Source organism: Prunus persica, chromosome G5 (assembly GCF_000346465.2).
Source record: "Prunus persica cultivar Lovell chromosome G5, Prunus_persica_NCBIv2, whole genome shotgun sequence".
Classification (NCBI taxonomy): Eukaryota; Viridiplantae; Streptophyta; class Magnoliopsida; order Rosales; family Rosaceae; genus Prunus; species Prunus persica.
Genome location: NC_034013.1, coordinates 10,074,448 through 10,146,386, shown reverse-complemented (window position 1 = coordinate 10,146,386; position 71,939 = coordinate 10,074,448). Strand labels below are relative to the sequence as shown.

The 71,939-nt window shown below is 38.7% G+C and overlaps 9 protein-coding genes across 9 annotated transcripts; 7 read left to right on the top strand and 2 right to left on the bottom strand.

The window, feature by feature from the left end:
* LOC18777025 (ribosomal L1 domain-containing protein 1) lies at positions 13,976-15,935 on the top strand. Its single transcript, XM_020564214.1, has one exon. The coding sequence runs from the start codon at positions 14,253-14,255 to the stop codon at positions 15,651-15,653; it is 1,401 nt and encodes a 466-aa protein (XP_020419803.1). The 5' UTR covers positions 13,976-14,252; the 3' UTR covers positions 15,654-15,935.
* LOC18777296 (sugar carrier protein C) lies at positions 20,127-22,157 on the bottom strand. The gene is made up of 4 exons (XM_007210140.2): positions 22,025-22,157; positions 21,569-21,894; positions 20,804-21,433; positions 20,127-20,667 (listed from the first exon to the last, which is right to left on the bottom strand). Exons 1-4 carry the CDS (start codon positions 22,155-22,157, stop codon positions 20,203-20,205), a joined length of 1,554 nt encoding a protein of 517 aa, XP_007210202.1. The 3' UTR covers positions 20,127-20,202.
* On the bottom strand, positions 24,888-25,108 carry LOC109949341. Its single transcript, XM_020564745.1, is given in 2 exon segments — positions 24,888-24,990; positions 25,029-25,108. Coding segments are annotated over 2 exon segments (183 nt in total).
* Positions 26,829-28,226, top strand: LOC18777462 (ethylene-responsive transcription factor ERF027). Its single transcript, XM_007210415.2, has one exon. It carries the CDS (start codon positions 26,999-27,001, stop codon positions 27,815-27,817), a length of 819 nt encoding a protein of 272 aa, XP_007210477.2. The 5' UTR covers positions 26,829-26,998; the 3' UTR covers positions 27,818-28,226.
* On the top strand, positions 39,943-40,957 carry LOC18777479 (ethylene-responsive transcription factor ERF027). Its single transcript, XM_007210591.2, has one exon. The coding sequence runs from the start codon at positions 40,400-40,402 to the stop codon at positions 40,955-40,957; it is 558 nt and encodes a 185-aa protein (XP_007210653.1). The 5' UTR covers positions 39,943-40,399.
* Positions 42,779-43,782, top strand: LOC18777797 (ethylene-responsive transcription factor ERF027; the record flags this gene model as incomplete). Its single annotated transcript, XM_007210608.2, has 1 exon — positions 42,779-43,782. A coding segment is annotated over one exon (711 nt), but the record flags the coding sequence as incomplete, so codon positions are not given.
* Positions 52,417-55,542, top strand: LOC109949340. Its single transcript, XM_020564744.1, has 3 exons — positions 52,417-52,828; positions 53,840-54,676; positions 54,881-55,542. Exons 1-3 carry the CDS (start codon positions 52,417-52,419, stop codon positions 55,540-55,542), a joined length of 1,911 nt encoding a protein of 636 aa, XP_020420333.1.
* Positions 61,806-62,832, top strand: LOC18777414 (dehydration-responsive element-binding protein 1F). The gene has a single exon (XM_007210927.2). It carries the CDS (start codon positions 61,853-61,855, stop codon positions 62,573-62,575), a length of 723 nt encoding a protein of 240 aa, XP_007210989.1. The 5' UTR covers positions 61,806-61,852; the 3' UTR covers positions 62,576-62,832.
* On the top strand, positions 66,134-66,704 carry LOC18776845 (ethylene-responsive transcription factor ERF027). Its single transcript, XM_007210543.2, has one exon. The coding sequence runs from the start codon at positions 66,162-66,164 to the stop codon at positions 66,702-66,704; it is 543 nt and encodes a 180-aa protein (XP_007210605.1). The 5' UTR covers positions 66,134-66,161.

Here is a 71,939-nt window from a genome sequence, read left to right as displayed (position 1 = left end):
TGAAAATGATATTTAACGGCGTCGTTTTTTTATTTCCGTCGTTGTATGTCTATCTTGCGGCCTTGTTCTCTTAATATGTGTCATATTTTTCCTTTTTAACGACGGTTTTTTTAGAGAGTTGGTCGTCTATTCTCATCCTCGATTGCTTTTTTAGATCTTTTTGCAGTACAAAGACGTCGTTTTGTATTTGTTGATGACGTTGTATATTTTAACAACGACGGTGATTTAGCGTCGTGGTATATGAGGGAAAAGATGACGGTGGATTCCACGACCATTGAAAAATCGAATACACGACGGTGATTTACCGTCGTCTTTTTGCTTTTTTGTAGTAGTGTTTGTTGAACTTTTATTTATGGATAGAGATGTATTTGAGGGTAAAGCTTATTATGTCTCCCCTGACTAGGTGTATCTTTTTATGTTTATTAATGAAATTCACTCGTACCGTCGAGTTTTGTATGTAAGTTTTGCCAAACCAGCTTTTTAATCCTGGAACAGGCACTAGACAGGACCCAAATTCCACTTTAGAATCTGCGTCGAACCTTGTGCGTATCCAACACCTGTCAGGTGCCAGGCACACTTGACCAAATTGCCCCCTTAAACTAAAACTCAAAAAAATTCTTTGAGGTTTGACTTATGCCGAAAAATCTGTAGAGTCTGCCTGTAAATTGCTCGTTTCCCAATAATTTACACATGTACAACATGCAATTCTTATATCCGCAAGCGTTTAGTATGCACAATGTTAGAGCACACACAATCCAACATCAAATCTGTGTGGCCTCAGACCTTATAGAAATCATAGGGCAATATCAGAGCCTACTAATTAATTTAATTTACAACAAATAGTACGGTTACAATAGAATATCCTACATAATGGAAGTGGATGAGTGATGGGTGATGAATGCCCGGTGGTGGTGTTCCGGTACTCGATTACTGCATAGGGGTGCAAAATATTAACAGCATGAGTGGACAAAAGAAAGTTTTGCAAAATATAATATCAACATACTAACCCCACTGTTAAAACCATTTGAAAATTCATTTAATCCATGCTCTATATTCGTACAAAAATCAAGCATGCATATTTATATTCACATAACCATTCATACATTCAATCAATTCATCAAAATCATTTGAAAGCATTGAAAAATAATAATTCATTTCCACCTAGGTGTACCCTTCATAAATCCGTCAATTCCATGATTTTTCTATTTATTTTCCACATTATACCGTCAATTTCAAGTGTCGCATAAGCGACATCTCCTTTTAGAACTCGGAAATACAAAGTTAACCCGAGCTGCATTCCTCGCAGAACTCAGGAGACACTTGGTCAACCTAAGCTGCATTCCTCGCTCCTCACTGTTCGGGTATCTCTTGGACTTGTGGGGCAATTGTCAAACGCCCCTGACTCAACCGAAGGCAACTAGTATGTCCATGGACATCATTATATCCGAAGGCAACAGTTTATTCGAAGGCAATATTTTGGGTACCTATGGTGGTTTTTAAAAAAATAAAAAAATAAAAAAACAAAAAAACAAAAAACCTTTCCTGGAAAATCAGAATACTGTTTCTCACTCAATCCATAAATCCTGTTACCAATTCATTTTCTACCTTCCAAGCCATTCACATTTAATCATAACACAATTTTATAAAAGCATTTGAATTCAAACTGTATGCTTGGAAAGCAAAAATCATAAACAATTCGTTCATGATCAATTAATAAAACTTTTGCTGCATAAAATTCATTTATAAAACAAACGTCCACTCACCGTGTGTCCGAGCTCGTTGACCCTTCGAGGATCCTTCCTGATCCCCAGCCTTAAAGTGAGTGTGCGTAACTTAAGAAAGTTCCTAGACCCATTTTCAACAGTTTTGACAGTTGGAATGGTCTGAAAAGACCCGAGATTAAATATACAATTAAATTCTTATATTGGTCAACTCAGTCCCCCGTGGGGTCCACGACCTCCGATTAATAATCCAAAAGTTCCTATAGGTTCATAAAAATCCAATTAATATATCCTATGAGTTTTGTTGAGATCCGACTGTCCGACTATATCGAACCCGGATATCGCCTAATATGTAAATCTGAGCATATCGTCGTGCTCGAGACGACATAGGGATCATTTTAGGACCAAATGGGCCACCCAATCTTGGCCTACGTGCCAGCAGTGAGTAGGTGTCTTGAGAAAATTTCGGCGACTGAAAAATTCTCAAAACACCCGGACAATACCTATACCTACGTGATCATGACAACTAGGGGAGCAACTTTTGTTCTTGGGGCACAGCCAAAAAGTGGTCGTAGCTTACCGGAAATTCGAGCAAAAAATCGATCAAAACTTATATCATAAATTGAACTTCAAAATCAATCCTAACCAACCCAACCATCAGCTAAATCACGTTGAAATGATGAGAAAGCATACCTGGAGAGTGAGGTCACGGGGGAGAGAGAGAGAGAGAGAGAGAGAGAGAGAGAGAGAGAGAGAGAGAGAGAGAAGATCTGATTGGTTTTTAAAATCTAACTTTGAAATATTTACAGTTGTGCCACTGCACTTCCGTTTATCGTAACTTCTTCCTTAAAACTCCGATTTGAGCCCACTACGTGTCTACGAACTCGTATCGATGCGTTCTATGCAACAGTTTTACCCGAATCCCCAAATTCTTTACCAAACAAAAAGTCAACTTTAAACCCATTAAAAAACTCTCAAGGTGAAATTGTCTGTTACTTGAATAATTTAAGAATTAATAATTAATTTAGGAATGGGATATCACATATTCAATTATTGATAAATTATATATGTGTCGGGGGTAATATTAATTGAGTCATTTTGTTAAATTTTTTCATTTGTTATTTATCTGTCGGGGGTAATATAGACTTTTCATTTAGCAATGGTGGCAATGTTGAAAGCCATGGTCAAAGAGGAAGCCTAGTTCAAATTGGCTGAGGATCACCTCTAGAAATCCGCTACTTATACGCATATTCTGTTTTCTACGTGAACACTCGCAAAGAGAACTAAAATTCCTTTGGGGGTTTTTAACATGAGGTCCCCCCCCCCCCCCCCCCCCCCCAACATTGATTTAACTTAACCGTTTGAAAATCTATTAAGTGTGGCACATGTGGGGCCCTTTTTTAAAAATATTTAAATGATAAAAAATTTAAAAGCCATATTTTAAAATATGATTATATTTTAAAATTTTAAAAAAAAAATTTTTTTTTTTTTTTAAACCCCATCACCGCTCCACCTTCCCATCGCCTTACCAAAACAGCTAGATAGAGTCACCAACCGCCTAGCTCATCAACGTAGAGAGTAAAAGAATTAGTTCAGTTTTAGGGGATTTTCATATTTTGAATGTTTGCAAAGGACATTAGCCAAGGAATTTCATCAGGTGGAGTCTAGATGCGTAGATGGTTAGTGAATAATAAGTTCAGTTTAGAGGATTTCATGCCATCATCTATGAATTTTGCCATGGAACTTGCAGTGTCATAAATTGACATGCTTCCATTTCTCAAAAGGTAACCATATCATTATTCAATGTTAAAGAAAAATATTAGTCTATTAAGAGCTCTCTAACATTCTTGTAATAAGTTGCTTAAAGAGGATTAGGATTAGACTAAAGTTGTTAGCTTAAAGTGGTCCCCACATAAAGCGATTGTCTGATCCTCTCACAAAGCGTGTGCCTGCTCCTCAACAATCAGCTTTTGGCATTACTCAACAAAGGTAAAATCATGCATTGCATTTCATTCTATGCTACTGTTCCATTTTGAATGAACTGTCCTAATGATGGTACAATCTTACCTTTTTTTTGCTAGCCTTTACACCTCTGTCCAGAAATATTCTCTTTATCTTATTTGATAGCCATTATAATGTTGACATCTATAGGTCTTGTCCTAGGGCAGCCTTTCTTTCTCCTTAGTATAAAGGAGGCATTTATGATAATCATCTGTCACCTCTTAGAAAACATTCACTAGCACTTTTTGGAAAGTTTGCAGGCATAATCTTTTTCATTATGAGGGCTATGAGGTTGCATTTATGAGATTTTAGGAAAAATCAGTTTTTCATAAAATCTGCTCTTGCTCACTAAATCTGCATCTAGAAGTTCTAAATCACACACATCATTTAGATCTATAGTTCAGATTTTCATATTGATTTTCTCCAAGAATGATTTCTTGAGAAAATTGATCCTTTCTTAAATCTACATTATCATCACAGCATTTGATTGAGTAGTGTTGTGTTGTTGGTGCCATGAGATGTCTGAGCTAAAGGATGAAGCTGTCATTGTCATGATAGACTAGTTGCAAGCAACGTTGCTGAGAAGAAGAAGACAGCTTGGAGAGGTATATCGGCTCCTTTATAGAACTAGGAAACTTGATTTGTATCTATTGATCTCTGTAACTATTTCTTCTTGTTAGTGAATTGCCTGGTCATATCGATGACCCCTAGTTTTTCCCAATGGTGGGTTTCTGGTTAAACATTTCTGGTGTGATTATCTGGTTTATATGTCTAGTCATATTGTATATATGCATTATATCTGAAATGTTGATGAATGTCCACATACCTATCACTCTAGTTGTTGCTAGCACATGGGATGCCTAGATTGAGTGCATAGGCTGTCACATAGTATTCTTCTAGTTTTGCAGGGGTATGAGTGTTGCGTATGAATGTGCTTGGTTTGATTATTCATAAGCTTTGTAGCTAAGGTTTTTTTAATTCTCATATTGGTTTGGAATCCTTGGTATTTGTCTTCCGCTTGTCTGTTTCTATTCATTGAGGGTTTTAGTTTACCCTCCTTACCTAAGTACCAATTACAGAGATCATAGAAATAATGTATTAATAATTTCAAATCACCATTCTTATTTTTAGTGGTTCTCGTGTCGCGATTATATTTCTCTTTTCTTCTACTGCAACCAATAAACTTAACTTCATTACTTTAGTCACCATAAAAGTTTAAATTTATTTATTCTTTACTCCAAAACTTTCCCAAATAACATGAATGAAAATGAGATCCTGCTTGATTAATTTAACACCGAGTTATTGACAAAAACAAGCAACTGGGCATGCACTCACATATAAGCATGTATAGAAAAATTAAAGTACGAATTTTAAGGTCAATTATAGCAATTACACAATAAACTTCTTCTAACAGGAAAAAAAAATTGAAAGCATTTGTCCATTACAAAGAGAAGAAGAAAAAAATTGAATCAGTTTAGCCCATCTAGTCATTCAAGCCAACTTAAAATAAAAATAAAAAGAAAGTGTTCAAGCGAAGGTAAAGGATTTTCTCCAAGGGAATGAAATGTGTGTTTTCTAAAAGGGGGTATGTGTCACATATGTGAGGTTAGTTAATATTTTTCTTTCTATCAGACTTGTGGGGTTAGTTAACTAAAGAAAGAAAAAAAAAAAAAGATTTTTTGATGTTGGGATGGAGGTGTGTGTGTCCGTGTGGGGTGTAAAAAATCAAGTCACCTAAGTTGCCTAATAAATTTGGGCTATAAAAAATCAAGTCACCTAGGCTATAGCCCATATTAATTTATGAAATTAATTAAAATACTTGAATACTAATTATTTATTAAATAAAGAAGAATAAAAACATAAATAATAAATAATATAATTAAATAAGGCTAAGATATTACTTAATTGCAAACAAACTAATTTTGTATAAATAAAAAATAACAAAGTCCACAAAATAATTTAAAATAATTTATTACAATTTATTAAGTAATTTATAAAATTAGTAATATTTAAATGCTAATTATTCACTAAAGAATAATTACTAATTAAAGTAATCGAACAAGGCTAATATATTATTTAATTTATAAAAAAAATAAAAAATAAAAAAAACCATGTTGTGCAGTATAGCCGCGTCGCTATACGTTTTAAATATATTAATAATTAAAAATTATTGCCGCGCGGCTATACTCTTTAAATATTAATATATATTCAGATGATGAAACAAAAGATTCTATAGAAGGTACAAACCCTGATGCATGCATTTGCTGCAATGCTACAAAAGAAGAAGAAAAAAACTGAAACATTTGAGTCCATCTAGCCATTCAAGCCAACTCGGAAAATAAAAATGAAAGGTTATTCACACCAAGGTAAAGGATTTTCTCTGAGGGAATGAAATGAGTGTTTTCTGAAAAGGGGTATGTGTCATGTGTGTATAGGGTTAGTTTATATTTTTCTTTCTATCATACTTGTGGAGTTAGTCACCTAGGCTACCTATTAACTTTGGACTATAAAAAATCAAGTTACCTAGACTATAGCCCAGGTTAGCCTAAACGTAGGACCAACCCTGATTAGCACCTCGCGATTTCTGCTCATCACTGCACTTGCCCAAACCTTCCCCCCACTCAATTGCTCTCTCTCTCTCTCTCTCTCTCTCTCTCTCTCTCTCTTATAAGAAAATATGATAAAATGATTTATGTATATTAATCTTTGCACAAGAAGTATACAATTATATAGTAGTCAGGAAAAGACAAGATCGTAAATCTAAGGAATTTACATTGAGGAAAGAATCTCCAGAATCAACGTAGGTAAATTACATACATAATTGGAAAGAAGAGACAATAGTGTAATCAAAGTAAATAAGCTCCTTTCCTTATACAAGGTAAACCCGATAATTAGTCTCCAATCAATCTTGACAAAAGTCTTCCTTGTATCATGGCTTTGTTTCTAATTTCTAAAACGTTCAACTTAGACCGTAATTGTAAAAAACCTTCTTTCTCCAATGCTTTAATAAAGATGTACTTTAATTTGATCCTTGGAAGGCAGAAACGCGGTTTGTAACAAACCATCTTGGATTTTCTCACGAACAACAAGACAATCAATTTCAATGTGGTTGGTTTTTTCGTTATAAACCAGATAATACAACTTTGTTGTCACAATAGAGTATACTGGGAAAGGAGTGTAGCACCTTAAAAATCTTGTAAAATATACTGTAACCATTGGAGCTCACAAGTAGCTACAACCATATCTCGATATTCAGTTTTTGCAGAATATCTAAATACAATAGGTTGTTTTTTTTTTTTTTTTTTTGTTTACGCAAATATGTCTTGGTTTTCTTTGATGATATATTAGTTTATAGCATAACTTTATCTGAGCATAATATACACTTGGCTCATGTTTTCGAGGTACTGAGAGTTCATCAGCTAAAGGTGAAGTTCTCAAAATGTTCATTTGTTCAAAACTATGTGGCATATTTGGGACATGTCATATTTGCAGCTGGAGTGGCAGTGGATCCAATCAAAGTGCAGTGTATCGAGGAATGGCCTAAACCCACTATCATTAAGAGGTTGAGAGTATTTTTGGGACTAGCCGGATACTACAGGAAGTTTGTACAAGGTTTTGGCCCGATAGCCAGGCCACTTACTTATATGCTGCAAAAAGATAATTTTGCCTGGACGACAGAAGCCGAGTAAGCATTTCTGAACCTCAAGGCTTCTCTCATGACCACGCATGTGCTAGCCCTGCCGAATTTTTCCAAGTTATTCGTGGTTGAGTGTGATGCATCTAATGTGGGAATTGGTGCCATTCTTTCCCAAGACAAACATCCAATCGCTTATGTGAGTAAGGCTATCTCAGATAAGCACAAGAGCCTATATGTGTATGACAAGGAGATGATGTCAGTTGTATTTGCAGTTCAACATTGGAGACCATACCTCATCGGCCGCCATTTCAAGATCTTAATGGATCATCAGACCATCAAGTATTTTTTGGAGCAGCGAATCACCTCTCCAACACAAGAAAAGTGGTTACTGAAATTGTTCGGGTATGATTATGAGATTGATTATCGTTCTGGTACCCAAAATGCAAGGCCATATACCTTGTCTCGCAAACCGGAATTGTTGGCCATCATGGGGTTATCCACACCCATTTTTGATAGTGTATCACAAATAAAAGCTGATTGCCTCAACGACGCAAAAGCTATGAACATTATTCAGGCTTTGCAAGCCCGAGCTCCTACTAAACCATATTTTTCTTGGCAGAACAATTGCCTCTTTTACAAAAACAAAGTAAATGTTCCCCCTACTTCAAAGTGGAGGGAGCAGATCATGGAGGAGTATATATACCCCAGAGCATTGGTTTATTATAGCCAGCAAGTCCATTCTGGTTCAAGGATAATAGAGTACTAATTAGTAACAATCATATAGCATGGGTTACTTCATTATAATTTATTATTGTAGCTGACATAGGATACCTAACTGAATAATAAGCAATAGGTTATTATGTGTATAGTTGCTTATTGGGTAAATAGGTACATGCACTACTGCTTATTATTTTATCCACGCAATTGATATCATACCCGAGATTATATTCCTTGGTTTAACTCTGATTAATGGCGTGATATGTACTGGATATCCCCAGGTAAGCATCCCGGCCGATTTACTCATGGATTCTATATCATTGTAATAATATACGATGATGAGTAGATTTTATATTAAATATTTAACCATATTCTTAGTATGTTTTGGTTAATATTTTGGAAGAATTTTGATACTTTGAATTATATTTTCATTATAGGACTTTCGACTTCCTCTTGAGGAAAACATAATCAAATGGACGAATTTTGGAGTAATTCCAGTAGGAGTACGTTCGTGAGTCACTTAGCTTGATCGTATCAAAATTTCATATTTTTCTACCAAGCGGTTATTTTCTGGCAATAAAATAAAGGAGCAGTGCGCGGTACTGGAATAGTGACATTTTGGGCTTTTATTGCTTTTTGGAGCCCAAAATGACATCGGATGGGTTCGTGGCCTTATGGAGAAGTGTTCAGAATATTTTTATCTTTAAAACAACCTATCTTGGCCCTGATTTGGAGGAGATTCGTGGCCAAAACGTGGCTGGGCAGATTGTGAGCAAATTCTCCTAATCCAATTTGGACTTTATATCCTAGTTTTATTTTATTTTAACTTAGTTTCCTTATGGGGATTGGGCAGCCGGTTTTAGGAGGTATTTAAGTTCTTTCTCACAGCAATTTTAGGACTTCTTTTTGGTTTTTGAAAGGGACATTGTGGAGAGCAATTGCTAGGGTTTTGGAGTTTTTGCGACTTTAAGGTGTTTTCATTCTTATTCATTTCTTTGATTTTAGTTATGAATATGCGTAACTAATTTTCTTTTGCTAGGGTGAAGCCTTAAACCTTAGCATGAATATGTAATTTTTATTTAATTGCTTATGATTGATTGCATGCATACTTTGAATTGTTAATTACTGTTTTAAACTATCTAATTGTCCTAATGCCTGATCAGCGTTAGGTTCTTTAGAAAAGTAATTTGATGCAATTTTGGTTGGAAGGTTCCCTCAAGTTGATGCTGGCTTCTTTTGATTAATAATTGTAATTTCACTTAAGATGAACACCACGTCTTAAAGATTGTATGGTTTTTTCAAAGGGTTTTCACAAAACATAATGAGCCTTTCATATTTAGATTTGATCCGAACGTCCGGACAGGTTGCATGTTGGATATACATTCTATCATGCTTTTAAGAAGTAGTCTAGAAAGAGTGTATTTCCCCCCCAAACCTTCCACCTTTCCCAGATAAGGCTATAGCAAAGTAAGAGATATATTTTTTTATTTTATATGGATGTCCAACTTCTCCTAGTGCTTGCTCTGGTCCGCCCCTTACCATAGGCATAGGGGAATTTGATAGTACGCGCGCCTTTCTAGTTTGATATAAATTAGGAAAACCTAACCTTCAAAGTGGCATGTGCAAATCATAAGTAATTGGTAAAAATTCATAGGATTGTGAGGTGATGGTGAAACCCTAATGCTTTTATATATTGGTATTTAAAACTTTTTTCTTCAATCGTATTTTTTTTTTTTGTTTAAAATTTGTTTTTAGTATCAAACAATTTCATAAATATTTTTCTCAACTTTTAATTTTAGTTAGTTAATTGGAAATTATTTTTACATAAATTGCTAAATAGTCCTTGAGGAGAACGACCTTGCATGGGCATCTATACTACAATAGCCTTGTATTCTTAATATGATTTTTAGTACCTGCGCTGTCACATCCCAGAATCGGCTCCGTCGTAGCACGATATTGTCCGATTTGAGCCCCCCTCTCCGCCCTCACAGTTTTGTTTCTAGGAACTCACAAGCAACTTCCCAGTGGGTCACCCATCCTGGGATTGCTCACAGTTTTATTTCTAGGAACTCACAAGCAACTTCCCAGTGGGTCACCCATCCTGGGATTGCTCTAGCCCCAACTCGCATAACTTCAGAGTTCCCATGACTCCAAAGCCAGTTACTCTCAAAAGGCCTTGTGCTAGATAGAGGTAGGCATGTACATATAAAGCACATCATTCCCTCTATGTTGGTCGATGTGGGATGTTTCAATCCACCCCCCTTAGGGACCTGACGTCCTCGTCGGCACACTCGCAGCACACGATAAAGTGACTCTGATACCAAATTGTCATATCCCAGGATCGGCTCCGTCGTAGCACGATATTGTCCGCTTTTGGGTCCCTTATACCCTCACGATTTTGTTTCTGAGAACTCACAAGCAACTTCCCAATGGGTCACCCATCTTAGAATTGCTCTAGCTCAAACTCGCTTAACTTCGGAGTTCCCATGACTCCAAAGCCAGTGAGCTCCCAAAAGGCCTCGTGCTAGATGAAAGTGGGCATGTACATATAAGGCACATCACTCCCTCTCCCGTTAGTCGATGTGGGATGTTACATGCGCAAATAGGGTTAAAATCACATAAAATACTTGCAAGAATACAAGGCTATTGTAGTTGGAGAACGAGCAGTTCTGATTGATGATGGCATGTGAGATAGTGAAAGGCTTGGCCAATTTCTCCAGATTCTTCCTTCTGTGATAGTCACCAACAGCATCGACAGGTTTTCCATGAGGCCTAAACCCAAAGATCTGAGCCATATCCAGCAGGGTTGGAGTCATAGGGCCCACACGAAAATCAAATGTGTTGCTGGCAGAATTCCATAAGCAGAGAGCTGCAGCCAGCAAATTCTCGTCTCTATTCACAGATTGCTTGGACAGAAAAATAGAGTCGTAGATCCCAGCCCTTTTCTAGTGATCTTCATACCTCGGAATAAGTCTATCAATCCAATCCGACCACTTCACTGCACTATTCCTTACTTCACTGGAGGGATAAGAGCGGCTCAAGTTCTTACTAACCGAAGTGTGAGAAGCCAGGGCAGAAGAGCTTTGGAGGCAAATGGGAGCTTCAGCATCCTTCTTAAACAAATTGACCATCTCCTTTGGCACTACGCCAAACTAATGAGGACCCAGAACGAGTGTGTTCTCGAAAAAGTGGAGAACGTTTTCATCCAAATTTTTCTCGATAAAAGGATGGAGCTTGCTATGAACTTCAATTGCATGCTGATCAACTCCGTCTCCAGTAAAATAAGTAGGGGACCGAGAGGAGGAAGAACCTTTGGCACGAGTTTTTGGGGAAGACATCTTCGAAATTCAAACAAGAAACAGAGGAGGATTTGAAGGAACGAAATCGAAAGAATAGAGGGTTGCAAAAGGGATGGAAGCTGAAACATAGCTACGGTTTCTTATGAACAGTGATGAAGTTTAGTAATTTTTATAAACTGAAGCAAGAAGATCGTGGGGAAAGTGGGAAGAAAGGTGTTTCGTTCAGATTTAATTAGCCGTTAGAACCCATTTCCCCACAAAGCCTAAATTGAATAGGTAGACGTGCGCAAGTGCAACGGCAGGAAATGGCGCGCATCATTGATTGGCCAATCATTAAGTCTGAAACCATTTAAAAACGATTCAGACTTAAGGGGGCATTGTTTGGGCCTAAAAAAATTCACACACCAGCCCATTTCTCACAAAAAGCCCAGGAACAGGAAAACAGAAGATCGAGCTTTGACTCCAAAAGAAAAGCACAATCCACGCCAGATGTCCATGTTTTTTTTTTATGAAGTGGTAGAAAAATAAAAACACAAAGCAAGTTAGTAAAATTGCCAAATAAATGGCAAAATTGACCACCAAGCAGATCGTTAACAATCTAGAAGAAAGAATTGAATTAGGGCCCAACTTCTAAAAATTTCACCATTTCTCTCAAAAAGCTCAGGAACAAGTCAACGTATTTTTTCTGGAAACCCTATTCTCAAGAAAACCCACGTGGCTACCTAACTTTGAAAAGTCAAAAATCTCAACTATCACAGAGGAGCTGACAGAGAGTTAATGAAGGCATGTCTTACAGGAGGTCTTCTCCATTTTTGCAGCCAAAGGAAGAAGATCAAAATCCTTTTTTATATATATAAAAGAACTCTGCACCAAAGCAGGTAGTATTTCCAAGAGATAAGCAGACTATGATTTCAAGAGATAAGTAGGAAGCAAGGGAGTTGTTCAAAACAGGAAAAGCAAACTAACCATCATGGCAAATTAAGTTTTTCTCTTTACAGGGAATAAACAGAGAACAAGGAGAGTTGGTTTTCCTTCAAGAAAAGTAGGGAAGTGATTGTCTTAGAACTGACTGTTGATGGTTTATTTGCCATAATAGATAACTTCCCTTTTTGACATTTAAAAATAAAAAGATCTTGTTTTTAAGAAAATCTGCCACCCATTTTAAAGATTAAAAATCTCACTCCAGCATTTCCTATAAATATGAAAGGATGTGAACAGATCAAAAAATAGCCACAAAATCAATCAAAAACAAAAACTCAAAATGATCACTTAATCCCAAAAACCCTTCAAAACACTGAAGCAACCAACAGCTCATTGAGCCACAAGAAACTAGTCAACTACAATCCAGAATCTCTAACTTCAATTCAGTTTCAGAGAAATAGTCATTCAAAGTGAGATTTCTCTCGTTACAAATTTGGTTCAGCATAAGCCAAATCAAGCAGAGTTCGGGTTTCACAAATATGAAAACATCAATAAATTTATGGAGAGCCATGATCAAGCAAAACAAGTATTACAGTGCAGTTTCAGCTCAGTAATCATCAAATCCAGCCACTTCTGCCCTTTCCAAACTGAAGAGGTTCCAATTCTGCCCGTTCAAAAAGCCTTCCAAGGCTTGAAATAGATTAAATCTCTGCCACACTCGAACGTTGGTATCGATTTACAGCTAAAACTTGATTGTTGAAGGTGTTGATAGTCTAGTCCAGTACAAGAATACCTAGTCCAGGCCGGATCAGAAGCATCTATCCAGGCAGAAATGGAAGTTCAACCCTCTTTTTGTCTTTTTAGAGTTGGTCTTTCCCTTTTAAGCTTTGTAAAAGGCAGTTTTGCCTAAAACAGTTCACTTTCTTATCATTTATTCTGGCCAGAACTATTTGTACTGTGAAAAATTGTAAAGTCCTCACCAGTTTGAGGCAATAAAAGAACTTACTTGGGAGATATTCCTCACCCAAATTCACAATCGCTTGTTTAGAAATCAGTAACTTGGGGCGCAAGTTATCTATTTTTAAGAAGCCTACTAGGATTTTCATTACTAGCAGTGGCACGCTCGCACACAAAAGAAAGTTGACTTGTTGACCAGTCAATAGTTTTCGAGACAATGAGAAATTTTACCCTACCATCATATGAATAAATGTAAAATAGATGGACAGATAGATATACATATATATATATATATATCTTTATTTTGGATATATTAGTTAACATTCTCAAATAATATATAAAGCTATTAATAAGTAACATAATAGCAATTACGGATATCATACGTAGGCAGTAACGAGGGATATGGATCCAAACTGTTATGGTAATTAATACCCGTTGGATTGGATTGATATAGGACAAGTAAAATATATTTCGACTGCTTACTTATTCCTAACATTATGGGTAGATTAATTGTTATTATCACCAGGTTAGATTATTAACCTCATTCATAATGGCTGACAAATTGTGTTAACTCAATATGGTATTTGATAACACCAGGGACAGTCCATTCGATTAATGGCCCGAATATATTCATTCGTGAATGATGTCTAATCATGCATGAATAATAAGTTGAAGCTAAAACCCAACTTTACCCCCAAGTCTAAAGCCCAACTTCGCATTTAATTAGGTTCAAGCCCGAATAATAACCCTACCTCTCTCCCGCTCAACGCACCGTTCTTCTGTTTCAGCCGCCTCCCACCATTCTTCTCTCCCTCTCTCTTTCTTTCTTCTCTCTGTCTGTCTTCTTGACAGAGTTTGAAAGGAAAATTAAGACTGAAGGAGCACAAGTAGCGTGAGCTTCTTCTTCGTCCTCAGGTGAGCTGCGCTGCATCTTCTTCCTCTCAGGCAAACCAGCGAGCAGTTGGAGGGCATTGCTTGTGGACCTCTAAGCCTATTTCCATGGCTTCCGTGGGGTCGTCGACGGTGCAGAAAGCTGTAAATTCCCTCCTCAAATGGCGAAACTCCAAGTTGCAGACCGAGAAACCCGATCTCTTAGAATCCGACGAGTTCGCCTATCTCGTTCTCACCCTCAAGAAAATCCCACCAAAGGCCCGCGTAAACGCCTACAAAGTCCCTCTCCCAAATCCCCTCCATTCCCAGCTTTCCGAGCTCTGCTTGATATACGACGATGGGCCCAAGTCCAATCTCACCAAGGATTTCATCCAGAAGAAAATCAAGGCCGAGAATATACCCATCTCGAAAATTTTGAAGCTTTCGAAGCTCAAGTCTGCTTACGTGCCCTTTGAAGCCAAGAGAAAGCTGTTGCATTCTTATGATATGTTTTTGGTTGATAGGCGGATTGTGCCTTTGCTTCCGAAGTATTTGGGGAAGCAATTTTTTAAGAAGAAGAAGATTCCGGTGCCTGTAGACTTGGAGCACAAGAATTGGAAGGAGCAGGTTGACAGAGCATGTGAGTCAGCCTTGTTGTTCATGAGTACCGGGACGTGCAGCGTGGTGAGGGTAGCGAAGGTGTCCATGAGCGTTGATGAGATTGTGGAGAATGTGGTTGCGGCGATTAATGGGATTGTAGAGATTGTGCCTAAGAAGTGGAGGGATGTGAGGTCATTTCACTTGAAGTTTCTGGAGTCGCTTGCATTGCCGGTTTACCAGGCCGTGCCGGATTTGACATTGAAAATTGAGGGAGCTAAGAGTGATGAGGACGGTAAGGAGGCAGTGAAAGAGGTTGTCAAGTCTGAGAGTAAGGGTTTGAAGAGTGAGAAAGTGAGTAAGAAGAAGGGTAGAATTCATGAAGTGAGGTATATGGATAGCAATGCTGGTGAGGTGCTTGACGATGATGAATTGGTTGGTGATGGGGTTATTGGAGAAGGTAAGCAAAGTGAGAATGAAGAACCGGGTAGTGGTGAATTGGGGAAGAAGAAGAGGAAGAAGGAAAAGGTTGTTGGTGAGTCTAAGGGTGACAAAAGGTTGAAGAAGTCAGCTAAGGTGAAAGATGATGCTGAATTGAATGGGGAAAAGGTTCTCGGTGAGTTTAACAATAAGAAACAGTTGAAAAAGTCGACTAAGGTGAAAGATGGAGACGATGATATTCCTATTGAGAAACGGTTCAAAAAGTTGGCTAAGATGGTAGATGAAGATGATGCGACTATCAAGCATAAGAAAGATGGGGTGTCTTCGAAAGGGAAGAAAAAAGATGGTACAAAGAAGAAAGCAGATGATTTGCCAGTCAAGGGCGAAGAGTCTGTTGGAAAGAAGGAGAAGAGGAAGAGTGAACATGAGAAGTTGAAGAGCGGAGAAGCAAAGCTGAAGACGGCTAAGAGAAGTAAGAAAGCAACAGAGTAATTCAGCATAGTGGTCTACAGACGGTAAACAATCTTTGCAGCGGGATTCAATACATCCGAGCAAGTATGGCTGTCCGTGTTGAGTCTGTCTGGCAGAAATTTTGATTGTTTAGTATTTTATTGTGGTATTACTTTTGCTTAGTTTATGAATTGACGTTGCCTATTTACTTTATGCCTTCGTTACGGCGATCATACAAAATGGTTATTTTTCCATCCTGGTTTTGTGCATGTGCTTAAATCTGAATTTTGAACTAAGATTGTGTCACGATGAGTCTTTTACTTCCTTCGTGGGTGAATTTGCATCTCCATTTCCAATAAGAGGGTGAGACCTTGAAATTTCAACAAATGATTTTTTCTCAAAAACAATCTCTCTATAATTTTTGGGAGTTTGTTTCCTTATTTGCAATTGGTAGCAGTTACAAGTGATCTGGAGAAATAATGGCAGAATTATGACAACTAATTGAATTTATTTATTTATTAGCATTATAGCTCATTCCATTAGTCACTTGGTGATTGACAAATCACTTGTGATTAGAGCATGCATAATTCAAGCATATTAACTGGTCACTTGATGATGTGCTATAGTTACAAATCAACAGATCATCACAGCATCTCATTGGAAAGCTGTCTCCAATCCTCAAGGTAACTGCTTTTGGTTTTCTCATTTAGTGCACAAATTTATTTATCTTCTTTTGTTGTTCTTCTTCTTTGTTTGCTGTGTTGCTGTTGTTTTGGGTTGCATTGAACCATCCAAGAGGCAAAGTCCTCAACTTGAATTTATTAGTCACATTGGTGCTCACAGGTTCGATTGAGTTAATGGATTTCATTCTCTGGTCCCAAATGATGATTTTTCATTCTTCCTTTATCTTTCTTCTGTAAGATTTTATAAAAAGGAAGAAGATTCGCATTTTTGGGTCCTTTTGAAATTTACATTTCCAGCAAGTTTTTCTCTTGTTCCATATGGGTGGGTATATATCTTTATTGCTTAGGTAATTTTGATAACCCTACTGGATGCTGAGCCATGTTGCATTCTGAAATCTGAATTTTTGGTGTTTAATGGGTTCTATTAGCATTATTCCGAGTATTATGAATCTTTGTTGTACAAGTCACTGTTGCAAAGTGTTGTTGGTTTCTTGAGTTAATGGTTTGAGAGAGAGACAAATCACACTTTGCAAGTACAAATCAAATTCCAATGTGATAGTAGCTCCTTTGCCTTTGAATTCAAAACTCTGTGACTTGCTAATTTCATGACTGAAGGCACAAAGAACTTTAGGAAACATAGACCCTCGCCTAATAATTTCTACAACACTGGAGCTCCCCTTTTCATCTACCCGCATCAAAGCATGTAGTTTGAAAACAAGGTGAGAAGGAGCAGTGGAAATTAATATCTGCCCCAAGGACGTCTGATACAAATAGTTCTGCAAAATTTGAAAGGGGAGAGATATGTATCTGCTAAGGACCTCCAGGCCACCTCTTGGCTACCCTTATGTACAAGTTATATGGTTAGAATCACTGTTAAGACTAGAATTAATTACCTTGACTGTAATAATAATGGAGAACAAATGCATCTTGTCAATAGTATTCAACTTGAAATGAATAGTAATGGTGTACGGTGTTTTGAGAGATAAGAATAGTTGCAACGAGCTTAGTGCCAGTGTTTTTTTCCCTTTGTCTTTCCTGGAGGTGGTTCTTGGTACCGAGTAAATGGCATCAGATCAGAAACTGAAGTAACCTGATTAAATTTGTCAGGCTTCCATAATTACCTCCATTTATGTCATTGTGAGGTTTTTCTGAAGAAGTCGTCCATAGGCTGGTAGAGCTGAAGGAATAAGAGGTTAAGTCTAGAAGGGCCACTCCTGAAAACTGGTGCCGTGATTAAGATAGATTCCTATCAGTCTTGGTTCCCCTGTTCTCGTTGTGTGTTTATATGGTTTTGTAGGGAAATGGGAGATGTTAGGCTTTAGTCATGTTCCTGTTTTTCTTTACAACTGAAACTTGAAGAACAATGTTGCTCGGAGGTTTTCATGTGAATTGTGAGTGAGAAAATAGATGGCTACAAAACTGATAAATGAATGTTGCAAACCTCAGAGTTATTTCATGGAAGGCATCATTGTTTCCCTCTTAAGTCTGGCTGGAAAGTTGGTTTGGGTGCATTTGGCTTTTTGACTGTTGTATGGGCTGCAGATTGTGCTTCTGTTAAATTTGAGGGAATAATATTTTATGTTTATGGTAATTGAAAATTTCTCTTATTCAATTCTTTTGTCTTCAATGCCAGAGGTACCGTAGCAGTGATGCATGCTTTATGGAATTTGAATGGTTCAAGTTTCATACAGGAGTGAGCTCGCAATTCTGTACATCACTGCTGGAGTACATAAAGCGATTAGTGGTGTGTGGAGTAGGAAATGAAGCTATTGGTCCGTTGATCAATGACTGAATGTGCAATAATATTAGTTACTTGTTAATTGGCTACTTTTAGTTATGCACACTTATTGCTACCTAAGGGTCCAATGCCCTATGTCCTCATGTCATGTCTTCACCCTCAAATACCTTGTGAAGTACAGCAATTATTAGGAAATAATCGAGTTAGAGCTGTAGCTATGAGTGCTACAGATGGTCTAAAGAGAGGAATGGAAGTGATTGACACCGGAGCTCCTCTTAAGTGTTCCAGTTGGCAGATACATCTGGATCAACCAAGTAGCATAATTAGCTAACAATATTTTTAATGAGATTATAGCATTAATAATCTACAATCAAGATATGTGTTCTTTCGGTAAATTATATATTATTACATATTAAAAATATTTAATATAGGCATTATCTCCATGGACTGGATACATAATTTGTATTTAGCAAAACTCCGGCTTGATAACCATATCTGATCAATATTATTGGGTACAACTTACAAGGAACCAATTGAGCTGAATAGAATTATAGCATATAGTGTATAGTGTATAATCTCAAAGTGTGGAATAATACGGAACACTCTGGCAATATGATATTTCATGGTACCCATAGGATCGAGTACATAAACTAGATAGTCCAGTGTTAAAGAGTACACACCTAATTACTGGGTATGGTAATAAGCTAGTTTGATCAATATCGGTAGCAATTCATGTCATGTACCTAACTAGTAATTCTATATTTACTTGGCCCTGTTCCTTACCTTAAGGGGGTCGTTTAGGGTAAGGAACTTTATTGTAAGGGTTTTTAACTGTAAACGTCTCTGAATTTTACCTCGAGTTTCAATTGGGTCTTGGAACTTTTTTGTGTGTGCCAATTAGGTCCACTAACTAGACAAATTGTTCTAATTGAGTCCTACCATCCAATTCTATCAATTTGTCCATCAAAATGAGGGGTTAAAAGTGTCATTTAGGATTCTTCATCCATCACCAACCCCAACTTCACATTCTTCATCCATCATCGACCCCAACAACCCCACCTCTATCTTTAGAGTTCAAGGTCTATATAAGCATCATGAATTGAGGATGAATATGTAGAGTTTATATGTAGAATTTAGGATAGTTAAATGGAAGTTAAAAGGATATAATTTTTTAGATATAAACACAAGATTCAGCCCCAAATAAGGGGACGCAGAACTATCCTAGTGGCAGAGCTAGATGGGTATACGAGTCATGGCAACTTTAACCCTACATCTAGCTCTGCCATGACAAGCCTATATAACTAAGTTATTGAACAAGCTAACTGATGTAGCATATAATATGATAATCTTTTATTTGTTATACGTATTAATTATACGATGAGTTGAATTTTAACCGAAAATAAAAAGAAACAATAACAATCAACGTGAGCCTAGAGACCATCCATAAATCCTCAAACAAATAATGGCCAACGACATAGGTTACTACCTCAAAAGTGTAACCGCCCAACTCTTTTCAAGTCCAAGAGAGGTGAACTTGATCGATTGATGCCAAATAAATAATTCAAGGCCAACATGCATTCCGCCCTCATTGATTTGACCATCACGACAGATTTATTTTCTGACTTCGGTTTTAATAGGTGCACAATTAAATGTTTTTAAACACTTAAATGATTGTAACGTTTTTTTTTTAATGGGTAGTTTTTCATCCTTATGGGTTTGATAAAAGACTTACAGAGGAGTTTTATTTGAGTGATCTTGCCCCTAAATTAAAATTTCGTATTATAATAATGAGTTTCAAAACCACTAGATATATATGAACCAATGAAATATTATCACATATGATCAATTGGGATAACATTAGTTAGAGATAAAGTTAACACATCTAATAATATTCATGATTATCAAAATATGAAGATTTGAATCTATCATTCAAGTGGTTGAAATAAATTGGGCCTTCGGATACACATGCATAACCCTTATATAAGTTTGGGCATCTAGGGCACAATTGACAATTTGAAGATAAATCAATTTTAAAATAAATAAGCTTAATCCAATCAGACACATCAAAAAAGAAATCCAATATCCAACAAAATTTTCCAGAACGAAATTAAACCTAAAAAGTTTACAAAAATGTATAAAACATAAAGAAAATCTAAACCAAAAACAAACTTTAGGCACTCTGTCCGCCCTTGCCTTTGCCCATGGCAATGGCTTCATCTTTAACCACATATTTCCTCCAAAATGGATGGTTCTCCCACACAGTGTGCATTTCTTCAATTGGAACTCCTTTCGTTTCGGGCAACAATTTGTAGATAAAAATGCTCATCACCACCACGCAGACTGAGAAGAAGAAGAACAAGCCAAACTTCATGTGGCAGAGCATGGCTGTGAAGACTTGGGCTATGGCAAAGGTGAAGATCATGTTGACGGAGACATTGATAGCCTGAGCAGCAGACCTTACTTCAAGTGGGAAAATTTCACTGGGCACCAACCATCCTAGAGGTCCCCATGACCAGGCAAATCCAGCAACGTAAACACAGATCAAGAGCACCAAGGGAACAGCAAACCCCAGTGTCAACTTCCCAGGGTTGCCGCTGACCCCAAATTTAACAGCCATAGCAATTCCAACAGCCACCTAAAAATGCCAACAAAATTAAAAAAACATTAAATTGGGATTTTTTTGGGTATGAAATTGAAGGAAGTAAACCATAAAAATAGAAGAAAATAAACAAAGAGGGAAATAAATAAGGAACTTGTATTCTTTAACATACCTGCATGAGGAGCATTTGGCAACCACCCTGTAAGAAAAGCTTCCTCCTTCCAACCTTATCAACAGTGAGAATTGAGACAAATGTAGCTAAAGCATTAACCAGATTGGTGATGACAGCTGACATGAGAGAAGCACTGCTTCCAAATCCCATTGTTTTGAACAAGACAGGAGCATAAAACGTGATCACGTTCATGCCGGTGAGTTGCTGGAAGGCGGGGATGCCGATTGCAAATACAAGCTGGGGTCTATATTTCCTGCTCAACAAGGTAACCCAAGGGTGTTTTACCAACTTGGATACTTCACTGGCCGCAACTAGATCATTAAACTCCTCATCAACATTAGGAACTCCTCTGAGCTTAAGAAGCTGAGCTTTGGCTTCCTCATGCTTGCCACGCTCGACCAAGGAGTTTGGTGTATCGGGTAAAAACAATGCTCCAACTATGATTATAATGGCAGGGACTGCAGCACCTCCCAAACTCAAACGCCATCCCCCACCGCCTTTGATCTCGGCAAAGAAATAGTTAAGCACACCAGCAGCAAGGATTCCAATTGTGATCGACAATTGGAACATCATGTTGAGAGCACCACGGTACTTAGATGGGGCTGTTTCAGAGACATAGATCGGCACAGACTGGGCAAAAAGAATTTAAAAAATGAATTAGGGTTTGTAAAAAGTAGGAAAATTAACAAAATGGGGAGTGCGAATAACCTAAAATTCATAAAGTATAATCTATGTATCAAAAAAGAAAATCATAATCATGAGTACCTGATTGGCACATCCAATACCAAAACCAAGAAGTAGACGACCAACATAAAGCATCCAAACAGCATTAGCAAAGGCATTGACCAAGGCACCAGCCAAGAAAAGAACTCCACCCAAGATCATTGTGAGCCTGCGACCACACACTCTGGTTATAGTTGATGCAAAAACGCATGCAACTAGAGCAGCCAAATATAGCGAAGATGTGAAAAGAGTAAGTGTCTGGCTATCGAATTTGCAGTATTGATCGTCGGAAGGCTTGATCGAAGACTCTTTCTGGTAAACCGCTGGAAAGAACTGTTTCAAGAAAGAGTCCATGGATGTAACACCGCCTGCATAATCACCAAATCAAATTCGATATCATGTATATTCTTATAAGTACATGGTAATTCTAGAAAATAAAGGGTACATATATACATAAAATAATACTTGGTTGTGAAAGAAAAAAAAAATGTTACATACCTGAAACTCCAAGGTCGTACCCAAAAATCAGACCGCCGGTGGCCGCAACAATACATGTTATAAGAACCCTAGCTGTGAGTTTACCAGGGTATTGTTTTCCACCACTCGATGGAGCTATACCGCCCCCAGCCATTGTTACCTTCTTCTAACTCTTTCTCTCTCTTTCACTCAAAAATCAATCTTAGAAAGCCAAGAAAAGTAGGGCACTTGAAGCAATAAAAACTGAACCAGAGAAAACAACTTGGAGGGATCGATGGAATTAAGCGTACACAATTAGGTGGGTTTGATGAGGTATTTATAGTTCAAAACGTCCTATGTCTAGCGGGATTACTAGTACTAATTAGATAATGAGTCTCTATCAACTTAAATCTTATCCGCATTTGTAAATCCAAGTAAAATCCTAACTGATTTTGAAAATTTACTAGCTTTTCTTTTTTCGTATTTACACCATTGCATTGTTTTTAAAAATAATTATTGACATTTTGCTGGAGGAGTAAATGCCCAATCCAAACAGTAAAATCCGAACAAGACAAGACAATTTGATACATTCATGAACGGAGTTGGATTCTCATCCTTTTTCTTTTCTTTTTTTTTTCTTTTTTTTTTTTCTCTTTTGAAGACAAGAACATAACATTTTCAACTCAAAAAAGAACAATCCTAATTATCAAACTGTCCATGAACTATACACGGATTCAGTTATTATTAAATTATATATCCTTAAATTCCTTTAGGCGTTGCATTTTAGTCATTTTGTTAAATTGTTTTTTTTATTTTTTAAGTGTCAAGTAAATGATTTATCTTTTAGGGGTAATATAGACTTTTCGCCGGGCAATGGTGAAAGCTGTGGTCAAAGTGGAAACCCAGTTCAAAAATACACGCCTCAAGCAATTCGCTACGATGTGCATATTCTTTCTACGCGAACACCCACAAGGATACATTCATACAAAGTAGAAAACAGAAATCTCAAACCAACAAAAATTTCAAAGATAAAAGTATCTAAATCACTTGCAGCCCCATCATATTTGCAGCTGCTGTAGGGTTATCCAAATTATGATGCGCCTCAAAACAGTTCCAAAACCAAGGAATTCTAATAGTCTCCGACCTCTTCTCCTTCCTTTGATCACAATGTGCACTCAGATCCAAATGTCGTGGTTTCTAAATGTTCCATAGTCAAGGAAAAAATTACTTTTCAATCTGTTTTTGGTATGGAATTACTTAGCATCTGCTTGCTAAAATATTAAAACTATGAGAGAATATTTGTTTGTGGGAATTTTCTGTGTATTCTTCTCCTTGTAGGAGGTCATATTTATAATACAACGAAACCTAAATAGGCATGTAAATAATAAATTCCTAAATCTATTTGCAGTAGGAAATCAGAAATTAAAGTAAATCCATTACAATTATAATAGGAATTCTTGGTGTGTAAGGAAAGTAAGTCAATATCCACAAGTCACGCCAACACTCCCCCTCAGTTGGTGCATAGATGTCGCCAATGCCCAACTGATCTAGTGAATTGTGGAATGCTTTACTGGAAATCGCATTTGTCAAAATATCCGCCAATTGATCCTCGGATTTCACAAAATGCGCAATCTGGTCCATGTGTCGGGGTCGTTAGTCGAGAAGTCATAATCTGTGCAGCGGAAGATGCATAGGATACAGTTGAGTAGAAATTGGGATCGGAATATGAGCCTGAGTCGAGGCCGGAGTCAGAGTTGAAATCGGGATCAGGGTCTGAATCAGAGCCAAATTCGAGGTTGGGGTCATCATCGGAGTGGGGGTCGGGGTCGTCTTCGGAGTCGGGGTCGGGGTTGTCGTCGTCATAGTCGGGGTCGGGGTCGGGGTCGGGGTCATCAAAAAGGGATCCTGATTCTGGATCGGGTTCGGGGTCAAAGTCTGCATCTGTAGGAGCGGAGCCATCTGGGCACTCAACTCAATGATGGTTGGTGGAGAATGAGAGAATGAGTCGGTGGTGCTACCTCCATGAGGGTTGAAAAAATCATCAACCCCCATAACACTAAATAAAATAATCTCTATTACAATAGGACAAAATATAATTGGTAAGTAACCAAAATTCTAATGAAATAAGGAACCAAAATTCTAACTAAGTAAGGACTCGCCAACACTTCCCCTCAAGTTGGGCAAAGATATTTCGCACGCTCAACTTGACAAGCGAGTCACAGAACACCATACTTGAGAAGTAACAATTGTAGAGAAGATCTTTTAGTCAACCACGAGTGAAACAAGTGACAAACTAAAACAAAGTTCACAGCGGAAACACAAGAGCAAACCCTAAAAAATAGGGCACATAGCAAAACACAGAAATCTTGTGGGCACGGCTGTAGATAAGGCAGAACACCGAAACCCCATGAGCACGGCAGTAGAGACAATGGCAACAATAAATTCTTCCATAGAAACTTTAGCTAATTCACTCATACACAACTTCTCTTCAATCCTCCTCTCCCCTTGAAGAGAAGGGGTCGTCGGAGTCAAGAAATAAGCAACATCTTCATGGAAATACGTCAAGGTAATTGGGATAGGTCAATAAACATATCCCTTTCACTTCCCCTCCCCCCCTCTCAAGGGGGGAGAAGAGCACTTAAATTTCAAGAAGAACACAAGCACAGGTCTCTAGATCGAACCTGGCTCTGATACCATGCTAAAATATGAAAACTATGAGAGAATATTTGTTTGTGGGAATTTTCTGTGTATTCTTCTCCTTGTAGGAGGTCATATTTATAATACAACGAAACCTAAATAGGCATGTAAATAATAAATTCCTAAATCTATTTGCAGTAGGAAATCAGAAATTAAAGTAAATCCATTACAATTATAATAGGAATTCTTGGTGTGTAAGGAAAGTAAGTCAATATCTCGAGCAGGTTATGGGAGAGCTGCACGATGATCTCACTTGCTGGGATGCCCTGCGAGCTGCATTGCCTGTCGGAACTGTTAGTGGTGCCAGTTAACTTTTACTTTCTTCCCTTTTGCAATTTACCTTCCTAACGTTCTAGAAATCTAGGTAACAAGGCGTGGCCCGTACAGCGGTGGATTTGGAGCGGTTTCCTTTTCTGGTGATGTGGACATTGCGCTAGCTCTGAGGACCAAGGTGTTTACAACAGGATCCCGTTTCGACACATTGGACTTTTACAAAGATGCCATCTAAAGACACAAAATCTACTTGTTATCCGTATTAATTATACGGTGGGCCGAATTTTAACAAAAAAACAAACAACCATCATCTTGAGCCTAGAGACCATAAATCCTCAAACAAATAATGGCCCACCGAAATAGGGAGGTACCTCAAAAGTGTACCCACCCAACTCTTTTTCAAGTCCAAGAGAGGTTAACTTTGTTCCTTAGTGTTACATGCTATAACATGTTGAATTTGATCACTAAATATTTTTATATGAAAAAATTAAAAAAAATTGTTCTAGTGTTCGAGTCCCGCTGTCAACACTCCTATGTTTGGTAGGTAATCTGTAAAATTCCTCTGTAAATCCATATAGGTGGGTGCAGGGCGTAGGGGCCTTTGCGTAAGTCCTTCCTGGTAAAGGTCTGAAGTTTGCCCTGGCCCTGAGTGTGATACCTTAATTATTTGTACTCATCACTATAAAAAATAAAAAAAAAATCACTTTACACTCATCACTCATCTCTTCCTTAATTATTTGTTTCATTGATAGAAATATGGTTATTTACTCAAATGGTCCTTAAATTTATACTCAAGTTGCATTTTAATCCCTCAACTAAATTATTTGAGAACCATTTGAATAAATAACTCTATAAAAATAATACAAAATCACTATATATTTTGAAGTATCAATAACAACCACCAAAAAAAAACCTAATTTAAATATCAGTTTTTATAGGGAAAGACTCATGTCCCTCTAATATCATTTTGCTATTACCCGAAAGGACCAATTCGATTAAGGATATACTATTAAAGGGAAGTGGCCCAATTTAAGTACAAAAATCATGTGTGAGACAGCCAGGGTCCTAGTGTGCTGGGAGAACCATGCGTAAAGATGAGGGCACCTTGTTGGCCAAATAGCGTCCAAGCGATTTATTTATTTATTGTCAGCCACAATCACCATGACCAAAAACGACATGTGACTGAACAACTATATGTGAAGAAACGTGAATAGTTTTTTTGGTGATCTTAGGACGGAAAATGGAACCCCAAGAGAAATTTGGGAAGCAGAAAAGAATTTTTGAGGAGAACATGCAGCCTATAGTAGGAGAAACACTTGTGTGAAATGGGGTAGCATTATTTTGTTATTTTTGATTAATCACGGCATATCACGTATGATAATTTTTTCACATAACAGTTTATAATGAGTTAGGATAGTAAAATAGTGTTATTCCCGTTTCATACAAGTTTTTCTGCCATAATAACTGCTACTATAAATTGCTCAGATTTTTTTATCACCAACAAGATGCTAATATCTCTGTGTGGTGCACTTGATTGGGCAACAATCTAATAATTCATAGCATTTCAGAATAGTAAGGCTCCTAATATTAGGCAAATCTCACAATGTTAAGTTAAATCATGTCATCAATTGATCCTTGTTTGTTGACTTGATCTTGGATGCTTCCAATTCTTTCCCCATCAGCCAAACTTAGAAATCCGGAACAGCTAATTGCTAGCTTGGGGCAAATGCGTGTGCTCGCCAAAAAGCACACACAGCAATTTTGCACACAAAAAACTTTCTAAAATCAAAAGCATAAACTTTCCATGGTACTCTCAACACAAAGTGTCATATTCAAAAACTCTAAAAGCCTGTTACTCAACTGAGTGCATGCCACGACTTTTGAGCGAGAACCTCCCACGAAATCCCCACGCTTTTACCTTTCTAATCACACATATATATAATCATACGCAGACAGAGAATTAATATCTTACCTTCCTGCTAAAATCCCCACACGACCTTTACATATATCCACACACACACACACCTAGCTATATATATACACACCATGGCTGACCCAAATCCAAATTCTCCAAATTCTCTAACTAACGCGCGACAAATATTATTAGACCAATCCACACCAACTGTAGCCTCCCTTGACTTTCACCCTCCTCCCCCAACACACCAACCCCTTCCTCCTCAGCCTCCTCCTCTTCCTCCGCACACCCCATATTCTCTTCTCTCTCTTCAACACCATACGTGTGAACTTACTGAAACACCCTCTCCCTCCACAAGAGCACTAGAGGTTGACACAGTACCAAAGCCCACCACCATGGCCTCAACCTCTTCCGGGAAGCACCCCACGTACCGCGGCATCCGGTGCCGCGGCGGAAAATGGGTTTCTGAAATCCGGGAGCCACGCAAGACCAAGAGAATATGGCTTGGCACTTTCCCAACTGCGGAGATGGCTGCGGCCGCCTATGATGTGGCCGCACTCGCTCTGAAAGGTGCCGATGTTGTTCTCAACTTTCCCGGTTTCATTGGATCATATCCAGTGCCAGCATCCACTTCGGCACAAGATATTCGTAGTGCCGCAGCTGCTGCAGCGGCGACACTACGAAAGAATGATGACTCCAGAGAGAGCCCGGGACAGAGGCAGACGGATGATAAGGACGATATGACGGTGAGTAATAGTATAAGTTTGGCGTCGTCTTCTGTGGGAGATTTCATGGACGAGGAAGAGCTTTTTGGGATGCCTAATTTACTGATGGACATGGCAGAGGGAATGCTGGTGTCTCCACCGCGAATGAACGACTCGCCGCCTTCGGATTATGACGACTCACCGGGAAACTCAGACGGTGGAGAAAGTCTCCTTTGGAGCTATTAAGTAACGATAGCTTCATCCTTTTTATTAATCAATTAATTTGCAAACGTACCCGAAGAAATAAATTTAGATTATTATAAGATGAAAGAAACAAACAAGAGAGAGACAGAGAGAGAGACAGAGAGAGACAGAGAGAGAGAGAGAGAGAGAGAGAGAGAGAGGCACATCTGTTATGAACTTACGATAGTTTTAAAAGTGAGGCAGTGAATTGAGTTTCAAGAAGGTTGGGTGTGCCTGCTTTTTCTTAATTATTATGAGTGCATGTGAAATAGTTTTGTCAGGTGTTTGATGTTTTTTTCTGGGAATTTTTAGCATTATTAAGATTGTGCTTTTATTATTATTATTTTTGTCAATTTATTGGTTATGGTTTCATATAAATAATCAACCAAAAATCACACGTAGTTTTCATTAATTGGGAAATAGTAATTAAATACATACCGTACAGATAATGTTCTCTTGTTGTTTATAATTCTTCTTCTTCAATCTCATTGTCTAATCATATCATTCACTAGACTGATAAACTTTAGGGATTTTTTCGACCTTCTTGGAATATGAAAGATCATGAATCAAAACTCATTGGGTCCCATAAGCCCATAAAGTGTCAATATCCTTTGATGAAAGATTGAAATTTGAAAGTAAAGATGTGGTTTGAGTAACGATAGATTGTCTCTCTCTTTTTAATTAGAGTTTTACACTGTTCAATTGTCGGGGTGCAATTATTCCACCATGAACATCTCTCTCTCAATTTTTTGTCAATTCCCTTGTTAGTATAGTGCAATTTTTAATTTTATTTTTATAAAAAGTAATAGAAGTTTAATAGATCAAACGGATAAAAAAAGTACAAAGGAAAAACACTGTGAAGGGAGTCATCTCAATATACGGCTAGATGAACAAAGCTTCCCCTATGACTTGAGCTAGTTGATACGGAAAGAATCACTTCCAAAAAATAAATTTTCTAAAACCCCAATCTACCGTCATAGTTTCCTCGAACCTAGTCCAGTTACATCAAGGACAAAATCAGCCGCTAACCGGCATGACTCTCCTAAAGAGAGACTACGAAATCCAGCAAACTAAATAAAATTTCTGGAATTGTGAAAGAAAAACTACACAAACAACTCATAGAGTTTCTGGACTTTATTGAACAAACTAAACCAAAACTAAAAAAATTAAAACAACGTTTGCAAAAGGAAAACCAACCACCGCTAGTCATCCTTCGGAACATGACATAGAGCGCCACCTAGTTACTCCAGGGTCTCAATGCACTAATGAGGAGTGGATCTACCATGACCAAGCCCCAGCACCTCAAAGAGTATCCTCGCAAGATGAGACACAACCAAAGTTTGCCTACATCTAAGACAATAGATATGCCAAATAAATAGTAGATCGACATAGGTTGACTAAAAACAGGAGAACACTGAGGATCCAATGGAATTCAGGGAATCTGAATCTCTCTCTCTCTCTCTCTCTTAGCGGCTAGGGTTTTTCAAAACGTGTAAAAAATTTTACTTATTAGTCACTTCACTTCACTTATTAGACTAATTAGTCACTTCACCTCACTTATTAGACTAATTAGTCACTTCACTTCACTTATTACACTAATTAGTCACTTCACTTATTACACTAACTAGTAAGTAGTTGTATACAATCATTTCTACCAATATTTATTTGTAACAAAAATTTACTCACATGCGTGATTGATCTATCAATCCGATCATGTGTATAAGAAATAGGAAAAAAAAGTTACATGCATCCAACTGATTACAGCCTTGTTTTACAACATCCTTTCACGTGCAATCACATGACCTCCTCTTGTGAAATGAGGTTATATACAACAAATATATGTTTTCTCATAAAATTGACATACAAAAATCTCTAGAATTGTGCTACCATTTGGTCTTAAAAGAACCCTAAACACTTAAACAATACCGCTCTGACCATAAACACACTAAAATTAGTCGTAGAAACACATCAGCTATTATCCCAAATTTCAGATCCAATTCATATGCAACATTAGTTGTTAACTAAAAAGTAGAAAATGGTTGACCACTCCAGTACAAATATATATAATATATAGGATCATGTTCATCTCGCAATCCTTGATACCGACCATCATGTTATGTGTTGGGAAAAAAAAATAGTAGAGTTTGTAAAGAAAAAAGTAAACTACTTGAATATATATATGGTTGGGACGTCGTTTCTTAAAAGTAACCATAACCCGATCTTACCAAAATGAATCTGTCAAATCATAAGAAAATAAATTTCAGCATTTTTGAGATCATTCTTACCTCATTGTATTTGACTTTTCCAAGTGCCCAATCATGAATAAATTGTCAATTAATGAACTATTCATGAATTAATACGTAAACCAATTTTACTTTTATTGTGGTCAACAAAGAAATTTAAATTTAAATTAAAAACAAAACATTTACATAAATCTTCCCATTTGATGATGGAATTAAAGACGTATGTGAGAAAGAGGAAGAAAGTACAATATTTCAAATTAACAATCCATCACACCGTGGTACGACACCTGAACTTGGGAGGAGAGGATGATGGACTAGGAGAGCCGACTTGTTGTTCAAAACAGTTGGATGTATTGCCTCCTCGTCATAGTTTTCTGAAAACCTAGAACCAATTATGAGTCTATAACGTCTTGGTTGGCTCCTTTTGTAAGCCGAAGCTCTGAAATAAAGCAGAAGAAGAAGCCAAAAGACCCCCAAAAAAAAAAGAATATGGAGAAGAATAGATTACAAATACAGAGGAAGAACTCATACCCAAAAAAAACACACAAAGAAAGAACCAAGAGAGTGGTAGTTGAAACTAGAGAATTTATTATCAAAGGGATTGTTATTTATTTTTTCTGTCAGAGACACCAAACAGCGTCAGTTTTTTAAAAAAGGAAACAAATTTATTGGGATTGATGTGGCATATTCCAAAGCATTAAATTAATTGAATAGTTCAAATTTTATGAAATGTGAGTAAATGTATAGGCTCGAGATCCTTTATTAAATCCTCTGTTTAAGACATTTTCATTACTAGTATTGACGTGTCAAGTATTGAAGGATTGAGTTTCAATGCTGTAACCACACCCATGAGAGCCTACATGAAGATTTCACATCTTTAAGGAGACAAACATCTCTTGTCAATTGTCAAATCTGGACCTGGTGGAGTGGTCCCTTTTTCTACAAGCCCCACAGAAATAAGCACAAAGCACAAAGTGATTTTGTAGCAAGCAACTATTGTAAATTTGGTCAGACCTCAGCAGCATGTGCTCACACCTAGCCAAGCCAAGTCAGAAGACAATGCGGCACTAAAGATCACCATCATATTTATGGCATACGAGGAGATGGTCCTAGATCTTAATTACCAAGCAATCTAAGCCTCCTCCATGATATTTTCTTTTTCACTTACTAAATTCTGCATTTGAAGAGTTCTCGGTGATGAAATTTGAACTCATACATACGCGTTTTAACAATTTTTTTAAAAAGAAACTAAAAGTTAATATTAATTTTTTTTTAAGTCTTTAGTCAAAGTACAAAATTAACCGTTAACCAAGATAACGAATCGATGTCTCATAAAGGGTGCCAAGAAAATGAGTTGGAACTCTCTTTTCTAAAGTTTTTCCTTCAAAAGGGGCTGAATTGGTTCATCTTGAGGTCGGCCAGTGCTCTATGATGTTATTATATTGGCAGTGGAGCAAAGGTTCAACAACCTAAAGCGAAAAAATTTCAAGCAACATACTATTTCTATGATACAAAGGAAGAAAACAAAAAAACGTAGACCCAAAATAGAAATTAGTTCATTGAGATCATATCTCAATCTTTCCATATCAAAACCAACCAACAACTGAACATATAATGCATTGGAATAAATTATATACACTTTTGCATGGTTTTATTTTTATTTTTTAAAGCTTTAAACGTATTGTTCAAGAGGGAGAAAAAAGGGAAATTAAAACGTGGTAGGAAGTCGGCCATGAAAATACTGAAATCTGAAAGGATGTGGTGTGTGGGGGGGGCAATCGATCAGTGTGGAAAAGGTGTAGTTGGGTACCTTTCATTCATTCACAAACAATAGAAAGGGAGGGGGGGGGGGGGGGGGGGGGGGGGGAGGAAAAGTATGTTTGTGGGCTTTTCTCAGATGCAAATAATAATAATAATAATAATTAATAAATAAAGCAGTCGTTGAAATCCTTGGAACACATTTGAATGAGCTAAAAAAGTGTACGTTCTTTGACTGTGGGAGACAAGACAAGTATGGCCGACATCGCCTCCCAACACTTTTCTTCCTCCACACAATTATGGGTAGTTGATGCATCGCTTTCTCTCTCTATCAGCCAAACTTTTCGTATGAACCAAACCATATGAAGCACATACGTATACTACTACTAGGTCTAGCTAGTGCACCTTTTCCAGTTTTGGATTCTAAGAGGAATATATTTGTATTTTGTCGAAACAAGGCTTCTTATAAGTTTATAACTACCGAGACGAGAGCCGAATTCTTATCGTGAATATATTTTATCACTAAGATTATAAACTACAATATAACATAAGCAATCATAAGAAAACAATCCAAAAATGTTGATTCAATTAAAACGACAGCATTTGAATAATTATATTAAGAAGAAAAAAAAACTGGCAACAAAGGGAATCTTTTCCGTAGTGTCAACCACGGGTACATCTTAAATCATAATGTTAGTTGGGTTAGGATTCAGATTTTGTACTTGGTGTTCATTGTATTTCTAATATTTTAGATTTTTTTTTTTTCTAATACAAACTCGAAAATATTAAAATCTAAATCCGAAACGCTTAAGCATCAAATTCAAAATAAACTTGAAATTATAACAAAAGAAACAAGCAGAAGATCGTATCTCTACCTGAACATGCTTTATCTCGTTATGATAATTAGTGGACAATCTGGAAGGCAATCTGGATGGCGGATCGAATTGGGTGAAAAACAAAAACCAAAGGGGTAAAAGGAAAAGTGAAAACATTTTACTTTATCATGAAAATGACAATAGAAGGTTTGTTTCCCCAAACATCTGGGTTTAGGGGAACAAGCTTTCCATGTGATTCACAGTCTTTCATGGTAAAAACAGTCACATCCTTGAAGCATTCATAATCTGAGAAAATAAAAATTAAAAAATTAAAAAATTAAAAAAGAACTCGAAATCTATGTTTTTGGGGTCCGTGGATCATTGGCACCCCATCACAAAACGCTGAGAGGTCCTCAAACTCGGCAAAAGTAGTCCACAAAAGACGCCTCCTAAATCATCACAGTCATTATATCTTCTTTTGATTTGTTAGTTCTTATCATGATTTTAGACATGAATTAGCATTCATTTGTTCAATTTGATTATCTTCTTTAGCTTCTCAATAATGGGGGGCCTCATGGTCTTGGTGGACATAGTTTTAGAGTAAAACTTCAACATTATTATTGCACTTTTTTCTTTTCTTTTGGTGGGTTATTAATTATTGCGCATCTTTTTCATACATCACTTAATTAGGTCATGCCATGCATAAATTACTTTCTCCACATCTATATAATTCCATAAACACCAAACACGTCCTTCAAATTATGATACTTGAAGACTAGTGCTCTATTAATGGGGTCAAGTTCAGTAAATAAGGAGATTAACTTACAGACTAGTGATCTCATATTCAAACCGTCATAGCACTATGACAATAAGGACGGAATTAAAATTGTATATGTGGGGGGACCAAACCATAACAAAAGTTTTTAAAAGAAAAATTCAATCCTACAACAATAAATAATATACTATAAAAAGGGCATTGATTTTGAGTATTATTGGAGGACTAATAAGCTAATATGGCGTTACTTTCCTTTCTTTGCTCTATATTAATTGCATTCAACCACCCAACAGTAATTGCATTGGACGGCCGCTACAATGGTTATATGGTATGTTATTCTTCCAAATATGAGATGCAGCTATATAATCCAATATGTATAAGAACAATTGTGGGGGCCAAGGCCATGGCAGGCGTTAAGGTGGTTTTTTCCTTGTATGGTAGTGTGTGTGAGAGAAATTTTCCTCCCTTTTTATGTAGTTAGATTATCGTTTGTACTAAAAAATATATATATAATAATACTCGAACCCTTGACTAACTTCCTTCGCATTAGAATGCAAAAGATGCCATTGATCGCACCAAGTAATATAACACTCAATGACTGTCCAATCCAAAGCATTACTATGCAATTTTTCGAACAAATATTTCTCAAATTTTTAGTGTGATTTAGCTAGCTGGCTGGCGACTTACCTATTTTCTCAAGAACAATAATGGAAAAGTCGATGGCATTGGCCTCTGGTATTTTGAGGTTCGTACGAGGACAGCTGACATTTGGTTGTGCTAAAGAGTAGAGTCTTAAGGCTACGTGAAAGGGGCATTGTTTTGTTTTGGGCCATTTTTTGTATTTTGTCCTTGTTGGGTCTTGCCTATTTTGAGCCTTGTATCTGATCTTTCTTTTTCAACCCCAAAAATAAAACCAAAAAACAATGAGGGTTTTTTTTTTAAAAAAAATTTAATTTAATACAAGTGATATTGGGAAGGAGGCGGTGGGCGGGCGAGGAGGAGAGAGTTGGAGAGGGGGATAGAATTTCGTTCCTTGACTCGGATGTATGGGTAATTCTTAATCACTTGAGCTACAACCCTCTTACAAAACAAATAAGGAATTTTATAGTAAGAGTGTTTTGGGGTTCTAGGTTGTAAGTCAATAAGGTTGAGAATTGAGAGTTATGAAAGGAATACGCTTCACATCCCAATTTTTCTTTCTCAATTTAGGCCACATCATTGCATTGATAAAATAATTAACAATTTTTTAGTAAGAGAGAAAAAATGTAGTATACAAGTATGCAAGAGTAGCAAGAGAACAACAATTCTATAGTGAGGGCCTTATATATCGCCCTTAAGTGAGGCCTTATCTCTTAATCGTTGGATCAAATTAATTAGTAGTAGGATTAAATTGGTTAGTCTGATCTAACAATTAGGGATATAACCTCACTTAAATACCATATATAAATCCATCACTATACAATGACTCGGCAAGAGAAATGGCCAACTTTAGGTTGCCTACAATCTTTTTTCAATGGGCTCTTTTTGTTATTTTTTGCAATATAAGAATGGGCTTCCTTGACCTATTCAGCCCATGACGTCTGGAGGAGACAGTGGGACTATTCAGCCCTAAAGCCCATTAATGTATCCGGATGGAGTATTTAAAATTCTTTCAAGTGTGCATTACAATTAAAACAAATTGAAGCTTGGAATGTTTTTCATTCAATTACTTGTTTATTTGAAAATTCCTACCAGTCACGTTTATATTTGGAAAACTTTATTAGGACCCAAATCTTTGAATATCGATACCCAAAATCAAAAAATTTATTTTGAAATCTCCATTTCACCCTTAATTTTGGGTTTGGATAACTTTAAAACTTGTTCATCTATATCTATATATATAAAGCAAAAGGCAGAGAATGGTGAAACATTCAAAATACCAGAAAATGCCCTTGGTTAATGCAAACATTAAGAATTCAAATTATTAATTAAATGAGGATAATATGGTAAATTCACACTTTTTCATATTTTAAAAATTAAAAGAAAAAGAAAAAGCTGATAATGGATCCTATTTTTATGGAACACAACTACCCATTATCTTTTTTAATTCGAAAATAAATTTAGTTATTTTTTTAAAAAAACCTCTCGCAAGCGCGGAAGCGCGTGCAGAGAGGCTAGTATATATAAAGCAAAAGGCAGAGAATGGTGAAACATTCAAAATACCAGAAAATGCCCTTTGTTAATTCAAACATTAAGAATTGAAATTATTAATTAAATGAGGATAATATCGTAAATTCATATTTTTTAATATTAAAAAAATTAAAATTAAAAACAAAATAAGATAATAGGTCCTACTTTTATGGAACATAACTACCCTGTTATTTTTTCTTAATTCTAAAAATAAAAATAAAAAAGAAAAAGAAAACCAATTGGCACATGCGTGAGCATGTGTCAAGGGGCTAATTACAATTAAATCCCAAAACAGCAACTGTATGTAATACAAAAGCATTATTAGCCCCAAAAAAAGTAAATTACAAAAGCATTAAGCATGTTTGCTAAAGTAAAAAGGGAACAATTTAGATGATTTTTTTCCTTCGATTTGACCGCTCGTCTTTCAATTTGATTTTAAGTCTCCTTAATCTTTTGAAATGTAAACCATTCAATTACATGACAACTGTCAAATTTGTCACATTAACGATTTGTTTTTTTCCGTTTACGTGCACGCAACGTAAATAACATTTAATTTGACAAAATAAAAAATAAAAAAGTTGACAAATTTGATAGTAGGGATCAAAGTTGCACAGTGTAAAAAATTAAGAGGCTCAAAACCAAATTAAAAGTCGATAAAGGGCAATACTAAAATTTTTCGAATAGGAAACTTGTAAGCTTAAGAATCGATGATGCGGCTGGGTTTCCTTTCCTCCGAGCGAGACAAAAAGAAGGAGAAAACAACGAGCTCGGGTGGGAGCCACAAGGCCCACCACGCAGGCATCCAAAAACAAAACCGGCCAATTTCTCACTGGTACCTTACTTAGTCATCTGCCACCTGGCACACTAAACTCAAGTCAAACCAGTCTTCTTTTCCTCACGATTCTTTTTGCTTTCGCTTTCGACGGTTGGGTCAAATTTTTATGCTTATCCACGATACACAAACGAAAAAAGAGTTATGTCAAGTTTTTATCTTATCCCCCCTAATTAATTGTAATTTGTTCGTTGCGATTATGGGGTGCATGTCTAATTGTTGAAGCAGTACTTGAATTGGAGGTTCACTTTTTCTAAATAATGGGAAAAATGACTAAAACATGACACTGAAAGACAACTAAAATAAAAATGGCTTGTCAAGAATATAAAAGAGATAGAATAGACAGTTGGTTTGATCTAATATGGATCGTATATAGACAGTAGTTAAAGTCGAAGGCTCTCCTAGGGTTCCCTCTCACCTGGGATCCTTGAGGAAGAGGATCAAGTTGGAGAACAGGAAAATATATATTATGCAGTGTAAGCCTCTACAAAGAAATATACACTACAAACTTCCAATTAGGACTCAAAGCTCAAGTGCTACGACGGTTAACAAAAATATCATTTCAAAGAGAGCCCCATATGTAGCTTTTTCAATCCAAAGAGAAAAATCTGAAGAAAGAACAAAGTAAATTAAGGTAAAGTTTGTGCCACCATATCCATACAAATTGGATGGAAAGAGACATGTATGAAAAGAGTTGGACTGTCGTCCTCAATCTCCAAGAAAACTCAGGTCTTCCTTAGACTCTAAGGTGTTAACCTAGTTCAACACAAGAAAGAAAGAGAGAGAGAGAGAGAGAGAGAGAGAGAGAGAGAGAGAGAGAGAGAAGGGAATTTAAATAAGAGGAAAGGTCTTCAATTCTGTTAGACTCGTGATTAAAAGTTCATAGGTACAAACACATCTAATCTATTGACACATGGCGCGATCCTAGCTCTCATTCTCTAGCAAAAAGAACATTGCACTAAGAAACGAAATCAGTATATAAATGCACCAAAAAGAAAGAGTATACCTTTAAACTCGTCACATCATCGACATAGGTAGAAAAATAAAATGATCATTAAAAGGTTTTCTGGCATGTGGCCATCCTTTTTTCTCTGTATTTTTTATTTATTTATAAGATGCATGTGATTATATTCGCAATCAGCCATCATTCTATATTCCTAAGTTTTTGGATGCTACAGTTTAACAGCTAATGCTAAAGATAGTATGAATCAATTAAATATTAATCATATAATTATTCAAAGTTGAAGTTAGAAATCCTAATACGGCATGTTTGATTTTTATTTTTTATTTTTATAAACGACATGATAGCTTTAAATAGAGTGCTGTTAAACGAACCCTAAAATTAACTGAATACACCGAAATATTTTAATCAAAATGTAAAATTAACTAAGTACACCCTATTTAACCACCAAAAATACTCTTGGTACACCCTATTACACTATCACAGAACACCCTAATCCCAATCCTGAGCCAAATTTCTATTTTTACATGAATTCATTCCCTCTTTTCAAATTTTGAATTCGCATAAAAATCTTTAATTTTGTAAGTTGTTGTGGGAGTAGACTTGCTATGTTTGAAGTATCAAAGGCCTCTAAAATTATATGAAAACTTCTCTATGTTTGATTAGGGTTGAATATGGTGAGTCTTATTAAAATTATATTTGTTTTACAATTCCATATATCCTTTTTGGTCATTTTATATTGGGGTAAATTAGTAATTCAATAAATACTTTGGTAATAGGGTGTACTCAGTTAATTTTAGGGTTCGTTTAGCAGTACTATTTTAAATATACTTTTAAATGGGTCAACTCACTCACAAAAAAGTTACGTCATTACAATAAAATTGGTCACAATTAGATATCGAACTCATTACAAATATATATAGTCCTTACATCCATGTTACGCACAAATTAATCTTTAGTTTTTATGAAGATCTTTGTCATACATCTTTCATTCTTTCTCTTCCTTTCCTCTCTTCTTCCTTTTTTACATATTATTTAAAGTTTACTAGGGTTTGAGTTTGAAAGTTTCGGGTTTCCTTAAATTTGTGGTTTGAAAACAGAGTTAAAGCTTAAAAACATGATTTCCGACAATATGTGACTAAAACCATGGTTAAAGTTAAAGATATGGTATAAACAATACCCAATAAAAGGACATAAAGATCCCTCATGTCCCGTTAATATTATAATGCTTTTAACCAGAAGGACATGTTCGATTGAGGATTCCATTAAAGGAAAGTGGCTAAATTTAGGTGCAAAATCATTTGAGGGACACAGAGGCCCCAGCGTGCTGGGAGCCATATGCATAGCCAACATATAGTGTTGAGTAATCACCAACATATTATATTTGAGTAAACATCAAAATCTTCAGTTTAGCAGCTGCTTCTAATTGCTTATTTTCAGAATTGTGATGCTAGAGCTAGCTAGATCCTAATCAACAGAAAAGCTCTGTGTTTAATCATGTCAAATTACTTGTTCTTTGGTTGGTGTTTGGAATTTCAATGCTTCCAAAGTTCTTTCCGGACCCTTCCTCCCTCCTCTGGCCATTACCGAATTCAACATCGCAATAACCTGATATATATAACTACAATCCCTTAATAATCTGGATTGCAAAATAATTTGCATGAAAAATCAAATCAAGTAAACCAAGACAAACTAGCTAGTGGATGACAAAAATGTCTTCCACAACCAAAATTCCACACAAGAATTAATCCCATAAAACTTATAATGAATGCATCTTATAGTATTTGATTTCAAGGTATTATTTAACACTCATATTTAACTTTTTATCGTGTTAAGGAAAAAAAAAACCCTATTCGCATTCTTTTCTCTCTCAATTCTAAAGAAAAAACTCAATAAAGAGAGGATGAGGAAGAAGAGTCACTGTCCCTCCTCCACTCTGTTAGTGTAGTGGTTTGGGAGTAATTGCTCTCTCAGGCAAGGTCTTAGGTTTGAGTCCTAACATCCGTATTGTGTGTGAAAATTTAGTATATTATCGCTCCTCTTAATAGAAAAGGTCCTAAAAAGAGTGTTGTTACATCAATATAAACTATTTTTCTAAGATCTGTCACAAGTTTACATTCACTTAAAGGCTATATATGCGATGGTGGGATTGACGACGACGCTTCTTCAACTGGTGGCAACAGTTTTCATTCAGGCTTATGGGTTGTTTTAGGATTTTGGCTAATTGGGTTTTGTGAGTTTTGTTTGAGATTATATTTAATTGTAGTGATGTGGACTAGTTGTTGTTGGTACAGTTTTTGTCAACTTTTGTTTTGTTTTTTAGCGTGTTAGTTTTGTTTCCTCTTGAGTTAATGATTTGGATATCATTTGATGTATCCTTTGTTAAAGATGATCTAATGAAGTATCTCTTTGATAAATAAACCAAAAAAAAAACTGTTTATCATATTGCTTTGTTTTTCTTTTTTGGGTAGAGCTTATGAATCATCAAGTGGGAAACTGAGGAAGGCCCGTTGGACGTTTCCCACTGAAGGATACGAACAGATGCAATTGCCGCACTTGGCATACACAAACCTTCTCCAAAATTGTATCATTTTTAATTGCCACTTTTGTAAAAGTGTGAAAAACTCTAAAAGCTTCCACAGAATTCCAGTGGCCAGAGTGCATGCTACCACTGTTGAGCGGGTCCCTTTCCTCCTTTCCTAAAATCTCAACCATAACACTTACACTCCTCTCTATCTCTCTCTCTCTCTGTCTTCCAATTAATATCTTACCTTCCCAATATAATCCCCACAACCCTCTACAATTACATCCCGACCCAAGTGTATAGACGAAATATCTATATATGTCATGGCTGACCAAAATCAAAATACTCACTGACATTGCGCCAAATATAACCCACCCCTTGACCTTCCTTCCTTCTCAGCCCTCCTTCAGCCACACCCTTTTACACCAAGTCATCCCACATTCTCCTTTCCCTCTCTTCACCACCAGAACTTGTTCAATTATTAAAACACCCTCCCCTCCCCACCACCATGGCATCAAGCTCTTGCGGGAACCACACTAGGTACCATGGAATCCGGTGCCGGGGCGGAAAATGGGTGTCCGAAATCCGTGAGCCACGTAAGACTAGGCGGATATGGCTCGGGACCTACCCAACCCCGGAGATGGCAGCGTCTGCCTATGACGTGGCCGCGCTCGCTCTCAAGGGCGGTGATGCTGTTCTAAACTTTCCGAGCTCCATTGCCTTGTATCCAGTGCCAGCATCCAGGTCACCGGAGGACATTCGCAGTGCCGCCGCCGCTGCTGCCGCTGCTGCAGCTGCTGTTTCTGCTGCACTACAGTCGAATGAGGAGGCCAATAACAGCCTGGAGCTCAAGGAGAGTCCGAAGAAGCAAGAGGACAACATGACGACGATGATGAATAGTACTAGTTTGGCGTCGTCTGTGGGAATGGACGAAGAAGAGCTTTTCGGGATGCCAAATTTGCTGGCCGAGATGGCAGAGGGAATGCTGTTGTCTCCTCCGAGACCGCCTGATTATCCCGAATCGGGCAATTCAGACGGAGGAGAAAGTGGTCTGTGGAGCTTTTGATTAATTATTACCGTTATATTTGCCTTAATTATTAATTATTAGAGTCCTTTTTCATCTGCAATTTTGTTCTGGGCATACATATGGTTGCGATCAAACCAATGGAGTGTGCCTTTACAGAGAGACAGAGGATGCAAGTTTGTAAGCGACATACTTGACTTATATAAGACAAAAAAGGAAAAAGAAATTATGGGCTGATGATGTGAAACGATCTATTAGGACCACCCAATTCATTAAAAGATAAAGATTTCCCATAAGGCAGGTGAGAAATGCTCAAAACTTCAAGGCTTTCCTACAAATGGAAATTCCTACTAATAGAAATTACCACAAATGGAAATTCCTACAAATAGAAATTGCCACAAATGAAAATTCCTACAAATAGAAATTACTACAATTGGAAATTCACAAAAATAGAAATCACTTAACTGGGATCGCATCTCAATCCTTCCAACTTAAAGTACTAAAGAACTTATCTATAAGCTATGGTCATCAAACAAGGTCAATAGTTGTCTCCCTTGCCATCAATCCGATCGATGTTGTCAACAGAGACTTGCCGGATAAAGAGTAGGGGAGAGGGATTTCAAAGAAAATAGTTGATGTTGGGTTTGGATAATTTAGAAGATGCGCATTATATAATTAAACAGTAGCTCACAAAATATTTTCCAAAACAGCAACTGTAAAGTACCACTTGAAGATTAGCTAATACAAAAGCATTAAGTAGTGGAAAAACAACCAAGTTTAGCTAAAGTAAAAAGGGAACAATTTACAAAGGACCCACTAGTGTAGTGGTATGAAGTATTTACTCCTTCAGGTAAGGTTTTGGGTTCAAGTCCTAACATCTGTATAATGTGTGTGAGTTTAGTATGCTATCACCTATTCAATAAGATAGGTCCTCAAAAAAGAAAAAAAAAAGGAACAATTTAGCAACTTATTCTAGTTCTAATCTCCTTCATCTTTTAAATACTACTACGATAGACGACAGGGACCCTTTTTTTTTTGTCATGAATGTTTGATTGACATATTTTTGTCATGGATGTTTGATTGACATATTTTTGTCACATGTTTCACATTTACTTCAGGAGTAGATTCATTGGTGGGTTTGACGGAAACGTTTCTTCAAGTGGAGGTAGTAGAATTCATTTAGGCTCATGATTTGTTTTAGAATTTTAATTCATTTTAAATTTTGTGGATTTTATTTGAGATTATACTTTGTAGTGATGTGAGCTAGTATTTATTGGTGTCGTTTTTGTCATATTGATGTTTTACTTTTAGTTATATTGTTGAAGGTTATATCGGGAAGTTGGTTTTTGATAAATAAATAAAAACTTTTTACCATGTTTTGTTTTTGGTAGAGTTTATGAATGATCAAGTGGTGGGAGACTGAGGAAGGCCCGTGGAGAGAGGTTTGGGAACTAAAACATACTGCAATTGCCATACACACTTTCTCCAAATTTTATCATTTTTAATTGCCACTATTTTAAAAGTGTCAAAAACCCTAAAGCTTCCACAGAATTCAAGTGGCCACTGGGTGCATGCCACAACTTTTAAGCGGTCCCTTCCACTTTTCCTAAAACCTCAATTATAAAGAAGAATTTTAGCATCAGTTTAGTGTGTATAAATTTAATATATTATTACTTTTATTAATTAGAATAATTCTTTAAAAATATATATATATAAATAATAATAAAAACAAACCTCAACAATTAATATCTTACCTTCCTTCTTTCCACGTATAATTTACACAAGCCTCAACAATTACATCCCCACCTAACTATATATAAGAAAATATCTATATATATCATGGCTGACCAAAATTAAAATACTCACTTGCGCCAAATATATTTGACCTATATCCATACCCACCCCTTGACCTTTCTCCCTCCTCAGGCCCCTCCTTCAACCACACCCTTTTACACCAAGCCATCCCACATTCTCCTCTCCCTCTCTTCACCACCAGAGCTTGTTCAATTACTAAAACACCCTCCACTCCCCACCACCATGGCATCAAGCTCTTGCGGGAAGCACTCTAGGTACCATGGAATCCGGTGCCGAGGCGGAAAATGGGTGTCCGAAATCCGTGAGCCACGTAAGACTAGACGGATATGGCTCGGGACTTACCCAACCCCAGAGATGGCTGCGGCCGCCTATGACGTCGCCGCTCTCGCTCTCAAGCGGGGCGATGCTGTTCTCAACTTTCCGAGCTCCATTGCCTCTTATCCAGTGCCAGCATCCACGTCACCGGAGGACATTCGCAGTGCCGCCTCCGCCGCCGCTGCACTACAGTGGAATGAGGAGGCCAATAACAGTCTGAAGCACAGAGAGAGGCAGAAGAAGCAAGAGGACGACATGAGGACGATGATGAATAGTTCCAGTTTGGCGTCATCTGTGGGAATAGACGAAGAAGAGCTTTTTGGGATGCCGAATTTGTTGGTCGAAATGGCAGAAGGAATGCTGTTGTCTCCGCCGAGACCGCCTGATTATCCTGACTCCTCGGGCAATTCAGACGGAGGAGAAAGTGGTCTGTGGAGCTTTTGATTAAGTATTATATATTCTTGAATATCCTTTATTAATTAATATACATATTCAAAACGTAGAGTTCATTAGGTATTTGCGGTGATATTTCGTTTCCCATGTACAATCAATAGCTGTCCTGGGGTGTGGTTTGCTTTATTTTATTTTTTTCCTCTCTCTCTCTCTCTCTCTCTTTCCCAATACATATTATTAAAAGAGGTCAGCGGGTTTTCATCTTCAATATTGTTATTTTTTTATTTATTATTGTAAGAAAATAGTTTGATGATATAGCACAAACTCTTGAGATTTGAATTGAATGGAGTATCTCTTTTCTGCAACAGATTTTTTTATGGCCATATATATTTGGTTGCTTGCGATCAAACCAATGGAGTGTGCCTTTACAGAGAGACAGAGGATCCAAGTTTGTAAGCGACATACTGACTTGTATAAGACCAATAATAATAATAATAATAATTTATGTGCTGATATGAAACCATCGATTAGGACCACCCAATTGATTAAAAGGTAAAGCTTTCTCGCAAGGCAGGTGAGAAATGCTCAAAACTTCAAGGCAGAAGATCCATATCCATTAGAAAAATATCCTTTTTATCATGTAATGTAATTAAGAGCTTGTATCAAATTATGATTCGCATGAAAGAGAAGTACTTCTTTATTGAGAAAGAGGCAAGCAGTATCCTATTCATTATTGGTTCCATTCTTGGGATGCTTTGTGTCACGTCACTTGGTTTTTGTGCGGTCCTTAAAACAATAATACAATTATATATATATATATATATGTGTGTTTTGTTAAGTGTGACACTAACGAAAGGGATCTTCTACTTATCTTGTATCTGATCATACTATTTATTTCTTTATATATATTTATTTAATACAAACAATAGTTTAAATTAGAAAAGAGTCGAATTTCTTACACGCATGCAAATTATACCATGAGAGTTCAGAACCCAAAAAAAAAAAAAAAAAACAAGCATTCAAGTATATCTTGATGAGTCTTCTCTCTAGTCGTTTTATGTGAAGAGGCAAAATGTATATTTTATATATAAATACGCTTGTTCGTTGGCTTGAGCCTTGAGGACAATAAACATCTCGTCATTGTCATATCATGTAGGCCCTTTTTATATACCCACACAAACAGGCACGAAGAAATTTGTAGCAATTCAAACAAGTTTGACCTCAGCAGCCTGTCCACAATGAGAAGACAATGCCCACTTCCTCAAAGAAAATATGGTTTTTTCATTTCTACTTATCATACAATTGGTGTTAATCTAGGTCGGCAAGTAACACGCTATTATATTACAAAGGAAGTTTTAAAAAAACGTATACAAATATAGAAACTACCACAAATAGAAACTCCTAAAAATGGGAATTCCTAAAAATGGGAATTCCCACAAATAGAAATTCCTACAAATGGAAATTACCACAAATAGAAATTCAAAAAAATATAAATCACGTAATTGGGATTGCATCTCAATCGTTCCAACTTTAAATATTAATTGACGACTGAATCCATTGGTGTAAAAACCAATAAAATATTATCGCCTTTTCTTTATAAAAATAAAATAACTTATCTATAAGCTGTGCCACTGAAGTTTGATACTAATATAAAATATGTACACTCTTTTGCAAGATTCTCTGTTGGCTTAATTGGGTGGCTCATGATTCATGCAAATTATAAAAAGGAGAAATGAAGGATGTGGTCGCAAGTCGGCCATGTGTATGAAATCTGAAATCTTAAAAGGGGAAAGATGGGGGGGTGGTGGGAAGGTGGCCTTGACTGTGTTGATAACCTTCTTGGGTACCTTTCATTCATAAAAGGAATTAAAAATCCGAAAGGAAAAATATATATGTTTGTGGGCTTTTCTCAGACGCTAAAAACCAACAAACACTTGAAATCCTTGGAACATTATTTCAATGTGCAAAAAAGTGTGAACTTCTTTGCTGTGGGAGACAAATATGGCCGACATCGCCCCCCAACGCTTTTCTTCCTACTCGCAATTTATCAGTAGGTGATGCATCTCTTTCTCTCTCTCTCTCTCTCTCTCTCTCACAACACAGCCTTTCGCATAAAACCATGAAGCTGACTATAGATTTCAACTGCTACTTATTTCTTTTTTGGGTTCCAAACTAAGAAAAATATATCAAATAGGTCATAGGATAGTGGTTCAAAATAATATAAATTAAGACACGTCTGGTAACGTTTCACAAGGGAAGAAATAATATGAGAATGTTAAAAATAGTATAATTTCACAAAAGAAGATTATAATTTGACACGTCTTGTAGGTTTGTGCATTGAGGTCAATGGGTGCATTTTCTAGGCTTTTACCAGCGTTTATGACAAAATTTCTTTAATCATGCGTGGCTATGAGAGTACATTTATACTGTATGAGCTTGATGTTGCCATTTAACGTCTCTATATTTGTATTAACTTTTTGTGGCTATTGTATTTGTATTGGTCATTGTATATGAATGCAATCTTTCAACTTTCACCCAAAAAAAAAAAAGTAATTCAATTAAAAACAACTTAAGTAAATGCTAGGATCCATAGCTCCTTAGTTTAGAAATTCTTCTTTTTCAATATTGAAATAGATTTCAAGTTCGAATGCTCCTTTTTTAAAAAAAATAAATAAATAAAAGAATGTTATGAAGAAAAAAAAAATTACAAGCTATCAGATTAAGAATCTTTTTTCCCAAAGACAAAACGAAAAACATGTTAATCATGCTTCCCCAAAACATATTGTGTTTTTTAGGGGGAACAAGCTTTCAATGTTGTGGACAGTTGATAGTATGAATAGGACACTTGTCAAATGTAACCTCTGACAAGTATCCATGATTGTTATAGTTTTAGAAAATAGTTGAGGGATAGTGTAACAGCTTATTAGTTACTGTTAATTAGAACAATATATAAGCATAGCTGTACTGATCTGAAAATAGAAAGACAGAAATCAAGAATACATTTTCATCTTCTTCCTCTACAATTTCTCTGAATCTAAACAATATTTTCAACAGTCACCCCCTTTTTGTTTATTTTTAACTTGTAAAAACAATCACATCAATGTTTTGGTTTTTTTTTCTAATCACAGTGCCATGATGGTATGAATCTAATAACACTTATTCATACGTTAAGATTCTTTTTTATTGAGCTAAATCTCGATGTTCTTTCTTTTTTGGTAAAACCAGTCGCATCATTTAATAAGATTTCTTAATTTAAAAAAAAAACTCGATACTTATGTGTGTTGGGCCCCTGAATCTCTCCAGCCTCAGAAAACGCTTAAGAGGGGTCCTCAAGGCTCAGGAATTTGTGGTTCACGAAGGACGTCTCCTTAATGGCCACACTCATTATGTTATTTTGATTTGTTGGTTGAATTATCATGATTTTATTTTAGTAATGTACAATATTAGCCATTAACTTTTCAGCAGGGGGGGCCTTATGGTCTAGGATATAGTTTAGAGTAAACTTCACAATTATTATTGCTTTTGTTGAGTACATCATTGCGAATCATACAAATATTTGGCCATGTCACAAGTGTTTTGGTGGTGACATTTGGCCCCCAAAAAAAATAAATAATCTAAGTGATCCTAAGTTATAGCCCCGATGAGTTTTAGTTGTAAATTTACTATATCAACATATATGATCCAATTTTTTGTTATAATATTTTTCGTTGAAGACTTTGTTTTGGGAGACTCATTTATTTATTTTGCACATGGTCTTAAAATTTCAAAGCTGCTCCTGCACTTAGGGCTCTCCTCACCCCAGAAAATACTTTTTTCTTCTATGATCATACAAATATATCGTTCATATAGGCAAGACGTTCGTATGGATCAAATATGTGATCTCCCCTATAATTATCCCACAAAAATATATTTGTTGGTGAAATTTAATGATGAATTCTGTGTAATTTTTGCAAGCCCAATATAATGATATCTGGTGAATAAGGCCATGGGCTAAGCCAATACAGCTCACTGACTCATGGTCAATTTTAGGTTTCCCATGAACTTGGTTTTAATGGGTCAATTGAATTTGCCTGACACATCAGATAATCACCCAGTTCAAAGAACATTGTATGCACAACATTTTTCAAAGTAAAGGAAGCCGAAAGACTACTTATATCGAAAGAGGTCTCGAATTCGAATCACCACTCTTTTAACCTATAAAAAACTAAAAGATAATACTATTTAGTTTCAGGCCAACTGAAATTGATATAAAATGCCCAAAATCCCAAGCTCTTTACCACACAACAAATACAGGGGACGGTGGGGTTTTAGACTTCAGGCCCAAAGCCCACAAAAATATCTGAAAATATCCACGTTGTTCACGTGTCCCGTGGGTAAAACCTCGTCTCGGAGCCGGATTAGATGTCAACCGGTTTACCGACGTCACCATACAACGGTCGTCCTATTACGCATGACGTGCGCTCATGGATTACGTCATCCCAACTTTTCATGCAAACAATTGAACTGGACCGGACTAAGGTGAAGTTTGTGGGTCACATAAAATAAAACTTGATTAAATAAAAGGTCAACGAAATAAAACAATGTGAAAGACACGTGTCTTGTTCTAATTGATATTGGATCAAAGTAACGTAAATCTATTAAGTTATGTTTCACAGTCTCAGGGTATCAACCATGACACAAAATCTAAATTAAACTTTAATTAATGAAATGGAACATCTGCTTGTGAAAACTCAACATTTTTACTGGAAAATGACATATAATCAAGGGAACTTAGTTTCCCGTTTCTATTTTGTCTACTTACACTTCTTTCGTTGGAAATTGTTTGTTTTTATTCTTTTTCTTTTTTTGTAGAGATTCACTATTATACCCAATATAATGGCCCAAATTATAAAAAAAAATTTATATGAAATGGATTTTAAAAACACACCCAAAGCCTATTTATTACATAACAAATAGGCTTTTAACTTCTTATAAATTACAAAACTGCTATCAATTTCTTAAAACAAGACCCCAAAACCTCATAAAATATCCAAAACACTCAATAGGACTGTGGGAGCATATATTTTCGTCTCCAATCAGGGCACGCCACGTGGAAAAGAAGATTATCTCTTTAATTAATTAATTAAATCAGTTTATCTGGCTAATTAATTAATTGGGATAAATATCTTAATTAATATGATATTATCTTTATTTAAAGAGATAATATCATTAATTAAGATATTATCACAATAAAGAGAAGATAATATCATTTAAATCAGATATTATCTTCTTAAGAGATAATGTCTATTTAATTCAGATATTATCAGGCCCATTCCTACGAAACCCTAGCCCCGAGGCTCCTATAAATAGACGACCTCATTCATCATTCAAGGGACATCTAAACCTACTCCTTATACCCGAGAAATACCCGAAGCTCTCTCTCCCTCTCCACTCTCCATATTTTCTCCCCACGGCTCCGGCCACCACACACGGCTCCGGCCACCCGGTTTACACCCTACATAAAACTCCGTACCCTTTGCTTAGCTATTGTTTTCCTATAAACACTCGAACTAACTTAGGCATCGGAGGGCCTTTGGCCAACACCCCCCGGGTGTGGTCTATTTACTCCAGTCTTTTTTACAGGAATCGAGGAAGAGAGAGAAGGAAGATCGAAGGTTAAAGGATCTAGAAGCGAATATTCTCCCGTGAGATTATTTGCACAAACATTTGGTGCTTTCATTGAGAGTGCGAGTTATACTCAACGCGTGCTCAAGGAATCCGTTCCTCCTATTTTCCAATCCACCGAAGCCTTCCAAACAACCATGGTTGGAAGCAAGCGCACGAGGAGCAAAACCGCCGCTATGGCTCAATCCGTGACGGCCCAAAGCTACTCCTCCCACGATCCCGCGATCGACATGGCGGCCCCACCACCTCTCACCGCCATGAACCCTCAGCAGCCACCCCTTGTGACTGGAACCACCGTGCCACCTGCTGGACTCGCAGTGAGGACCACCGCACCGGCCTCCACCGCCATTGTACCATCTCAAGGCCCCATGGCCGGACCTAGCCACCTTCATAGCACCACCGTTGAGCATGGTGGAACCTCACATCCAATTGGGCTCACTACCACCGCCGACTTTGGCCCAATCTTGGGGCAACTTCAACCATTCCCTCCATTGCCTCCACGCTCGACGCATGCTCCCACGCACACATCCAACGAAAACCTAGCCCGTGTGCAATTGGGCTCTACACATTTCTCTCCTCCCGATCCACGAAGTCAAGTAGACCTTAATTTGAGAGTTGACCAGCTAACTCAGAGAATGGACGACCAAAACAATTTGATGAGGCAATTCCTCAATCAAATAAACTTGGCTCAAAACCTTGGCCTTGGACAACAGGGCGAAGAGAGAAGGATAAACGAACCCGCCGATAGGCAGTTCGGTGGGAACCAAGCAGGTCGAGCAGGAGTAAGTAGACAAGGAAATGCGCAACAACGAGATCAGCTCGCGGACATGTCGCAAGCATCCGCAAGCCACACTCAGGGCAGACGAAGTTTCCCACCTCGATTGAATTTAAGGACCAACGTGCGCGATAGGCTGGGCCCAATACCTGACATCCACGCTCGCCTGGGCCCGCAGGAAGACGTTCAGGAAAGGCTAGGCTCCCAAGGAGGTCAACTTGACGGCCATCGAGACGAGGATCGAGAAGAAAGGCGCTCTGCTGCTCACTCACAGAGAAACATTCACGAAAGGATAGTCCCCCAGGGAGGCCAACTCGACAATCATCACAATGAGGACCGTGAAGAAAGGCGCTCCGCTACTCGCTCTCGAAGAACCAATTCTCGTCGCCAAACTACTGGAAATCCTTCACAAGCGCAGTCCACCAACACGCCGCCTAGACAGCGCAACCGAGAAGGTCGACCCTCGCAAGCCAATGACGAAGTCAATCAGCATCGTCTAAATCACGAAGGTCATCAACATGACCGACTAGCCATGCGTGCAGAAGACGTTGAGAAGCTTGTGAATAACCGACTTCGAGACTTAAAGATTAGCAGAAATTTCGAAGATGCACTACGCATTGAGGTAGACCAAGCAAACTCCTCACCTTTCACTGCCAAAATTGAGCAGGCTGCTCCCCCAAAAAGATTCTCAACGCCCTCTTTCACATGCTTCAAAGGCGATTCCGACCCCGAAAGTCATCTGAAGCATTTCAAGAGCCTTATGGTCCTCTACAAAGCCGAAGACGCGCTAATGTGCAAGGTGTTTGCAATGACTTTGCGAGGAGCAGCTCAGGATTGGTTCCATACCCTGCCATCCGGGTCGATCAACAGCTTCAAGGAGCTTACTTACGTCTTCACTAAAGAATACACTTCTTATCGGACGATCAAGAAGAACCCTGACCATCTGTTCAACCTGCGCAAGAAGCCCGAGGAATCCCTTCGAGATTACATCAAGGGGTTCAAAGCAGAAAAGGCCAACATCGTAGGGTGCGATGACCAAATCGCATCCTCTGCATTCAAGAAAGGTCTTCCAGCAGAACATGACTTATACCGCGAGTTGACTATCACTCCCAGCCAGACTCTGGCAGAGGTCTTCGCGACCGCAGAACGCTACGCACTCTGGGATGACGATCGAATCGCCGCGAAGAAGTCCACTGAGCAGGAAGATCAACCGGCCAAACGGGCAGAACAAAGAGGCGACAGGCTTGGCAGCAGGGACAAAGACAAAGGCAGGTCACGCCCACAAAGAGAGGCCACGACGAAAGAGAACTACACCAAGTTCTCTATCCCCATACATCAAATTCTAGCCCAAGTGAAGAACAAACCTTGGGTAAAAAGACCGCCACCCTTGAAAGGAGATCCGGACAAGAGGGATACCAGAAAATATTGTGCCTTCCATGCGACACATGGGCACAATAAGAATAATTGCTTTGCTTGGAAAGCGCATCTCGAAGAACTCGTAAGAGAAGGACATTGCACGGAGTTCATCGCGAAGCAGGCCATCCAGCAGATAGAAGACCGCGATACCGCGAAGGAGCCACCCCAGAAGGTCATAAGGATTAACACAATCCTAGCCGACTCTGAGAAGTCCGGACTGACCAACAAAGAAAAGAAGAGGAAGATCAAACAGGCTACTATGATCTCCCAAGTCTCAACTAGCTTCTCACTGGCAGAAGACGATCCCGTGATCGGCTTTCAAAAGAAAGACTTAATCGGCCTTGATCTACCGCACAACGACGCCCTTGTCATCAGCATTCAAATCGCTCAGGCCATGGTCGACCGAGTCCATATAGATGAGGGCAGTGCAGCCAACATCCTACAATTGGCAGTCGTCCAACAGATGGGCTTAGAGGCAAAGATCAATAAATCAGCCAAGTCGCTGACTGGTTTCAATGGCGCAACGACGGTTACCGTTGGCACGATAGATCTCGACGTCTACTCTCCACCTGTAATCAGCTCGCAAACGTTCATGGTCATTGATGAAATCTCACCCTACAATGGCATTCTAGGCAGACCATGGATCGGCAAGATCAACGCCATCACCTCTGCCACACATCAGAAGATTCGCTACCCAATCCCTGGGGGCGGTATCGGCCAGATCAACAGTGATCAGGCAATGGCAAGAAAATGCTCAGCTCAAGGGCTGAAGAAAAGCAAGCAAACACAGTTCCTCCCTGTGAATCAGGCAGATCTAAAGGGAGTAGAACAAGCAGAGGAGAAAGCAGATCTCATTCCTGACGGCCGAGCAGACCAGAAAGGAAAGGGAATAGCTACTCCCCAATAGCAATCAAAGAATCAGGACCAAGTCGAGGGAATCCGTCCGGAGGTCTCTCCTGAAGAAGGATGGAAGCCCGAAGAGGACATTGAGCTAGTACCCCTTGATCCTGACAAGCCAGAGAGAAAAGCGCGGATCGGCTCGCGCCTAAGCCATGAGGAAAAGATAGAGCTTGCAGCCTTCCTCCGAAACAACAAAGACGTATTTGCATGGTCGCCATCCGACATGCCTGGCATCGATCCCCAGATCATCTGCCATCGCTTACACGTCAACCCAGCCATCAAACCTGTAGCGCAGAAGAGACGTAACTTCGCCCCCGAGCGGGTTGCCATCATTGAAACTGAGATCGATAAGCTTCTAGCTGCTGGTTTCATCGAAGAAGTCTCCTACGCAGAATGGCTGGCGAACATTGTTCTAGTGGCAAAAAAAGATAAAGGTCTGTGGAGAGTGTGCGTCGACTACACCGACCTCAACAAGGCATGCCCTAAAGACAACTTTCCACTGCCTAGAATTGATCAGCTCGTCGATTCAACTTCCGGCAACCAACTGCTAAGCTTCATGTACGCCTACTCCGGCTACAACCAAATCATGATGCATGAAGATGACAAGGCTAAAACCTCTTTCATCATCGAAAGAGGTACATACTGCTACAAAGTCATGCCCTTTGGGCTGAAGAACGCCGGAGCAACCTACCAAAGGCTGGTGAACAAAATTTTCAAGGAGCAAATCGGCAAGACTATGGAGGTCTACGTAGACGACATGCTAGTCAAAGCTCCCGAGCGAGCAGACCACATCAAGAACCTTGCCGAGGCATTCAGCCTACTCCGAAAATACAACACGAAGTTGAACCCGAGCAAATGCACGTTTGGAGTCTCGTCCGGCCGATTCCTAGGATACTTAGTCACCCAAAGAGGAATTGAAGCACATCCAAATCAAATCAAGGCTATACTCGACATGAAGTCACCTGCCACAACAAAGGAGATACAAAGTCTAACGGGTAGGGCGGCAGCCCTCAACCGATTCCTCTCAAAATCTACCGACAAGTGCAGGCCATTTTTTAAAGCCTTGAAGAAAGGACATAGGGACAAGTGGGATGACGAGTGTGAAGTAGCTTTTCAAAACTTGAAAACCTACCTCACTTCACCTCCCTTACTCTCAAAACCGATACCAGGCGAAGACTTGTACATCTACCTGGCGGTGTCCGACTCAGCTGTCAGCTCAGCTCTCATCCGAGAAGAGCTGGGGGCACAACATCCGGTATTCTACACATCAAAAGCTCTCCTTGATGCAGAGACTCGCTATCCGAAAATGGAGAAGCTCATTTTTTCGCTTGTAGTTTCCACGAGAAAACTAAGGCCCTACTACCAAGCACACCGGATAATTGTCATAACAGAATTTCCTTTGAGATCGATCCTCCACAGCCCCGACGCTTCTCAGCGACTCATGAAATGGGCTATCGAACTCAGTCAATACGACCTCCTCTACCGGCCGAAGACTGCTATAAAAGCCCAAGCTTTAGCAGATTTTGTTGTAGAGTTTACTCCGACAGCCGAAGAAGAGAAGATGGTCACGAAAAGCAAGGAAAAAGCAGACGACACCTCCCCTGCCGATTCAAACCTACCTAACGACATGTGGCAATTGCATGTAGACGGAGCATCAAATCATAAAGGATCAGGGGCAGGCGTCGTCATAATCACCCCAGACGGAACCTTGTTGGAACAAGCCATCACACTAGGCTTTTCTGCGTCAAACAACAAGGCAGAATATGAGGCATTGCTCGCAGGACTGCGCCTAGCAAAAGAACTGACGATCAAGAGATTAGCCATCTACTCAGACTCCCAGCTGATCACGAATCAAGCCTCAGGCGAGTACATGGCAAAACATCCAAGAATGATTCAGTACCTCGACAAAGTCCAAGGACTTTTGAAAGAATTTCCTACTTTCACCATCCAACAAATTCCACGGGCAGAGAACACTCATGCAGATGCGTTGGCAAGCCTAGGATCAGCGCTGGACAGCCAGTTCAGACGCTCCATCCCAGTCGAACACCTTGACCGACCAAGCATCGATGAAATAAAGCCAATCGACTCAATGCAGATCGATGAAGACCCCAGCTGGCAAGACACCATCATCGACTACTTGGTGAATGGAAATCTGCCAATGGATAAGTCCGAAGCTAGGAAGGTCCAACAGAAAGCCGCGAGATATTACATGCAGGGCGACAAGCTCATTCGCAGATCATACTCCGGCCCTCATCTCACTTGCATAAAGTACCCTCAAACACTTGAGGTCCTTTGCAAAATTCATGACGGCGAGTGTGGCAACCACTCTGGGGGCAGGTCACTCGCCCAGAAGGCCCTAAACGTAGGCTATTTCTGGCCTACTATGCGCCATGACTCTACTGAATATGTCAAAAGATGTGATCGCTGCCAACGGTACAAACCAGTTCCTAATCTGCCTGCCGAAGTCTACCATCCGCAGAACAGTCCGTGGCCTTTCATGCAATGGGCCATCGACTTAGTAGGCCCCATGCCAACGGCACCTGCCAAGAAAGAAATGATGATCGTCGCCACTGATTACTTTACTAAATGGATCGAGGCCGAAGCTCTATCCTCTACTAAAGAAGATGATGTGGAACGATTTATCTGGAGAAATATTATCTGCCGGTTTGGCTGCCCACAATCACTAGTCACCGACAATGGCTCGCAATTCATCGGCAAGCAGATCACTGCCTTCTACAAAAAGTACGGCATCAAGCAGCATTTATCTACTCCAAGATATCCTCAAGGCAACGGCCAGGCCGAGGCATCCAATAAAATAATATTGGACCGTCTAAAGAAGAGATTAGAAGGCGCCGAAGGAAAATGGGTAGATGAGCTCCCTGGCGTACTATGGGCTTATCGCACCACCAAGCGAAGATCAACTGGCGAAACCCCGTTTTCCCTCGCCTATGGAACTGAAGCGATCATTCCTCCTCACATCACTGTCCCCTCAATAGGCATCGAAGTGGGCAGTATTGAGCAGAACTCCGAGCAGATGAGACTCAACCTTGACTTACTTGAAGGCGAGCGCGAGAAGGCCATTGTCCGGGTCGCCTCCTATCAACAGCGGTTGAAGTCTTACTACGATAAAAGAGCCAAGATCAGACAGTTTCAACCAGGCGACCTTGTGCTAAGAAAGGCCTTCATCACTGCACAAAGACAAGGGTCCAATAAGATGAAACCCAATTGGGAAGGCCCTTACATAATTAGCCGGTCCGGGGGCAGAGGAAGCTATACGCTTGACACCATGGAAGGGAAGGAGATTCCGCGACAATGGAACGCCTATCATCTCCAAAGATACTATCCATGACGCTTCCTGCTCAGTCCCCAGCAGACGACTGAGTACTGCACATTTCTGAAAAAGAGAAGCAACTACTGCAAATTCCAGAATGTGCCACAACAAAAGACAGTTGCCCATAAGGAGCGTCCTAAGGGAGACGCAGGGTGATGACAAAACGCGTCCGTTTGGAGACGTAGCCCGCTAAAAAAGCGTCCTAAGGGGGACGCAGGGTGCGCCAGGAATTTCCTAAGGGAGATATCCAGGTTCCTATCCGTTTCCTAAGGGAGGCAGGATAGTCACACAGTTGCCCATAAGGAGCGTCCTAAGGGAGACGCAGGGTGACGACAAAACGCGTCCGTTTGGAGATGTAGCCCGCTAAAAAAGTGTCCTAAGGGAGACGCAGGGTGCGCCAGGAATTTCCTAAGGGAGATATCCAGGTTCCTATCTGTTTCCTAAGGGAGGCAGGATAGTCACACAGTTGCCCGTAAGGAGCGTCCTAAGGGAGACGCAGGGTGACGACAAAACGCGTCCGTTTGGAGACGTAGCCCGCTAAAAAAGCGTCCTAAGGGAGACGCAGGGTGCGCCAGGAATTTCCTAAGGGAGGTATCCAGGTTCCTATCCGTTTTCTAAGGGAGGCAGGATAGTCACACAGTTGCCCATAAGGAGCGTCCTAACGGAGACGCAGGGTGACGACAAAACGCGTCCGTTTGGAGACGTAGCCCGCTAAAAAAGCGTCCTAAGGGAGACGCAGGGTGCGCCAGGAATTTCTTAAAAGGGGGTCACCATGCTCTCTGCGGGAAATATCCAGGTTCCTATCCGTTTCCTAAGGGAGGCAGGATAGTCAAAAAAGTTGTCCATAAAAAGCGTCCTAAGGGAGACGCAGGGCGACGACCAAAAGCGTCCTTCGGGAGACGCAGCCCACAAAGCAGCATCCTAAGGGGGTTGCAGGGTGCGCCAGGAATTTTCTAAGGGAGGTATCCAGGTTCCTATCCGTTTCCTAAGGGGGGCAGGATAGTCAGACAGTTGTCCATAAGCAGCGTCCTAAGGGAGACGCAGGGCAACGACCAGAAACGTCTTAAAGCGTTTTCTGGAAAAATGCAGAATACGCCCGGAGTCCCTCAAGGGGGACCCTGGCTTTTGCCAAAATTCCAAGGGAAATACACAGCAGGACACTAACCGGTAACTCAAGCAGTTTACAAGACAATGTGCAAATTGAAGTTGAAAAAATAAAGACTGAAATTTCCATAGTAAAGCGACCAACCGGCCAAGTTCAAACAAAAAGAAGATGGTCAAAACAAGACCAATTATTCTAAACAAAAGCTGAAAAGAAATAAAGAAGTCTTCGTCTACTCCGAAGCGCCAGTAGGAGACCCCTGATCTGCAGCCTCTTCAGCGTCCACCTGATCAGCCACGCTCTCAGCAGCTCCACATGCATGATCTATGACGTCTGCCACCACCTCATCAGCTGCATCATCCTCTGCTCCATCTTCTTCAGCTGCTGCCTCTTCAGCCACCTGCTCTTCAGCTCCTTGGGTGTTCGCAGCATTAGCCTCCTCACCTTGCACATGGGGCAAGTCAGGATAGAGCATCTCGATGTCTTCATCTCCAATGGCATAGAAGGGATCATATCCAATTGTGCAGTCCAAGTAGCCCAACTTGTACGCATCCATGACAACATCGGACTTGGACTCTTCAGCAGACTTATGATAGGCGTGAAATCTAGCCAAAAGCTTGTCATAACTATGAGAGATGTCGGCATTCTTGCGCTCAAGGCGGAAATAAGCATCTTTTCGACTTGCCAAGTCAACAGCAGAAGAGCTCAGCTCGGAATCTTTCTCAGTAAGGGAACTCTTCAACTCAGATATCATCGCCCGCAAATCAGACGTCTTCTTCTCATAACGAGTCTGCTCGGCAGAAAGCTTGCTAGCCAGCTCAGCATTCTTCTTCTCCAACTCACTAAGCTGAGCAGAAGAGGGGGCAACAGCAGACGACGAGTTCCGGATGGTCTCCGCAGCAAAAACCACTCCTTTTTGAAGCAGATGAAATGTCGCTTCTCTTTGTTTTTCCAAGGAAAGACTTGAAAAAGTACCGAGATCACCAGCCTGACGGACTTGGTCAACCAGCTCAGCACAAGCGGATGGACTTGATAGAAAGTGCGTCTTGAGCAGATCAGACACGCCCGCATCCCCTGTAGGGCTAGGCTTGTCCACCTTTGGATCAGCCGCTGATGTCGCAGAAGAACTTTTTCCCCGAGCAGATGACTCTCTCGCTCTCTTAGCCTCTGCCAACCTTACTTCCAAAGGAACTGACGACGAGGAATCAACTCCACGCTTGACTGCTTGTGACTCAACAGTTGGATCATGATGGTTGGATGGATGAGCAGACCTCGCACATCGACCTCCACTCTTCGGCTGGTGCAAACGACCCGAACTTCGGAGAGGAAAATCAGCATCTCTTGGCTTCTCAACAGGTGACCTGGACCGTGCACGAACTACGTCGCGGAGCAGATCACGATCTCCAAACTCATCAGCGAGAGGCTTAAGGGGAACATCCCTAATGTTGCGCATACCACCAATCTTCCTGCTATTTGCACCAACAAGATGTTTGACTCTGGCAGATGACGCGGGAATAACTCATACTTGGGTTTTCTCAGCAGAAGGGAACCTTGGCTTCTTCCTCAACGGAGACACATTCCTCGCCCGCAAAGAAGTAGCTGGAGTTCTCGAAGACTTGACATCGGCCTTCCTTTTTGGTGGGGGTTCAGCAAAGCACTCATCCTGTTCAGCAGATAGATCATCAGGGTCCGGACCATTCTGCTTCCATCTCTCGACATCCTCGGCAGGGGACAGACCACCATCTTCCTCTCGATACTCGCTCAACAGCCAGCGCCACTCACGAAACTTTTGGGGGATGTTCAAAGCACGGTGGACCTTAGCCATGTCAGGCCCAAGCTCCAATTGCTTGCTGATGTCACTCACTACAAGCAGAAAACAGAAGTTAGTCAGCCACACTTGAAGAAACTCAAATAAAAGGAGAACAGATCATAGATCACAAAAAGACACACCATAGCAATAAGTGATAGGAACAAAGGGGCCGTCGCCAACGTCACCCTCCCAGCGTCCGCTGACTTCCAACAAGTCGTCATGCCAAGCGTGATCTCCTTGACTAAGACCGTCGAACAGCCTTGACCTGTAGACGCGAACTTGGGCATACTGCTCGAAGTGCCTCACTTCAAAAAAATGAAAGAACTCTCGCACCGTCAACTCCAGCGTAAAGAAACGGCTCAGATTCTCGAAGCACATGATCGCCCGGTAAACATTGGGAGTACTCTGGCTTGGAGCACACCCCATGGCGCAGAACACCTCCTTGAAGAGCTTTGACAGCGGGAATTTGAAGCCCAGTGAAAAATAAAAAGGACGGAAGGTAATGATCCTAGCACCAGGATCATCCGCATCCTCGAAAGAATCGTTTTCAGTCCGAGACCTCAATAGCTTGATCTGCACATCATCTGGAATGGCAGAAGCGAAAGCAGCCCGCCATTTTTGGAACTGAGCGTCGGTCGTGACTCGGTGCAAGTTGGCCACGAACTTCTTGCTCGGCACTACGGAACCTCCCCACAAATACAAAGGCACCTGAGAGCTTGGAGCCTTGCTACCGTCTCTGGAAGACATGGTTGGTCAATGAACAACTACAAGAAGAGAAGAAAATTCTACAAGTTAGAATCCCAAAAAAAAAAAAAAAAAAAAAAGAAAAAGGGCTGGCAGAAAAAAAAAAAAAAAAAAAAAAAAAAAAAAGAGCAGCCCAGCATGAGCAGCCCGTCCATCTCTCCAGCCCGAGCCCAGCACGCGCGCGGCCCAATCCTCCAGCTCCTGCACGCAAGGCCCGCCTGCTTGGCACTGGCCCATGTCGCACGGCCCATCTCTTCCTTGCCCAAACGCCAGCAGCCTGGCCTGCTTGCCCAGCGCAAGCCCACGACGCGCAAGGCCCAGCACCTTTTCTTCCTCAGCTCCGAAGCCCAGCGCCAGAATCTGCCTTGGGCTTGTCTCTTCCAGGCTTTTGCTTCAGGCCCAGCACGCATCCACTCCAGCCCAGCCTAGGCAGCTCCAAGACCAGCATATGCCTCATGCTCCATCAGATTCCAGCATGAATTCCCCAGCTATTTGTCCATTATTTCTCACGAATTGCAACTCATGCTGGACCATCTCCGTGCTGCAAAATAAAAATAAAAATATATATATACATACATATATATTTTTATAGGCTCGACTTACTTGGGATGCACGGCAACTCCTCTCCTCAACAAGCAGTACAAATTCTCCAAAATCTTTCTCAAGCCAGAAGGTAGAGAAGTTAAGTTTGCGATATGAGAAAGAGTGAAGAGAAGCCCTGTATTTATACAGGTTGGACAACCCGGGTCAAGAAGGAATCACAAACTCATTCCTACTGGGAATCCAACTCCAACAACAGTCAGAAGCCTACACCAATTGGAAATCCAATCCGCGAAGGAGTCCAACTCACATAATAAAGCCCAGACACAGTTGGAGAGCCCGAAAAAAATAATTTCATCTCCTACATGCCACACAAGCGCCATGCAGAAGCTGGGGGCATTTGTGGGAGCATATATTTTCGTCTCCAATCAGGGCACGCCACGTGGAAAAGAAGATTATCTCTTTAATTAATTAATTAAATCAGTTTATCTGGCTAATTAATTAATTGGGATAAATATCTTAATTAATATGATATTATCTTTATTTAAAGAGATAATATCATTAATTAAGATATTATCACAATAAAGAGAAGATAATATCATTTAAATCAGATATTATCTTCTTAAGAGATAATGTCTATTTAATTCAGATATTATCAGGCACATTCCTACGAAACCCTAGCCCTGAGGCTCCTATAAATAGACGACCTCATTCATCATTCAAGGGACATCTAAACCTACTCCTTATACCCGAGAAATACCCGAAGCTCTCTCTCCCTCTCCACTCTCCATATTTTCTCCCCATGGCTCCGGCCACCACACACGGCTCCGGCCACCCGGTTTACACCCTACATAAAACTCCGTACCCTTTGCTTAGCTATTGTTTTCCTATAAACACTCGAACTAACTTAGGCATCGGAGGGCCTTTGGCCAACACCCCCCGGGTGTGGTCTATTTACTCCAGTCTTTTTTACAGGAATCGAGGAAGAGAGAGAAGGAAGATCGAAGGTTAAAGGATCTAGAAGCGAATATTCTCCCGTGAGATTATTTGCACAAACAAGGACATCAAAGTAATTTAATAATCAAAATTAAATTCAATAGGGCAGCTGTCATTTTTTGAGTTTTTTGTTTGTTTGTTTATAGAAGTTAAATGGTGTAGAGTTATCTATATTATTAGTGCTAAGAATGGGTATATGACTAAAAAAATTTTTTTTGTGGTCAACTTGCACTCCCTTTTTTTGTTATAATAGCTTGTGCACGTGTTATAAATAGACGACAATGTTAATATTTCCCATTTTAAAAAATAATATTAATAAATATTCAATTATATTATAACATGTAAATAAATTATACACGTGACTGTATTACTGTATTAAATTATAGTACCAGTAAGGTTGTAATTAGTGCGAAAGAAAGATAAAATAAAAAAAAATATTGCAGTAGCCCGCATGAGCTGAGGTGAGGTGTGAGTGGAGCCACGTAACGCACACTTCAAACACACACAACAACGTGTCAATTTTGAGTAATAAAACCACGTGTGATTAAAAAAAACACCCACTTATTAGTTTCGTAAATTTAATTTGCTTCCGACCCAAAAACTAACCTCAGTGTGTTTTACTGCCACGTGGCAGAGCCAAGTCAAAGCAATGTTTTTTGCCTCCAGCTCCCGATGAATCCCCCTTGGTCAATTTACTTGCCACTCTAGGGCACCTTCTAAATGAGAAACCCAACCCTAAACTTGAAATGTCTCTGACTGAGAGAGCAAGTATTTTTGTATTTTTTATTTGGTTTTACCTACAGCAACCAATTTAACCGGTAACCAACAATCAACGCTTTAGATTACCCCACATGCCCCAGCCACTCATCCAATGGTCTATAATAAGTGGCGCATCAGTGCGCCTGGCGCACTGTAGAATTTTCCGCCACTCTAGTAGTAAAGCCGCATTTCGAACTGGCCCCACATGTCTCTTTCCTTAGGCTCCTTCCTTAGACTCCGCGTTTACGTGTCCACACTTGGGCCGCAACTGCCACGCAATCCCCAATCTATAAAAGTCCCTCTCCCTCACTTCCAATTTCGGCTCAAGAAACTCAACCAAGCTAAAACACCAAACCATTCATACATATCTTACACTAATGAACAGGTTCTTCTCTCATTTTTCTGACTCCGTGGACCAGCCCGAGTCAAGTTCGTTGTCCGACGCCACAGTCACGACTCTAAGGGCTTCTTGGTCCGACGAGGACGTCATATTGGCGTCGAGCCGACCAAAGAAGCGAGCTGGGAGGAGGGTTTTCAAGGAGACCAGGCACCCTGTTTATAGGGGCGTGAGGAGGAGGAACAATGACAAGTGGGTGTGTGAAATGAGAGAGCCCAAGAAGACGAAGTCCAGGATATGGCTCGGGACTTATCCGACGGCGGAGATGGCTGCTCGTGCCCATGACGTGGCGGCATTGGCGTTTAGAGGGAAGCTTGCCTGCCTCAACTTCCCTGACTCCGCTTGGAGGCTGCCCGTGCCGGCTTCCATGGATGCAATGGATATTCGGAGAGCAGCCGCCGAGGCAGCTGAGGGGTTTAGGCCGGTGGAGTTTGGTGGAGTGTCCAGCAGCAGCAGTGATGAGAAGGAGAGAATGGTGGTGCAGGTGGAAGAGAAGAAGAAGAAGAAGGATAGTGTGAAAATGGAAAAAAGTAGAAGCTTGAGCTTGTCCTATTGGGATGAGGAAGAAGTGTTTGACATGCCAAGGTTGCTTGATGACATGGCTCAAGGCCTTCTTCTTACTCCACCTCAATGCTTAGGTGGCGACATTTGGGATGACATGGGAACCGATGCTGATGTCAAATTGTGGAGTTTCTCCAATTAATAATCAACGTTTATTTGGAAATATTGAATATAAAAGGTATATATGAGAAAGATATTTTTAGTGGAGATAGATATTTACGATTGTGTACAGTAGAAAAGTTTACTAACTGCGGATTCATTGAATTGCTTTCTCTTTACTGGGTTCCTTGGCTGCTCACTTTGTTTTGTTGGCTTCCTTTGTGTACCTATTGGTTTTGACCGTTGTAATTTGATTTTCATTCTTTTTATATGAATTGAAAGCTTTTATGTGTTTGGCAATCCACAAAACTTCATGCAATTTTTATTTTGTTCTGAGGACATTTTCTATTGAGAAGGGTGATGACATATTAAATTCACACATACTACATGAATACTAGGACTAGAATTCAAGACTTTACCTAAGTGAGTAAATACTCTAAACCATTTCACTAGTGGCTCATTTACAACTTCATACAATTTTAAAATCTAAATACAGGACACATTAGAATTTTAAAAAGTTTATAAGCGTAAAAGCTCAATTATTGGAGATATTTTTTAGTACTACGGTGACATTGACAGAGTTGATATACGTGGTGTGTACCATAAGTGGATTTAAGTCACACTATTAACATCTACGCCAATTATTGTTCAAATCCACACTATTGAATTAATGCAACTCACAGTTTATTAATAATGTATTAAAATCTCTAGACAGAGATGTATATTATTCTTTTCTTTTTCTTTACCATAAAGATCCGACAATAGTACATCTGAAAACCTAATTAAATATTAGTTTTATTGAAAAATGATTGCTCCTGAGGTACCCAATGAAAGGAAAGAAAGATCCCTCATGTTCCCGTAATACTGTAATGCTATTACCCAGAACAGGAGGACTTCGATTGAGGATTCCATTAAAGGAAATTGTGGCTAAATTTAGGTGCAAAATCATGTGAGGGACACACAGGGGCCCAGCTTTCTGAGAGCCATGCCTAAAATAGTGCTTCTTTTTTGGCTAAAATCATTATATATTGTCAAAATATCTCCAACAGATTATATTTTAGTAGACGTCAACATATTCATTTGGCTACCCACTATATGTTCACCGACTTTCAGGGATAATATTATTTTATTATTTCAAAGATAATGATACGACACATGTAATAACATTTTCACATGGCATATTAGTCAAAAATAACAAAACAGTATTATTCCCTCACAATTATAATTAGAGCTGGCAAACGGGTTGTTTTTGCGAGTTACCAGACTCAAACACGACCCCCACAAATTCGTGAATAACACAACACGACTCGTTATGACTAATGGGTCGTTTTTCAACCCGTTTCACCTGCTTAACCCATTTCACCCATTCAAAAAATAAACAATATTTTTTAACAAATTATTAAATGAAAACACCTCAAATTAGAAATATAATAAAAATAAACCTGAAATCCTTAAATAAGTCTTACACATTACACATTGGTAAACAAAAATACTCTTAGACAATGTGAGTTTCAAATTAATCTCAATTAAAACAAGTTTTAAATAAAATGTTAAGGAGAAAAGGAATAAGTCTAGAGCCTCCTCCACGAACCTAATATCAAAACTTCAATCCTCCATGAACATAATCTCAAAATTACAATTTTCACCAATTATGCAATCTCACTGTAAGGAAAAAAAACACAACAGCCAAATATGAGAAAAAAAATAAAATTATGAAGGAATACAATATGAATAAAATATCAATTATTTATCATTACCTTTTGTTTGGATCTAGAGAGAAAGAGAGAGTTTTTGTTTTTCTTGAGAGAAAGACAGAGTGAGTGCAGGCACTGAAGAGAGAATAACAAAAGTTTCAATTCAAGCTAGGTTATTTTAGAATGAAAATCACAAAAGTGCCCTTGCTCTTAACGAGTTAACGGGTGATTCGCGAATGATACTGACACAACTCGTTAGCTTAACGGTGACTAACGGGTCCACCCGTTTTTAACCCAATCCATTAAGCTCGACCCAAATACTGTTATTTTCGTGCGAATTCATATCGTGTTAATGGGTTGTGTCCGACATTACCGGTTCTAATTATAATAGGACATCATATATTCTCTATAGCTATAGCTTGGCTTGCAGCTAATTCTAATTAATTTTGATCAGAATAGTGATGCTAATTAGCTAGCTCCTTATTTTTTGGGCTGGTCGAAGAGCTCCTAATCAACAGAAAAGCTGTGTGTTTAATCATGTCAAATCAATTCACCTTTGTTTAGTGATTGGAATTTAAATGCTTCCAAATTTCTTTCCGGCCTCCTTCCTCCCTCCTCTTGGTAATTACCAAGTTCAACATAGCAATTTCAGCAATAACCTGTTATAGATATAAGGGATTTTTGAATGTGGATAGTTTTGGTTTTTAATCTAATCTTCTATAGATATAACTACAATCCCATGATATGAATTGCAGAATATAATAATTTGCATGGTAAATCAAATCAAATCAAGTAAATCAAGACAATCTACTACACTACCAAAATTTCATAGAAATTAATCACAGATAACTTACGAATGCAACTTATGTTATTTGATTTCAGGATATTCATTAACACCCATATATCAACTCTAGGGGGTGCAATTTGGATTGGAAATTCTGATTCCAACCGATTCTGATCTAAAAATTTCTTATTTTGACAAGTCCAAATCAATTAGGACATCCGAGAGTTTCGAAATCCAAAAATTCTAAAAAAATATTGGATTGGAATTGGAATGTATTTCAAGATTCCAAAAATTTTGAATTTCATAATATATTGAGGTTTAAATCTTAGACTAAACATAATGATTAGTTTCATGTTGAACTAAATACGATTTAACGACGAAATAGATATAGATGAGTTACTAAATGAAGGATAACAACATCTAAGTAATAGCACATGATAGTTATTTTAGCTTTCCATATAAGTTTTCAATTTTGAGCCAATTTTAACATTTCAAATTGTTGGACATGTTTAAAATTTTCAACTATTAACCGAAAATTTCCAAAAAAATTCTGAAATATATAAGTTCCATAATTTTCCAAAAATTCCTAATTTTTCGAATTTCTGGAAAATTACAAATCCTTGTAGTATGTTTCTTTTTGGATAGAGCTTATGAATTATGGTAACTGGGAAGGCCTGGGGTATATCCCCACTAAAAACACCATGCAATTGCTAACTGGCACACACAAATTTAATTGCCAAAATTGTATCATTTTTAAAGCTTCGACAAATATCAAGTGGCCGTGCATGCTAGCTACCAATTTTGAGCGGGCCCCTTCCTCTTTCTCTCTTCCAATAACACCTTCCTTCCGTACACAGTCGGACACTCCCTACACACACCCTCTGCAATTTACATCCCTACCTATCTATATATATACATATCATGGCTCACCTAAATCCACATACTCACTAACTTTGCGACAAATATTTGACCAATCTACAAACCCCTTGACCGTCCTCCTCCTCAGCCTCCTTCACCACACTCTCCTCTCTCTCTCTCTCTCTCTCCCCCACCACCAAAACTTGTTAAATTACCAAAATACCCCTCCCTCCCCTCCACAGGAGTACTGCTAGAGCACAGGTATATAAAGAATCAGAAATTGCCAAACCACCATGGCATCAAACCCTTCCCGGAAGCAGTCTAGGTACCATGGAATCCGGAGTCGGGGCGGAAAATGGGTGTCCGAGATCCGAGAGCCACGTAAGACTAGACGTATATGGCTTGGGACTTTCCCAACTGCGGAGATGGCTGCAGCAGCCTATGACGTGGCCGCACTCGCTCTCAAGCGCGGCGATGCTGTTCTCAACTTTCCTAGCTCCATGGACTCGTATCCTGTGCCAGCATCCACGTCTCCACAGGACATTCGTAGTGCTGCTGCCGCTGCTGCAGCAGCAGCAGCACTACAAGGGAATGAGGAGCCGGATAACAGTCTGAAGCTCATAGAGAAGAAGACGAAGTACGAATACGATATGATGATGATGAGTAGTACGAGTTTGGCGTCATCTGTGGGAATGGATGAAGAAGAGCTTTTCGGGATGCCAAATTTGCTGGCGAACATGGCAGAGGGAATGCTTGTGTCTCCGCCGAGACCGTCTGATTATCCTGACTCGTCCGGCAATTCAGACGGATTAGATAGTCGTCTATGGAGCTATTGATTATTAGCGTTACATATGCTTTCTTAATTTATAAATATGTATATACATATATGACGTGGTCAGTTATATATATGTATATTTTCAAAATGCTTGGTGCTATATTTTGTTTGTCTTTTTTCTTTCTGTTTTTGTCGCTTTCACAGTAAATATTATTAAAATTGAGCGGGGTTTCTTATGCAATTGTTCCAATTTTCTTTTTGTTTTTATCTTTAAAATTTTGAAGATACAATTAATATAGAAACTCCTGTTTATGAGATTTGAATGAAAATAACAAATTTTTAATTGAAAATAGCAAAACAGTGAAATCCCGATTACAAGTAAGTTTTTCCGATGAGATTTCGATGGAGGCAACAGGTTTTTTGCTATAGTTGCTATGAAACAAAATAAAGTGTCATATAAGACGAAAAGGAAATTATGTGTTGATAAGGACCATCCAATTGATTATAAGGTAAAGTTTTCTCCCAAGGCAGAAGATCCATATCCATTATTGGTTCAATCTTGGGATGCTTTGCGTCAGTCACGTCACTTGTCTTTTGTGGTCCTTAAAACAATGACGCAATTATATTATGTTAAGTGGTTTGAGAGTTTAGGGTTTATATTAACAAGATAATCAAATGAAAGTCTTGTAAACCTCAAAACGGTGCCTAATCTGGTTAATTTAGGTCGGCAAGTAACACACTAGTATATTAATTAGCAGACAAAAAGAAAAAGAAAATCCATGTACTTATATTATTACAAAGGAAGGAAACAAAAATATAAAAATAAAATAAAAAGAGGGCGTTTACAAAAATAGAAAGTACCAAAAATAGAAATTCTCAAAAATAGAAATTCCCAAAAATAGAAATTCCTACAATTGGTAATTGGTACAAAATGCAAATTCCCAAAAGTAGAAATCACTTCATTATAAAAATACTAAAACATATGGTGATTAAAATCAACTGAAACTTAGTACTAATATAAAAATACTAATTGCGTGGCTCATGATTCATGCAAATTATAAAAAGTAGAAATGACATTTGTGGTTGCCAGTCCGCCATGTGTATGTAATCTGAAATCTTAAAAAAAGAGAAAACATGGGGGGGCCTTGGGTGTGTCTTCTTGGGTACCTTTCATTCATTTAAAAAAATTAAAAATCCAAAAGCCAAAACATATATATTTTTATGGGCTTTTCTCAGACGCAAAAAAACAAACCAACAGTTGAAATCCTTGGAACATTATTTGAATGACCAAAAAAGTGTGAAATTCTGTGCAGTGGAAGACAAGACAAGTATGGGTATGGCCGACATCGCCTCCCAACGCTTTTCTTCTTCCTCACAAGTATCTTCTCAGTACGTTACGTAGGTGGTGCATCTCTCTCTCTCTCTCTCTCTCTCTCTCTCTCTCTCTCTTAACAGAGCTTTTCACATAAAACCATGAAGCTGACTACAGATTACAACTGCTACTTATTTCTTTTTTGGGTTCCAAAATAAGAAGAATGTATATAATAGACCATAGAATAGTTGTCAAATAAATATTAATTAGGATTCGTTCGGTAACGTTTCACAAAAAGAAGATTATTAAAATCTGAGAATGTTAATGTTAATTATGAGTACATCAGCTTTAAAAAAAATGTAAACGCAGTGGAATATGTTAATATGAGATCAAAACAACGAATATGCATGAAAGTTTCGTAAAAGATAAGTGACTAACGAAATGTATGTCTTTTATTCTTCTCTATATAATTAAGTGGAAGACGGAATATGAAAAAGGGATACTTAAAAATGGCAATTCAATTAAAAGATAAATTTTTTCCTTTTAATTTAGAAGAGATTCTAAGTTCGAATGCTTCATCTTCTTTCATAAAATAAAAGAAAGTACGTTGAGGAAAAATAAACCTACAAGCTATCAGATTAAGAATCCTTCCCAAAGGCAAAACGAAAAACATGTTAATCATGAAAAGAGGAAATACATGGTTTCTTACCGAGAAGATGATAAGATTAAAAGAGTGAAGAAAAGGGGAAAGGGAAGGAGAGGAGAGGAAGGATAGTCTCCTTCCCCCCCTCCCCTCCCCCAAGGTTGAAGACAGCTAGAGTTTTCTCTCTAACTCTAGAGAGAAGGCATTGTTTGTTTTTATTTTGTAAAAACAGTCACATCCATGTTCTATGTTTTTTGGTAAAGCAGTCGCATCATTTAATAAGCCTTGTTAATTTAGAAACCTCAAATCTCAGCAACTAGTGGTCCACCAAAGACGTCTCCTTAATGGTCACAGTCGTTATGTTCTTTTGTTTTGTTGGTTAAATTATCATGATTTTATTTTAGGATAATGCCTTCATTGGTTCAACTTGATTCTTTATCTTTAACTTTTCAGCGGGGGGGCCTTATGGTCTAGGACATGGTTTAGAGTAACTTCACAATTATTATTGCTTTTGCTGAGTACATCATGTAGTCATATTTGGCCATGTCACAAGTGTTTTGGTGGTGACATTTGGCCCCAAAAAGATAAAGAAATCTAAGTAATCCAAAGTTATAGATCTTGATCAGAAGAGGTCAAAAGTTAGATTATATCATCTCCAAACCTTTTAGTGTTTTTTGGGATGAGCACCAAACGAGTGCATCAAATCCCTTGATGTATAGGTTTGTAGATCGAATTCTTCTGGACAAGCAATAACCCAAAAGTAAATTTAGGTTTTAGCCATAAAAAAACTTTCACTTTTGGAAAAAGCCAAAGCTTTTTCAAAAAAGACAGAAAAACCTCTCGACTTTCTAATCAAAGACATGCAAATGTAAAGGATTCCTTGAGAAATCCAAAATTAAATAAAGGCAATTTTGTCCATTTTGACTTCTTTTAAAAAATTTCTCTCTCCTTTGGGTTTTTCCAAAGTCTCCCGAATGACCGAAATTACTTTGTGTCTTGGTGGTGGCAAACCATATATATGAGGAATAAGGTAATGGGCTAGCCTAATACAGCTCCGTGACCAAAACCAAGGATCCTCATCGCCAACTTTGGGTTTCCTACGAACTTGGTTTCAATGGGTTCAGTAGAATTTGCCTGAACCATTGGATATAAGTTTATAACCAGCTTATGACAACAACAAATTAGATATAACCAACCAATTCATGGCTGCTTAATAACCTCTATAAAAGCCCTTAAATTAAGAAGAAAGCGTATGGCCATTTTTCTACAACAACCCCCTATTTTAATTAATCAATTATCGTCTATTAAATTGGAACTCAAGAAAAGTGTATCCACTACATATTTCAAGTTGAGGAAGCAGAAAGACACTGCTATGTCAGAAGATGTCTTAAATTTGAATCTCTACTCTTCTAACCGATAAAAAATGGAAAGATAATTACAAGGGGCTTGTAACTCAAGTGGTTAAGACCATTTATCCTGAACTCGACGACTTAAGTTCGTTCCCTCCCTGCATTTTGTTTTTATAAAAATAATTCAATTTCAGTTCACGCCAACTGCGATTGATGTAAAAGTGTCAAAATCTCGTGCTCTTCCCCACAGAACAAATAAAGTGAACAGTGAAGTTTTAGACTTAAGGACCAAAGCCCACAATTTATCTGAAAATATCCACATTGTTCACGGGTCTCGTGGGCAAAGGCCTCGTCCAAGTTCGGATTAGTTGCCAACTTTACGACGTCACGGTACAGTTGTCATCGTATTACGCAAGACATGCCCTATTGGGATGATATCATTCCGACTTTTTCATGAAAAGTTGAACTAGATCGGACTAACTTACTCCTGAGTGGTAAATTACTACAGTTTGTGGGTATTGTCTCCCAATCCTCTTTGTTTCTAGTGTGAAAGTCCACTGGTTTCCACATGGCGCCTTACCATCTCATCACACTCCATGTTCGCGAGTTCATTTCACATTAACATGGGCCTCACACAAAGCACCTGCACCCAAATCTATAATATAAAAAAGTCCATAATCGAACTCTCCCCCATTTTCAGCTCATAAAAAATCCAATCTAACCCAAAAGGGCGTCTTAAGTATTCTATTATATCTTAGTATTCTATTCTACCCTTACATTTGAAAACAATTGAATGAAAAAATAAATTTAGATCTAGATCCTCTTATCCAAACTATAGTAGTTGTTATGAAAACAAGGAGAAAAATGGATTTTAGTCAATCCAATGGCCCATGCATATCAAGCATTCTCATATTACTTGTTCATGCTCAAAAATTGAAGCCCAAAATTGAATCCAACTTAGAAATGAAAATGCCTTTGGTACCTTGTGGACCTTTGGCGAACATTGAGTGACCTGTAAAAAGGGGAAGACAAAGGTCTACCTTGGCATCGGTGTGATACCAACCGAAGGTTATCTCAAGCTTAAGTCAGATAAAAATTGAGTAAGCAAGTATGATTAAGGTAATTAAATTGTCATTCCCTGTGTAATAGGGCAAGTACCCTATTTATACGCAAATGTATAAAATAACTTGGTGTGGCATTTTGATGTGGGACTCATGGGCATGGCCTGTGTGGCTGCCACATGTCCTGGGCCACTATCCGCTTTGTAGTGTCTTTCATGAGATGTAGGTACTCCATGGCCGAAGGTGCTTTACGGCCTTATTGGGCTTACTAGGCTTTATGGACTTCTTGGTTCTAAGAGCCTATGCATATATGGTATAAACATTACTATTAATTTTAGGCATAAATGTCAAAATGTTCCACATGTTTTGCCTTATCGGCCAATTTAGTCCTTTTGTTATCAATTTGGCCAATTTAGAGCATCCATAATGGGCTCCCTAAACTACCTAATTAGACAAATTTTAGGGAGAAATTGAAAAAATACGACTCCAGCCATGCTCTATATTCACCTCCTAAAATAAGGAGACATCTAGGAGCTCTTAAATCTGAAGAGAGAAAAAGGACTCCTAGGGCCCTTAAGGTCTTTGAAGAATAGAGCACATCGATCAGTGGCCTTGGAGATTCCGAGTGAGGGCCGCGACATGACTTGTTAGGCTTTGGATATCATTTTGTGTCTTCGACACCTACATATACAACAAAACCTTAATTATTTCTAGGTTAGCCGCAACACCTCTTTGGCTGATCATAAATCCTAGGAATTTTCCCAAAGATACATCAAAGGCGCATTTGGTGGGGTTGAGGGGCATCTTGTAATGCTTAAGCACTCCAAACATCTAGGACAGATTATGAAGATGTTGATTAGTGGTTTTGCTCTTCACTAGCATGTCGTCGACATAGACTTTCATCTTATTGCCGATATGTTTAGTGAACATC

Excerpts from the sequence above, each read along its gene's own strand:
- LOC18777025 (XM_020564214.1), top strand. The coding sequence starts at position 14,253 with ATGGCTTCCGTGGGGTCGTCGACGGTGCAGAAAGCTGTAAATTCCCTC.
- LOC18777296 (XM_007210140.2), bottom strand. The coding sequence starts at position 22,157 with ATGGCTGGGGGCGGTATAGCTCCATCGAGTGGTGGAAAACAATACCCT. Across the intron at positions 21,434-21,568 it reads GTATTGGATGTGCCAATCAG|TCTGTGCCGATCTATGTCTC; the intron begins GTACTCATGATT and ends CTTTTTGCCCAG. Across the intron at positions 20,668-20,803 it reads GCCAAATGCTCCTCATGCAG|GTGGCTGTTGGAATTGCTAT; the intron begins GTATGTTAAAGA and ends TGGCATTTTTAG.
- LOC18777462 (XM_007210415.2), top strand. The coding sequence starts at position 26,999 with ATGGCTGACCCAAATCCAAATTCTCCAAATTCTCTAACTAACGCGCGA.
- LOC18777479 (XM_007210591.2), top strand. The coding sequence starts at position 40,400 with ATGGCATCAAGCTCTTGCGGGAACCACACTAGGTACCATGGAATCCGG.
- LOC109949340 (XM_020564744.1), top strand. The coding sequence starts at position 52,417 with ATGCCTGGCATCGATCCCCAGATCATCTGCCATCGCTTACACGTCAAC. Across the intron at positions 52,829-53,839 it reads CTCTTTCATCATCGAAAGAG|ACGGAGCATCAAATCATAAA; the intron begins GTACATACTGCT and ends AATTGCATGTAG. Across the intron at positions 54,677-54,880 it reads AGTCTACCATCCGCAGAACA|TCACCGACAATGGCTCGCAA; the intron begins GTCCGTGGCCTT and ends CACAATCACTAG.
- LOC18777414 (XM_007210927.2), top strand. The coding sequence starts at position 61,853 with ATGAACAGGTTCTTCTCTCATTTTTCTGACTCCGTGGACCAGCCCGAG.
- LOC18776845 (XM_007210543.2), top strand. The coding sequence starts at position 66,162 with ATGGCATCAAACCCTTCCCGGAAGCAGTCTAGGTACCATGGAATCCGG.